General features: G+C 36.2%; 1 pseudogene; it reads right to left on the bottom strand.

Annotated features, from left to right (window-relative positions):
* Positions 1-43,466: 43,466 nt before the first annotated feature.
* LOC113912367 lies at positions 43,467-44,454 on the bottom strand (annotated as a pseudogene).
* Positions 44,455-72,089: the final 27,635 nt, after the last annotated feature.

Here is a 72,089-nt window from a genome sequence, read left to right as displayed (position 1 = left end):
TCTAAATAAGCCTTCTAATGAGAAATCAGGATTAAGTTGAATCTGGAGAAGAAATTTGTATTTGCCTTGAGAATTTCAAGCTGATCTCCCCCAGTGGGAATGATGGAGCATTAAGAGATTTTAATTCGAAATGAGGTTATGGGATTGTAAATTGCTGACAGATATTTAGTAAATGATTTAGTGTTTGTGTTTACGTTCTAGCTTAGGAAAGATTTTGACTTTTTCAGCAAACTGAAGAAATGTCTTCAAAACACATTTAGCTAATCAAAATGAAGTGTCCAAAGAATGGGGAAGAATGAGCAATTAAATCAATATATTTGAATTATGCATTAAAATTCAACAATAAACTTTCATTCTCTGAACAAGCCTCAGTCTTTATTGAGATTTTAGTGCCACACAATTAATTTATTAGTAGCAATGGAAGATCTAGTGGTAATATCCTTGAGCAAGTGTGATAACTTACAATATCAGGCGTATTAAAAATACCTCTCTACGTGTCCACGTTTCTAGAAGAGATCATAATTACACAAAATCCAAGAAGGTTTCTTTTTTGGTGATTTATCACATATTATTTCTGAAAACATTCAGTAGGTAAGATATTGTGTTTATTCTGCACCCACCAGGAGTGAGCAGCATACCTCATGTCCAACTAGCTCTGTAAAAAGGTACCCCATGGGGAAGATGGGTAAAGACCAAGATTGATACCACAACTTACTCCCTTTTTCCTTTTGAAAGTTTTATTTTCAGTGCGACACCTACTATCATACACAGTCCCTTTTTCTTTGTTTGACAAACTCACACAGCTTGCAAAAAGTGATTCAGCCTTCATTAGAGGAATGCCACCCAAAGGGTGTCTTTCAAAAGCTTTGTGTTTTTCAGCTGGAGACAAGACTGAATGCATCATGGTTTCTATGGCCCTACAATTTCTAGTCCAAGATAGACACCACTGTCATTACAGATATTGCAGGAAAATGTGCTATTTCTTACTGAGCTGCCTTGTGGACCAGTGTCACTGGGGAAATATCACAGCCTGGTTTATGGGAGGCTGTCCTATTTTGTATGCAGGTACATCATAAAGAGCTTTATGCTTGGGATGCTAGCTAGGAATACACTGCTTCCCACCTAGCCAAGATTCTCCTTTTTATTTCATCTATTGGAAAACGTGGCTTACCATTTACCTTTTTATGTCCATTTCTAATTTGGAATAATCCTTTTTCTCTCAAATTTTGAAATCTGACACCCTGTTGGGGTTTGTGTCTTTCCCCTTTGCTTCTTCACATACGTTTTCTTCTGCCCTAAAACCCGAGCAATTAACTCCTGTCACTTTAAAAGCCTTTCTTACAGCACATCGCTCCAGCTGTTGAAGCATATGTAATTACATCCTACCCTACCTGTCCTGGGGCATGCTAGTTTCATACAATTTTCATATCACCCTTTTTCATTATTCAAGCAGAGTGAAATTTTAAGGACAGTGTGATTAGGCTGAAATTGGAACTATTCAGGGTTTGGCATTGTGTGAAAAAGCAGGCTCTTTCCTTTCCTACACTGAACTAAAAAGCTATTGTTAAAAAAAAAAAAAACGGTTCAATCAGCTTGGCACACACACTGGTCACACATTTGGGACCGTCACAGTTAAGACTTTTCATGGAGTCATATTAACATTCGTTAGTATTTTCATGACCGAGTTGGAGTTTAATCTGAGGGAAATGGTTTTAATGATTAAGGATTTTATAGATTTATATAGATTCGGTCCTAATTTTGGCAATGAGAACCAAGAAAGACACATTGAAGTAATGTGAACAATACAGGCAAAGTACTTAGGCAAAGTAGGCCAGTGAGATACTTAAAGAATATTGAACATTACTTAAAACGTTCATTGTACAAAAAAAGAAAAAGGAATAAAGAGATCAAATAATTGTTCTCTCTTTACATCTAAACAAAAGCCTCTAAAGCAGACATAAACATGGAAAATGAACTTAATCCATTTAAAATTAATACCAATTTCCCTAACTTCCTGGCATCCTAGCCCCATAGTTTTCTAAGATATACTGTGGTTTGATGTAATCAATCAACTTTTTTTTTAATTTGAAGGAAGAACGTTTAATTGATATAATTTTACAGGATACTTCAGTTACATAGAATTATGGATTTAAAATTTCTAGAAGCTGAAATTTCATTTTAAGTATAAAACTTTGTATAATTGAGTTACTTTCTAGGACTCTGGGAAAATGATTCCAGGTTTTGTCAATATAGTGTACTGATCATATGTCTCAATGTTTTGTTTTGTTTTTTTAATTAAAAAATTTTTTAAATTTAAATTCAAGTTAGTTAACATATAGTGTAGTATTGGTTTCAGGAGTAGAATTTAGTGATTCATCAGTTACATATAACACCCAGTGCTCATCCCAAGTGCCCTCCTTAATGCCCATCACCCATTTAACCCATCCCCTTGCCCACTTCCCCTCCAGCAACCCTCAGTTTGCTCTTTATAGTTAAGAGTCTCTTATGGTTTCCTTCCCTGTTTGTTTTTAACTTATTTTATTTTTTCTTCCCTTCCCCTATGTTCATGTTTTGTTTCTTAAATTCCATATGAATGAAATCATATATTTGTCTTTCTCTGACTGACTTATTTCACTTAGCATAATATACTCTAGCTCCATCCATATCATTGTGAATGGTTACGATTTCATTCCTTTTGATGGCCATTGTATATTTATACCACATCCACTTTATCCATTCATCAGTTGATGGACATTTGGGTTCTTTCTATAATTTGGCTATTGTTGATAGTGCTGCTATATACATTGGGGTGCAGGTGTCCCTTCAAATCAGCATTTTTAATCCTTTGTATAAATACTTAAGAATGCAATTGCTGGGTCACAGGGTAGTACTATTTTCAACTTTTTGAGAAACCTCCATACTGTTCTCCAGAGTGGCTGCACCAGTTTGCATTCCCACCAACAGTGCAAAATGGTTCCCCTTACTCCGCATCCCCGTCAACATCTGTTGTTTCTCATATTGTTAATTTCAGCCATTTTGAGAGGTGTGAGGTGGTGTCTCATTGTGGTTTTAATTTGTATTTTCCTGACGATGAGTGATCCCGAGGATTTTTTCATGTGTCTGTTATCCATCTGGATATCTTCTTTGGGAAATTGTCTATTCATGTTTTCTGCACATTTCTCAACTGGGTTATTTGTTTTTTGGGTGTTGAGTTTGATAAGTTCTTTATAGATTCTGAATACAAGCCCTTTATCCAATATGTCATTTGCAAATATCTCCTCCAATTCCGTCTGTTGCCTTTTAGTTTTCTTGACTGCTTCCTTTGCTGTATAGAAGCTTTTTATCTTGATGCGGTCCTAATAGTTCATTTTTGCTTTTGTTTCCCTTGCCTCTGGAGATGTGTCTGGTAAGAAGTTGCTGTGGCCAAAGTCAGAGGGGTTGTTGCCTGTTTTCTCCTCAAGGATTTTGATGGTTTCCTGTCTTACGTTTAGGTCTTCCAACCATTTTGAATTTATTTTTGTGTATGGTGTAAGAAAGTGGTCCAGTTTCATTCTTCTGCATGTTGCCATCCAGTTTTCCCAACACCATTTGTTGAAGAGACTGTCTTTTTTCCATTGGCTATTCTTTCCTGCTTTGTCGAAGATTAGTTGACCATAGAGTTGAGGTTCTCTATTCTGGGTTCTCTATTCTGTTCCATTGATCTATGTGCCTGTTTTTGTGCCAGTACCATACTGTCTTGATGATTACAGCTTTGTAACAGGGCTTGAAGTCTGGAATTGTGATGCTTCCAGCTTTGGTTTTCTTTTTTGACATTCCTTTGGTTATTAGGGATCTTTTCTGGTTTCATACAAGTTTTAGGATTGTTTGTTCTAGTTCTGTGAAAAATGCTGATTTTATCTTGATTGGGATTTCATTGAATGTATAGATTGCTTTGGGTAGTATAGATGTTTTAACAATATATGTTCTTCCAACCTATGAGCATGGAATGTTTTTCCATTTCTTTGTGCCTTCTTCAATTTCTTTCATAAGTTTTCAGGGTACAGATCTTTTACCTCTTTGGTTAGGTTTATTCCTAGGTATCTTATGGTTTTTGGTGCAATTGTAAATGGGATCTATCCCTTGATTTCTTTTTCTGCTCCTTCATTATTGGCGTATAGAAATGCAACAGATTTCTGTACATTGATTTTATATCCTGTGACTTTATTAATTCATGCATCAGGTCTAGCAATTTTTTGGTAGTCTTTCGGGTTTTCTACATAGAATATCATGTCATCTGTGAAGAGTGAAAGTTTGATTTCTTCCTTGCCAATTCGGATGCCTTTTATTTCCTTTTGTTGTCTGATTGCTGAGGGTAAAACTTCCAGTACTATGTTAAATAGTGTAAGGGGGAGAGTGGACATCCTTGTCTTGTTCCTGACTGTAGAGGAAAAGCTCTCAGTTTTTCTCTATTGTGGATGATATTAGCTCTGGGTCTTTCATATATGGCTTTTATGATGTTGAGTTATGTTCCATGTATACCCACTTTGTTGAAGGTTTTTATCAAGAATGGTTACTGTATTCTGTCATGCTTTTTCTGCATCTATTGAGAGAATGATATGGTTCCTATCCTTTCTTTTATTAATGTGGTGTATCACATTGATTACTTTGTGGATATTGAACCACCCCTGCAGCCCAGGTATAAATCCCACTTGACTGTGATGAATAATTCTTTTAATGTACTGTTGGATCCTATTGGCTAGTATTTTGGTGAGAATTTTTGAATCCGTGTTCATCAAGGATATTGGTCTGTAATTCTCCTTTTTAGTAGGGTCTTTGTCTACTTTTAGAATAAAGGTAATGCTGGCTTCATAGAATGAGTTTGGAAGTTTTCCTTTCATTTCTATTTTTTGGAACAACTTCAGAAAAATAGGTATTAATTCTTTTTTAAATGTTTGGTAGAACTCCCCCAGGAAGCCATCCAGTCCTGGACTCTTGTTTGTTGGGAGCTTTTTGATTACTGATTCAATTTCTTTGTTGGTTATAGGTCTGTTCAAATTTTCTATTTCTTCCTGTTTCAATTATGGTAGTTTATCTGTTTCAAGGAATTTATCCATTACTTCCAGATTGCCTAACTTGTTGGCAAGTTTTCTTGCTTCTTGAGGAAGGCCTGTATTGCTGTATTTCCCTCTTATGACCACTTGTGTTTCATCCCAGAGGTTTTGGACTGTCATGTTTTCACTTTCATTTGCTCCCATGTATTTTTCACTTCTTTAATTTCCTGGTTAACCCATTCATTCTTTAGTAGGATGTTTTTAACCTCCATGTATTTGTGGTCTTTACACATTTTTTCTTTTGGTTGACTTCTAGTTTCATGGTATTGTGGTCTGAAAATGTGCATTATATGATCTTAATCTTTTTGTACTGGATGAGGCCTGATTTGTGACCCAGTATGTGATCTATTCAGGAGAATGTTCCACATGCACTTGAGAAGAATGTGTATTCTGCTGCTTTAGGATGAAATGCTCTGATTATATCTGTTAAGTCCATCTGGTCTAGTGTGTCATTCAAAGCCGTTGTTTCCTTATTGATCTTCTGCTTAGATGATCTGTCCATAGATGTGAGTGGGATGTTAAAGTCCCCTACTATTTTTGTATTTTTATCAATGTGTTTCTTTAATTTTGTCATTAATTGATTTATGTATTTGGCTGGTCCCAAGTTAGGGGCACAAATATTTACAATTGTTAGATCTTCTTGTTGGATAGACCCTTTTATTATGATAGAGTGCCCTTTTTCATCTCTTATTGCAGTCTTTAGTTTAAAATCTAGTTTGTCTGATATAAGTATGAGTACTCCATCTTTCTTTTGATGTCCATTAGCATGATAAATGGTTCTCCACCCCCTCAGTTTCAATCTGGAGGTGTCTTTGGTTCTAAAATGAGTCTCTTGGAAGTAGCATATTTTTTTTAAAGATTTTATTTATTTATTTAATTGACAGAGAGAGAGAGACAGCAAGAGAGGGAACACAAGCAGGGGGAGGGTCAGAGGGAGAAGCAGGCTTCTCGCGGAGCAGGGAGCCCGATGCGGGGCTCGATCCCAGGACCCTGAGATCATGACCTGAGCTGAAGGCAGTCGCTTAACCAACTGAGCCACCCAGGCACCCTGGAAGTAGCATATTTTTTTTAATCCATTCTGATACCCTATGTCTTTTGTTTGGAGCATTTAGTCCATTTATATTCGGAGTAATTATTGATAGATTTGAATTTAGTGGCATTGTATTATCTGTAAAGTCGCTGTTCCTTTAGATTGTCTATGTTCCTTTTTAGTCTTTGTTGCTCTTGGTTTCTCTTTCCCACACAAAATGTCCCCTTTAATATTTCTTGCAGAGCTGGTTTAGTGTTCACAAACTCCTTTAGTTTTTGTTTGTCTTGGAAACTCCTTATCTCTCCTATTCTAAATGACAGGCTTTCTGGATATAGTATTCTTGGCTGCATATTTTTCCCATTCAGCATGTTGAATATATCATGCCACTTTCTACTGGCCTGCCAAGTTTCTGTGGACAGGTCTGTTGCTAACATTATGTGTCTACCCTTCTAGTTTAAGGACCTTTTGTCTCTAGCTGCTTTCAGAAGTCTCTCTTTATTTTTGTATTTTGCAAGTTTCACTATGATATGTCTTAGTGTTGACCTGTTTTTGTTGATTTTAAGGGGAGTTCTCTGTGCCTCTTGGACTAGAATGCCTGTTTCTTCCCCCAGATTAGGGGAGTTCCCAGGTATAATTTGTTCAAATAAACCTTCTGCCCCTTTTCCCCACTCTTCTGGGACTCCTATAATATGGATATTACTGTGGAATCACTGAGTTCTTAAGTCTATATTCATGATCTAATAGTTTTCTTTCCCTCTTCTTTCCAGCTTCATTGTTTTCTATAATTTTATCTTCTGTATCACCTATTTGATCCTCCATTTCCTCCATCCTTGTTGTTATTATATCCAGTCAGTTTGCATCTCAGTTACAGCATTTTTTTTATTTTGGCCTCGCTAGTTTTTATGTCCTTTATTTCTGTAGCCAAGGTTTCTCTGGTGTATTTTATGCTTCTTTCAAGCTCATCTAGTATTCTTATGACTGTTGTTCTAAATTCTTCTTCAGATATATTGCTTATATCTGTTTTGAGCAAATCCCAGGTTTTGATTTCTTCTTGATCTTTCTTTTGAGAATTTCTCAGTCTTGTCATTATGTTTAGGTTTCTGTCTTTTGTGTATTATGAAAGCTTGTTATGTGTTCTGCTCCCGAGAGTAACACTATATTGAAAAGTGGTCATACACTGTCCAGAGCCTGGAACTTCAGGAAGTGTCTCTGGTGTATGCTCTATGCATTCTGCTGTTGTCTTTTGGCTGCTCTTTCACAGGTCAGTCCTCTGCAGAGTTCCTCCTTGCTTGCAGTGGGGAGTATTTGGACCTTTAACTAGATGTGGTTTGATTTGTTTGTTAAGATAAGACTGATTTAAAAAAAAAGCCTGATCTAAGAAAAGAGAAAAGGAACAGAACAAAAAAGGAAACAAACAGGTGAACAAAAATCTATAAGCCTGATTCCAAAGAAAAAGAAAGAAGGAAAAACAAAAGAAAAGGAAAAAAAAGAAGACTGTTACAAAAAACAAGAAAAGGAAACACAAACAAACCAACAAAAAACTATAAGCCTGATTCCAAAGAAAAAAGAAAAAAAGAAATAAAATAAAATAAAATAAAATAATAATAAAAAGGAGAGCCTAGTCTTATTTCTACCAGAACTGAAGCTGACATTTTGGATCATTCTATGATCAGTAGACTTGATGAATGTGGAGGGTCTGTGTTGGTCTTCCGAGGGAGAGGTCCACTGTGCTTGCTCACAATCAGACTTGCCCTAGTAAAGACACCCCTGCCAACACAGGGGTGCGGGGATTGGTGTAAGTGATTGCAGCCTCCACTGGAGATGCTGTGTTTCTCTCTGAAGTCTGACTGTGCTGGTGGGTGGGGGCTGGAAGATGGCGTCACCCTGCCTTCTTGCCCCAGGGAGGGGAAATCATAGCCACCGCTGTTCAGGAGACCCTCACAGAAAAGTGAACAATCTCTCCTGTGTCCCAGGCTTTCGTCAGATCCCTGCCTTCAACCTTGTCTGTGTCTGGGCCATCAGCATGCCCAGATCCACAGTTCTCCTGTGTTTTATCTCTGGCTGGTGGTGGGATTCAAAATTCCAAATCTTCAAAAGACTTGGCAAGGCGTGACCCGCTCCTCTGCCCCAGAGGAAAATTTCACAGCGCTGTGCCTGGCACTGTTCTGTCCCAGAAAAGCAGTTGCATGGATGCTCATGTGCCTGGAATTGATGGTGAAGCATAGTGAAAACTTGCCACCAGGTTATCTGCCCTCTGAGTGCGCCTCTGTCCCCTGCTGTTGAATGGCCTCTCAATGGAAACCAGTAGGCTTTTTGTTCTTGGAGAGGCGGTATACCCTCTTCCAAATGTTCTCTAGGAAGGGGCATATTCTGTCTCAGTGCAATCTAGGGGATCCCCACATGATGGTGTCTTGTGTGAACCCTACATACTGCTCTCTCTCCCACTCTCTCCCTCTCTCCCTGACTGCTCTCCACAAAAAGGACTCCCTCCCCTTCTCCGCACTGCAGCTTTTCTCTCCCCCAATTCATGTCTCCAAACCTCACATCTGCCATGTTCTCTCCCTTTAATTGTGCAGATTGTTTTCTTAATCCTCCGATCAATTTCCTAGTTGTTCAAAATGGTTTGATGTTGATCTAGCTGTGTTCAAGGGATGAATGAGGCAAGCTTAGGGTCCCCCTCCTACTCTGCCATCTTAACTGCTCCATAATCAATCAACTTTTAAATATTTTATCTCCTCAGGATTAAGCTGGGCTCTAGAAACTGTTTACTGTTCACCAATTAAAAATAGAGTTGAAAAGTTAATCAATGTAAAGCTTCTAGTACTGTAAGACATGTCTCTCATATGCAAGTATACAAATGCTCTATTGCTTTGAAATAATTATGTCACAAAACCTTATTGTTTTTATCAAATGATTAAACTTATTATGATATCACATGAAGTTATCAGTGGCATTAGTATGTTTTGAGCTTCCAGGGACAGACGGTAGCTAGGCATTGAGGAAGTGTGTAAATATTTATTTATTAAAATATAGGAAGATTTTGTGTGTGTCTAAGCACATATGGTGGGCTAGGGGTACCAACCCTGGTGCAGTTGAAAATCTATATATAACTTCTGAGTCCCCTCAAACTTAGCTACTAATAGCCTATATTGACCAGAAGCCTTACCAATAACATAAACACTCGACTCTATGTTGTATGTATTATATACTTTATTCTTACAATGAAGCAAGCAAGAGAAAAGAAAATGTTATCAAGAAATTCATAAGGAAGAGAAAATACATTTATAGTACTGTACTGTATTTATTTTGAAAAATGGTATATAAGTGGACCAGTGATGTTCAAACATGTTGTTCAAGGCTTAACGGTAGAACTAATTTTTGAATTTTTCTGTGTTATTTTACTATCATCTGCTATTCTTTCCTTCTTAATTAGCAAAAATAGCAAAGAGCTGACTTCTTATAATCCTAGTTACTAATGAAAAATCAGGGTACATTTAAATGCATGTCATTACAAAGATTCCTTCTAAATATGAGTTACAATCATAAGTAATAAAAAAAGATCTCCTATTCACCTGGACTAAAACTTTATGATCATGTAAAATTTTGCTTTCTTTTTTGTTTGATAAATATGAATCTGTCTTAAAGAATATAATCAAGTGGCAAAAATGAAGAGGTCCAAAAATATCAAATATTGGAAAAGCTATGTATGGACAGGATCTTTTCTTGAATACTTGTTGGTGTGTAAATTGGTAAAAGCAATTGGGGGAAGATTTTGGCGTTATGTAGTAAGATTGCAGGTGCACATATCCTATGAGAAATTATAATGTTACCTAGAAAAACTCTTGCATGAGCGTACCAAGGGATATGCTAGGAATGTTTATAGTAACATTTCTGTAAGAGAAAACCCCTGGGAAATGACCCCAAAATCTTTTTGCTGAAGAATATACAAATAAATAAGTTGAGGGGCGACTGGGTCGTTCAGTCGTTAAGTGTCTGCCTTCGACTAAGGTCATGATCCTGGGGTCCTGGGATCGAGTCCTGCATCTGGCTCCCTGCTCTGTGGGAAGCCTGCTTCTCCCTCTCCCGCTCCCCTTGCTTGTGTTCCCTCTCTCTCTGTCTCTCTCTCTGTCAAATAAATAAATAAAAAATCTTTAAAAAAATAAATAAGTTGAAGTCTATTTATAGAATGGTATGTAATGTAGGTGAAAACAAATTAATAGCAACATGAATAAATATGATTAAATCTCACAACTTAATATTGATCAAAAAAAGCAAGTCTTAGGAAAATGCATAGTATTATTTCATTTATATAAAGGTAAGAAACCTAAACAAATAAAGATTGAATATTTCTTGGGTACACATACATATTTGGTAAAAGCATACAGAAATGCGAGAGAACAATCAGCCTATGATTCAAGGGTAGTGGTCATGTCTGAGGGAGATATGAAGAAAGAAGGAAACATAAACACAGTCAAAGGTAATGGTAATTTTTAATTACTTAAGGTAGGTGGTAGGCTCATGAATGTTATTTCTTATTGCTTAACCTACAGATTATATGTATACATTCTCTTGTATGTTTGATATATTTTATTTTATTTTATTATTTTATTTTATTTATCTTTAAAGATTTTATTTATTTGCAAGACAGTGAGTGAACAAGAGAGCATGAGCAGGGGCAGAGGGAGAGGGAGAAGCAGACTCCACTGCTGAGCAGGGAGCCCGACTCAGGGCTCGATCCCGGGACCCTGAGATCACGACCTGAGCCAAAGGCAGAAGTTTAACCGACTGAGTCACCCAAGTGCCCCTGTTTGATATATTTTTAAATGGAAAATAAAATAAGTTGAAAAGTTATCCTTTAAAGTTCAGCTCAAATATCTCATATCACCTCATCAATTCTGCTTGCACAATCTGTAAGCTGCCTACTACTTCTGTAAACTTTTAACAATCTAGCAACTGTACCTTTAATTGATATTTACCATAACCTGCTTCTTGTTCTTATTTGAAAGACCATGGTAGACCATAGAGTGGTCATGCTGGGATTAGAGACAAGGCAGTCGGAATTTCTTACCCTCTACACATAATGCCTTCAAAATGTTTTCCTTTTTTTTTTTTGAGTAGCTCTTAATACTTGTTTTATATAGAAAAAAGTACATTGTGCCATATATGCAGCAAAGATGATAGAAAACATTGTTGCGAAGTATGCAAAATTCATCGATGTGTAATGGTGTATACCTTTGGCTTTTTTCCTGAAGTTTAATATTCTGAGTTTCTATAAAAATAAACTTGCTCAAACAAATCAGTTGGTTGTTATTTTCACTTCTATTTATTTACATGAATCGTTTCTTCAGTTTAGAGATGTGGGACACATACATTTTGATTCTTTGCTGTCACAAACTATTCAACTTATTTTAACTGACAATTCTAAAAGCATTCCATTTTTTAAATGCCTGTGGAACATAACATTCTAATTATTGACTGAATGAGGTGAACTTTGTCAAACTGTTACATCCCATATCTGAAAAAATAACTCTGTTGATGAAACCCATGGCGGTGTCCAGACGACTAGGGAATGCAGGTAGATGAATGGGGGGAAGTGCGGCGGTGAGACAGAAAGATAGAGACAGAGAGAGAGAGAGAGAGAGAGAGAGGCAAATAGTGAGGCAGGTTATGATTCAGTGATTCAGATCCCATGAGAGTGGCAAACAAACCTGATTGAAGACCTTCCTCCATACTGGTCCTTGGAATCCCTGCAATATATTTTGCAGTTCAACTCATTTGCCTTTAGGACTTCAACAGACACAAAATATATACTAAATAATTTTTGGAAAAATTATTTGAAGCAACTAATATCACTCAAAATACTGTTAGGACCATGTTGCTGTCATGGCTGTCCCCTCTGAGGAGAGACAGACTAATTGGTGGAAATTCAACTCCGAGAGAACAGTTTACTAAGAAAGATCTCAATTCTTTTTTGATGTACAAGAAAAGGAATTTGCAGATTCTTTTAGCAGTTAATTTGAACTTTGGAACACATTTTTCATTTGCTTATCCAGTTTGGAAACCACGATCATTTTTTATAGCTGTTTTTTACTGAGGGCTTGCTACATTCCAGCACCATTCTGAGCACGTAATATGTATTGTTTAATGTGTTTACAAGCAACGCTTTGGAATAGCTATTAGTAACATCCTTACATAAAGAAAGCAGGGTCATTGAGTAACTTGCGTTGTCATTACACAGCCAGAGTTTGGATTTGAGCACAGGTCTGCTGGACTCCAACATTTGTGTTCTTAACTTCTTCCACTGTACCATTCTTATTAGCCTCTCAGAATTTCTCATGCTCTGATTTTCTTTGCTAAAGTTAATCTCTTTGCTAAATCAAGATTTTGGGAAATCTAACCAATTAACTGAAAACAGAATTCCCATAACTATGTTGTTCTCTTTCTCCATGTTGTCTAATCTGTAATTGCTGATGTTCTCTCGTGACATCCCATCAACACTTCCTGTGCTGATCTACTTGGTTACCAATTAGTCCTTGATTCCTTGGTAATCTGATTTTCAACCTCACCATTTTATACTGGGGAAGTACTGTGCAATGTAAAAATGAACTTGCTTTGAGATACAAGATGAGTCCTTTACTTCAGGATAAAAATGATTACCTGCTTTATTTCTTAATAATATTAAGAAAATTCTTTGTCGGGGCCCCTGGGTGGCTCAGTCATTGGGTGTCTGCCTTCAGCTTGGGTCATGGTCTCGGGGTCCTGGGATCCAGCCCTGCATCGGGCTCCCTGCTCGGCCAGAAGCCTGCTTCTCCCTCTCCCACTCCCCCTGCTTGTGTTCCTGCGCTCACTCTCTCTCTCTCTGTCAAATAAATAAAATTAAAAAAAAAGAGAAAATTCCTTGTCATTGAAAACCATATTCACATAAAGTCACCAATTAACTTCCAGAGTGGAATCTATTTCTCATTTTATTCAGTTTACTGAACCTCTTTTCTGGAATTGACCCCACTGACTTTTTTTTTTTTTTACTTTTTTATGTTTTGATTTTTTTTTTAAGATTTATCTATTTGTCAGAGAGAGAGATAGAGAGAGAGAGGGAGAGAGAGCATGAATAGGGGGAACGGCAGGCAGAGGGAGAAGCAGACTCCCCACTGAGCAGGGAGCCGGATGTGGGACTGGATCCCAGGATCTTGGGATCATGACCTGAGCCAAAGGCAGACGCTTAACTGACTGAGCCACCCAGGTGCCTCTGTGTTTTGACTTTCATATTTTATTCTTTGATAACCTTGTTCTCTCCTTCTGGAATGTCATTGCCCCTTCTCCATCTATTCCACTCCAATTTATTTTTCATTAGATTCTAAGTTTTTCCTGATTCATCCCAGGAAAAATTATTCTTTGTGCTTACAATTATTCTTTGTGAATGTTTTTGTTTCTCTAGCTCATGGCCATGAAAATGATACAGGAGATAATCAAATAGTAATTTAGTTTTATTTCCCATCATTAAAAAACCTATACAGGTCTTCAATGAATCAAAGTGTTCAAAATAATATTCTTCTTAGAGCGAAATCCATCACATGCAATGTTTTACACCATTGAAAAAAATGGTCTTTGGAGCCATTTAGAATCAAGATAAAATTATGTAAAATGTAAATGATAAAATTTCAAGGATTTTCTTTCTACCACATGTGTAGCATTTTCTGGCAAGATGTTATTGATTTGCAAAATAAAAACAATAACATTAAATGCAGTACACTCTCAATTCGTGGTTTAGAGGATTTGGAGATCTGGGGATGAGGTTTCTCTATAGGAGACTTGAAGTGAGTGTTGATGTTTCAATTAGTGCCAATTCACGGCCTCCGAGAGCTGTGGAGAGCTACCATCTGGTGGCCTACTACACACAGAGAAGAGAAGAATTTCTCGTGGATATAACTAACTTCCTGACAGATAATTTCTCTGTGACTAAATCCTCAGAGCAATTCAAGTGTATATTTATTTCAGCTTTTTATTGGAATAGATGAGACAGGTGAACAAATATCCATTAAGGAGTTACTGCCTTTCATGGAACTTACAGTGACAGGAGGGCAATATAAAGTTCTCAATCACTCACAGAAGAATTGTGCAGCATGGTTTTAAGACATCCAGTGGCACACTTGGACAGAAGAAATGTCTGTTGTTCTCTTAGGTTAATATTCCAAATGTTGAATTTGAAGCCCAAAATCATGTGGATTTATTTTAAAGTTCAGCTATAAAGCTTCCCAAAGTTATAATCCAGACAACCAGGAAGGCTTTGAGCTAAGAATTTTGTGGTTCATGCTACTTGGGGATGAATATGGAAATATGATATTAGACAGCTTGTTGTCAGTTTCTAAAAATCATTGCACCCACAGAAATTCTATTTGGCCCACCAAATTTGCACTCTTACATCTCATATTTCTTAGCATTATATCTGCCTTGCTGTTTCACATTATGAGGCTGAAGTAAGAACTTGCAAAAAAGTAGAGTCCATCTCCTCAAAAATATCAGATTTCTTCCAAAATTTAGTTATATGGGAAAGCAAATGAGAGAATGACTATATTTAATTAAGTTTTCTTGACTAAATCCTGAATTTTATTAAGCTCACTGAATATTTATGTTATCAGCATTTGGATTGGCATTTACTTTCCATTTCTCATTCATGCTACCCTTCAATCCTTCAATATAGGCTAGTGACATAATGAGAGTTTACTGAGTGCTTATTAAATGGCAGATCTTCTGTGAAATCTTGATTTGCATTTATCATTTAATGTTAAAAATCTACCTCTAGGGCAGTTACCATCTATTTGCTGATAAGGAAACTAGTACAAAGTCACCAGCTGGGAAGCAGTGGAGCCAAGGTTTAGACTCAGTTGCATCTCTTATGCCTGTGTTCACTGACAGAACGACATTTGTCTTAAATGTTTATATTTACAAACCTTTCTTCTATACTGCATTATCTCCAAAGATACTGCATCATATTTTAGATCTGCTCCAAACAGTTAACTTATTACAGTAAATAAAATGATCATAATTCAATCAGTGATATTTGAGATCTTTAGATGTATATATGAAACCATAGAGAAAAAAGGTAGGACTTATTTTAGGAAAAATATACTCTTTCTTTAAAAAGCACTTTACTGAGGTATGACTGATATACAAAAATCATACATAATTAATGTATCAACTTGATGAGTTTAGAGATAATTATACACTTGTGAAACCATCACCATAATCTATACCACGAACATATCTATCATCTCCAAAAGTTTCCCCTACCCTCTTTATTATTATTATTATATAAAACTTAACATAAGATCTACCTCCTTAGTAAATTTTTTAAGTATATAAAACAATGTTATTAACCATTGGTAGTATGCTGTACAGTAGATCTCTAAGACTTATTCATTTTTTGTAACTGATACTTTGTACCATTTTACTAATAGCCCTCTATTTCCTCCTCCTCCCATCCCTTGGCAACCACTATTCTACTCTCTGCTTCTATGAGTTTGGCTATTTTAGATTTCTCATAAAAGTAAAGCCTTATAAATTCCTCATAAATAAAAAGTAAATTCCACATAAATAAAAAGCCTTGATTATAATGAAAGTTCCACAGATGTGTACTTATCTCCAAACTCATTAGATTGTCTAAGTTAAATATGTATAGCTTTCAGTATGTCAATCATACCTCAGTAAAATGACTAAAGAAAAGAGAGATAAAGAAAATTAAAAAAAAGCTTAACAACAAAAGAAACAATCAGTAAAATTAAAATGTTAACCTATGGAATGGGAGAAAAATATTTGCAAACTTTATATCTGATACAGGGTTAATATCCAAAATATATAAGAAACTCAAAGGAACTGAATCAACATGTCTTCAAAGAAGACAGTACAAATGACCAGCAGGTATATGAAAAAGTGTCCACCATCACTAATGATCAAGGAAATTTAAACCAAAGCAGTAGTGAGATATCAATCGCACAGCTGTTAGAATGGCTATCATCAAATAGACGGAAGTAACAAGTGTTGGTAAGAATGTGGAGCCAAGGGAACCCTTGCACACTTTTCATGAGTATGTAGATTGATGAAACCACTATGCACAACAGTATGGCGATTCCTCAAAAAATTAAAACCAGAAAGATCATATAATTCATTAATCCCAAGTCTATATCTATCTATCTATCTATCTCCCTATCTATCTGTCTATCTATCTATCTATCTATCATCTATCTATCTATCTATCTACTTATCTATCTATCTATCATCTATCTATCTATCCATCATCTATCATCTACCTATCTATCTGTCTATAAAAATTGTTATCAGAATCTTCAAGGGCTATCTGCACTCCCATATCCATTTAAAACATTATTCACAGAAGCCAAGACATGAAAGCAACATAAACGTCCATAGGCAAATGAATGGATAAAGAAAAAGTGGTATATATACATAATGGAATATTATTCAGTCTCAGAAAAGAAGGAAATTCTACCATGTGTGACAACGGGGTTGAATCTGGAAACTAAATATATTCTTACATTGAATAATCTGCCTTGTTATATTTATTTATGCCTGTATATCACATTAACCTAATATTATATTTCTATGGAGCTATTTAAGTGCTTAAGTTATGATATAACACAAGCATTGATTGCGTTATTCATTTATTGGTTGTTGCTTTGAGATCTTTAATGATGCAAAACATCCTGGAAGCTACATTTCAAGAAGTGTTGTCTTTCAGCTGAGCTGAACTTATTTATAGCCTTATTCTTATTATGTCAGCAGCTATCTCTTTACCAGATTTATTTCAAATCTTCTTTATATGAAGTAGTACTCTTTTCTGAAAGAATCTATAACTTAAGATTTTCAGGAACATAGTTACTTCTATTAAATCTTATCAAAGATTTTCTAGTACAACAACATGTTAATATGAACATCTGATATCTATATTTTCATGTATGAAAAACTTTTCTATTTAATACAAATATAGAAAATGTAAGAGCCTAATATAGGTCCTTGACGATGTTTATTAAAAATTAATAGTAGTGTTTGTTTTGACAGCACACACAGTGAAACTGGAATGATACAGAGAAGAGTAGCATGAGAATGACATGCAAATTTGCCAGTGTTCCATACTAAAACAAACAAACAAAAAGTAACAGTAAATACAAGGACTACAAAATTTCCTTAAAAAAGACATGATTGTTATAATGAAAAACAAATTGGATATGTGTATGTGTTTAGCTAGTATATATGTTGGTCCAAAACATATCCTTTAAGCTTACCTGAATTTATCTACAGCCTTATTCCAATGTCTGTAGCCATCATGGAATCAGCAAATCCTGGCGAGACTCTGATCCAAATCAATGTCTTACTTCTCTATATTGCTACGGAGGACGAAGGTGATGATAGAAAAAATATTATGTGATATGGATCTAATGGAGACATTAGTCCACAATGCATCGTGGCCTAAAATAATACCACTCAATAATATGCTAAATAAAATCAGAGAACTTTCATGAACATAGTAATACTGAATCATTTATCCCCAGGCAATTTATATTTGATATTGCCCTTAAGCTATTTTCCATGTCTTATGACTCCTATACTTAATGCAGCATTTCAACTTCCCCCTCTTTCTTTTTGAGTTTGTGTGGAACCATTAGAAGCAGATTAGTAACTATTTATTTTGATGATAGGTGTTTTTCTGTGTGTAATAGAAAAAAGATTCAGAGTCCATGATGCTAGGAAATCATTGTGTAGCTGTGCTTTCCGTCTCAACCCTGAGGGAAGAAAAGCTATCGATGTTGATGAGAAGAACTATTTGCACAGTACATCCATAAACTCAGTAGCTATTTTTCTTTTGTAACATTTTAAAGATTATTATTAGCAGTTAAAGAGTATTACTGATTATTTTTATGCCATTATATATTTCTTATGTCCAATTACTTAATGGATGGAGATTATTTTTGCTCAGTATTTTATTTTAACAAAGCCTTTGGTTAACAATGCACTGTTATCTTGGTCTATGCTTGCTTGTCTTTTTGTTATGATACAATGTAAAGCCATGAACCAACACACACACCAAAAATTCAACCGTGCTGGTAACATATATCTGTGGATTGTGCTCTTCCCCTATCCCATTCTCCTACCTCCCCTCATTTTAGGATAGCCACCATTTCAAAAACAGTAGGTTATTGTTGCTCTACTATACTATGTTTTGCTATACCATACTATACTGCATTATATTATAGTAAGTATAGTCTTATCACACATATATGCAGTCCTATATAGAATACTGTGCTTTGGTTGACTAATTTGGAATCATATAACAGTGCATTATAATAACACGACATACCATATTTTAAGCACTAATTTACGTTGACAGTTACTTTCTCTTAATACTCCAAAGATAACATCTCCTGTCTTCTAGCTGTTGCTGTTGTTGAGAATTCCATGGTCCTTTCAACAGTCCATTCCATTATAGGTAACCTTTCCCTTTCTATTTCATGATTATTGTCTTTGATCTTTTTTTGGTTTTATGACGGTGTGTCTTGGCCTAGATTTCTTTCTATTAATTTTGTTTGGGATGCATTGAGTCTGCGGGTCTATATTTTTACATCTGGAAAATTTGTTCTTATCATGACTTTTAAGTATTATCTCTTTAGTTTTCTGCTTAACCTTTGCTCCTGGTACTTTAGGTATAAATGAGAAATTTTTATTCTCTCTTTTAGGTTTTTTAATCTCTCTTGTTTTCTATCTCTGGTCTTTTCTTATTGCTTTCAAAGTACTTTTTTACATATATTTTTCAGGTTCACAAATTTTCTTTTAAGTGCCCCTAATCTCTCATTTAACCTTCCATTGAGTTGGTTTTTATTTCAATGATTATGTCTTTCATTTCTAGAAATTTAATTTTCAAATCTGCCCATCATTATGTCTTCTTGTTCTACATCTACTTTATAACTGCATTTTTCCCTTAAATTTTCCTATCCTCTATATCTGGCAGTTCCCAAATCTGCAGTCCTTGTTTTTAAATCTTTGTGTCTTGTTTCTGTTGTTTATCATCAGAGGGTTGGCTTCTAGTTTGTTTGGTAATCTTATGTGTGATCTTAATCCTGAAGGTATTTGGGCAAATTTGCCTCCAGATATAGTTTGTTTCTAATTCTCAGAGTGGTTAACACAGACCTACAACCACTTCAATACCCTACCAACTTGGAGGAGATATCTCAAGCTCAGCTTCCTCACTCACTTCTCTTTCTATAGTCATATGACTAGGGGCATCAAGGCTCTGTCCAGCCCATTAGCTTGTATGTGCCAACTCCCTGCTTCTCTATATTAGCCTCTCTGCCTCTTAGACTCTCAGCCTCACCTCACCTCACCTCACCTCACCTCACCTCACCTGGAAAGTCCAGCTTTCCAGCGCTCCAACACCAGGCTATGGAAGCTCTGATTCCTGCCCTCTAAACCTGCTTAGGTTTGTTTTTGTTTGTTTTCGGAAAATTGAGCCTGGAGATTCCGCCTACCATTGGTGAAGAGAGCAATGGTATAAAGAGTCAATGTCTCATTGGGGAGACATCACCATTCTGGTGAAGTGTTGGTGAGTTTTTCAGTCTTCTCTTTAAACACATGCACTATAGAGCTGTGGATATAGAGATGATATATGATAGATGATAGATAGATAGATGATAGATAGATAGATAGATAGATAGATAGATAGATAGATAGATAGATAGACAGAAAAAGAGATAGCTGTAGATTTTTTCCTGACATTTTGCTTTTATGTTTTTTTTAAAGATGTGCCAATAGAACTATTCTACACAAGGGAGTTATTTTACCTACCTCAGAAGAGTTTCATAGAGTTTAAAGGCTTTCATACTGTTTTCCTAATATTCAAAATCAATTTTCATTTTGTAATGTTATACTTCTGTTTCCTAAAATTCTTCCTGTAATTGTAGATAATGATCAAAGCCTCCTGAGTTTATGTATTATATCCATTTCTTCCATTTTGATAATGTTCTCTTATGTTATACTAGCTTAAGCTTTATTAAGGATTTTGCAGAATTTTCAAAACATGGTTAACTACTTACATAGCTCTTAAAAGGAGACATGCAGTGGGAAAATCAAGTCTGTGTAAAAAAGTAATTGAAAACACCACACAATATACAGTAAAGATGCGATTACTTTAAAAATAGAATCTGTAAACTAGGTCACTGAAAAACTGTCAGAATATTTTGGTTTTCATTTGGTCTCTAACTTTGTAACAACACAATTTCCAAAGAAAAGGAAGTAAAACTACTATTTATGAGTTAAAGAGTTTAAAGAAACATGCCAGTATAAGAAAAGGTAATGACATTCATCTGCTGAGATTAAAAAATATATGAGATGATAAATTAAATATATGTTTACTCAATTGCAGCACCTAGGTAAAAATGCAAATGTGATATGTAAAACTATAAACAGTACTTAATTAAATAATGACTCAGTGTCTGGAGAGAAAAAGATGTATGCAATAACTATGCTTTTTTGTTCTTGGTAAAAATGCAAATGAAATCATTAATAGTTTATAAATGAACCTAGCTAAGAGACAGCTAATGCATATCCTATTCTAAACTAAATAAAAGCAATAAGTGTTCCATTACATTCATTGAGGTAAACTCCAAAATTCCTTCTATTTGTGAAATATAAGATTTAAATGCTTATCTTATAATTTTTCTCCCATGAAATCATTCTTCATGCTGCTATGAATCTTGTCATTAAAGTTAGTTGGAACATCATTTTCTCTCATTATTCTATTCAATTTCCCTTCTCCTCTCTCTTTCTCTTTCTCTCTTCACACATACATATGCATACACAAACATGCACATGCAAATATTTGTATCAGAAGAGAGAGGATAAAAGACACAATAAAATCACATCAACCTATATGCTTTTGGGTCAGTCCCAGAATTAGGTAACTATATTCTTGTCACTGAGAGTTATTTATCATATTCAGAGTAAGGGTTTGGTATGGTACTTTTCACTTTAATATTTATAGAATTTGATTGCAGCTGACTCCTCTACTCAAGGACTTCATAGTGTGGTAGTGAAATGGAATGAACAAATGTGTTATGTGATCAACTCTCAGTGATTAGTATATTTTAAAATTGTGTGTCTTCTTCATGATGGAGTTTTGTTTATATCCAGATCATCTTTCTGTACTCACAATTCTACTCAGTATCTTCTGCCTCCCTGCCCAAGGAATGCAAATAATTTTAATTCTAGCAAGAAAAAAAAATGTAATTATGAAAGCAAATCCCCTGAAAAAACTACATTCCCAAAACAAATATAAACTCCCCTTAACACTTTTAGATTATCAATGTGCTGCTTCCCTTCATTACAACTAATAGTTGAATTTCTTGTAAATAAATTATTTGAATAAGGCTATATACAGCAAACAAAGAATACAAATTACAGGAATGAATAAATAATTATTCAAATATTCAAATATACTTTGAAATCACATTAATTAGTACAGTGTGATACGTTGGTAGTAAGGAGGATGTCAAATTAGAGGAGATTTTTCAGGAGGAAATAATTTTATTTCTTTATTTAACCTTTTTTACTTTTATTTTGAGTACAAAGGATTGCCATGCCATAAGAAGATGATATGTTGTTATAAAATCATGACTGAGCAAAGAATTCTGTGTGGGAGAAAGACTGATGTTCATAGAGGGAGGTAAGATGAGCCAAAGCAAAGTATGACGATAATAAGAATTTATGTTTGTATGGTAATTTTCAGCTGGTGAAGAACTCTAACATCCGTTAGTCCATCTGATGTGTAAACTTTTTTGGTTAAGCAGGTAGATGTTATCACTCCAATTTTCAGTATGAGGAAATTCAGAAAATATTTGGCCATTATAACCAAGATACCCAATTTGAAACTTACAGAATTGGATTAAATGGAACAAAACCATATAGTAGAGAATTTTATGCTTTTTGAGGGATAGTTTAAAATTAGTGAAGTGTTAGATTTTATTCCTCTCTTAGTGAGTGTGTAGAGAATCTTGACAGTGGTAAGGAAAGCTAGCCTAGCAGGCAGTTAGACACTCAGCCTACTAAAACAACATTGATGACCTTATGAAATTGTTTTCAAAGATGGTTGTAGCAATTCCTGCCATGCTTCTCCAACCAAGAAGTAGAGTAAGCTTCCCCACCCCTTAAATATAGGCTAACCTTGGGACTTCTGCACCTAGTTTCATTTATTTTATTTTTTTTAATTTTATTTATTTATTTGACAGAGAGAGACACAGTGAGAGAGGGGACACAAGTGAGGGAGAGGGAGAAGCAGGCTCCCCGCTGAGCAGGGAGCCTGATGCGGGGCTCGATCCCAGGACCCTGAGATCATGACCTGAGCCGAAGGCAGACGCTTAATGACTGAGCCACCCAGGCGCCCCCCCTAGTTTCTTTTAAAGATTTTATTTATTTATTTATTTATTATTTATTTATTTATTTGACAGAGACAGAGAGAAAGAAAGAGAGAAAGAGCAAGCACAAGCAGGCAGAAAGGCAGGCAAAGGGGGAGGGAGAAGCAGGCTCCCTGTTGAACAGAGAGCCCCACATGGGGCTCCATCTCAGGACCCCAAGATCATGACCTGAGCCAAAGGCAGCCGCTTAATAGACTGAGCCACCCAGGTGCCCCTCTGCACCTAGTTTTTATTAGGCCTTTGAAATAGATTTGCTGATGGAAAAAAAGATTCATAAATATTATTTTATCATCTCCTTTTTCAAGATATTGAGAACAGCACCGTCTTAACTTGGGTTGTTATGATAAAATGCCATAGACTGGGTGGTTTAAACAACAAGCATTTATTTCTCACAGCCCAGAGACTGGGCACTCCAAGATCAAGGCTCTAGCAGATCCAGTATTTGGTGAGGGCCTACTTCCTCTTCATTCATAGACAATCTTCTGTCCTCACATGGTGGAAAGGGTGAGGGATCTCCTAGGGTGTCTCTTTTATATGGCCACTCATCCAGTTAAGTTTCAACATATGAATTTTGGGGGACACAATCATTCAGGCTACAGCAAGCATTTTATTCATTGCTGGACACTCCTTTCTCTTCATCTCAACCACTGTAAAATACTTAGCCCTAAATACATATGCAATAAATGTTTATTGTACAAACAAACAGATTGCACTTGTGACTAAAGCAGCTAGTTTATTACTTGATATTTATTCATCCCTCCTCCTTACTAACAAAGTTTTGATTTTGTTGGATATGCAAGTGCCCAGTTACAAAACTACATTTCCTAGCATTATTTTTATTAAATATATGATATAGTTCTGGCAAGTGTCTAACTCCTTAAAAGGAAGCCAACTCAGCCAGAATGACCCTTTGACCTTTTGTTCTTCCTGGAATATGGTTGGAATATGGTTGTGATACTGAAGCTCTAACAGCCATCTGTCACCATAAAATGAGATGCACATGCTAAGGACAGCTGAGCAGGGAGACAAAGAGAAAATGGGTCCCCCCTTCATTTTCTGAAATTAAGAATTCCTCGTATCAGTGAGATCATATGATACATGTCTTTCTCTGGTTGACTTATTTCACTCAGCATAATACCCTCTAGTTCTATCCATGTCGTTGCAAATGGCAAGATTTCTTTCCTTTTGATGGCCGCATAATATTCCTGTGTGTGTGTGTGTGTGTGTGTGTGTGTGTGTGTGTGTGTGTGTGTGTGTGTGTATCACATCTTCTTTATCCATTCATCTGTTGATGGACATGTAGGCTCTTTCCATAGTTTGGCTATTGTGTACACTGCTGCTATAAACATTGGGGTGCACATACCCCTTCGGATCACTACATTTGTATCCTTGGGGTAAATATCCAGTAGTGTAATTGCTGGGTCGTAGGTAGCTCTATTTTCAACTTTTTGAGGAACCTCCATACTGGTTTATAGAGTGGCTGCACCAGCTTGAATTCCCACCAACAGTGTAGGAGGGTTCTCCTTTGTCCGCATCCCCGCCAACATCTGTCGTTTCCTGACTGGTTAATTTTAGCTAGCCATTCTGACTGGTGTGAGGTGGTATCTCACTGAGGTTTTGATTTGGATTTTGCTGATGTCTAGTGATGTTGCGCAATTTTTCACGTGTCTGTTGGCCATTTGGATGTCTTTGGAAAAATGTCTGTTCATGTCTTCTGCCCATTCCCTGATTGGATTAGAACCATGAAATACTATAGACTCTGAGAAACAAACTGAGGGTTCTAGAGGGGGGGGCGTGGGGGGGTGGGTTAGCCTGGTGATGGGTATTAAGGAGGGCACATAATGAATGGAACAATGGGTGTTACATGCAAACAATGAATCATGGAACACAACATCAAAAAAATAATTAACTAATTTTAAAAAAGAGTATTAAAAAAAAAAGAAAATGGGTCTTTGATAGTACCATGGAGTTGTTAAGCCTGACTGAAGTTGCTCATTATGGAATTTTCATTGCTTGAAGAAAAATATATACTCATCTTGTTTATTAAGCCTCTATTACTTACTTGGATTTCCTGTTATATATGGCTGAACTCAATGTGTTATCCTTTTCTAGGGCATATTATTCCATTTCTAGATGACCAAACTGAGGGACCTAGAGGTTAAATGATGTCAAAGATCATGTAGTGAGTAGATTTCAAAGCGGAAGGAGGAACTCCAGTTTTTCTGCGTCCCTGCCTCTGAGCTTTATTCACTATAACACAGCAGGTGGGTTTAGGGACTGGTCAGATCTTTGAGGGCAGTAAGTTACCTTCATTTTATTTTTTTTAATGTATCTTTGTATCTTCTGAATATAAGCATATGTGACAGACACTGTTGTTGGTACTGGATCCCCAAAGAAAAACAAGTCTCTTGTCTGCATGGAGTTTATATTTTAATGGGTGAATGAATATGCAAATGAGTGTATGAGTAGCCCATTCTTCTCTGCCTTTTATTTTCTGAATGACTGATCTACCAGAGATGATAATGATTGATTTCATTTTTCACATTTAGAAAAGCACATGAATATGTTTATCCCTCCCCTCCTCCATTTTACTGAGTAATTTGAGACCCACTGACATGAAATGTTATGCTCAAGGACACGCAGTTCTGGAATAAACTTTAACATTACATGACAAGTTGATTACCAAGGTCATGGAGCAAAGTCAATCCATGAGGATTCATGTAACAAATTACAGGATGCATCTACTAGGCCAGCTGTAGCTAGAAGCTGAAGGGAAGCTGGGTTTCTACTCCTGTACTGGGCATGTGGTAGTGGAAGAAATTTTGTATATTCTATGCAGGCTAATAGGAAACCAAAGCCAAGAAAGAAATGGTTTCAGAATGTCTGCAAATTGAAGGGTCTACAAGAAATTGTGCAGAAACAAAATGCTTTCTTTTACATCAGAGCAATAGATAACCACCTGCGACCAAAGGACCAAGCAAGGTCTAAAACAGCAGGAGGATCCACAAAAAAGCAGCAGCTTTTGCAAGAGAGAACACCAAACATTTCTTTGAGACAGCGACTCAGTACACATAGGATCAGCCCTGGGCAAAGTTTCTCTTTTAAAAGTGTCTCTGAAAAGTAACTGCTTTTTGCAGGATAGCTTTGGTTGATGCTGAGTGCAAAGAAACTAGCCAGAACTGGGATTTTAAAAAGTAGTTAGTCCTTACTGCATTATGTTAACAATTTGGATCAAATCTGTCACTTCTTTGTCATGGGCCAAACAAGATTTACATCAAATACTTCTCAGCTGTTTGAAGAAAATTAGTACTATTTACAGTTACAGCAAAACTTAGTGTGGATTGAGACCATGTACATTACCATGCATTTGAATGTAATAATAGCTTTTGTTCTCATATTTATTTATTTATTTATTTTTAACTCGTGGAACCAAGTCAGGCTTAATGTATTTTATTGATTTTTCTGTCACACCGTTTTGAATACATGTGACTGGTCGGAACAATGGCATAAAGATATCTCAACCACTTGTTTTCTTCTCAAATGTATTCTATCAGTCCAGATTTCTAGGCTTTTGTTTTACACATTCTCCAAATTATGATGAAAATGTAAAGCACAGCTGCATGTGGAAGGCTTCATGGGGAAACTTGTCCACATGAGGAGAAACTTCCAGAAGATTTACTGCTTGTGAGATATGTTGACTGAATGTTCTGTTTATGTAAAGAAACACTTTACACAGATAGATGATATTAAACTAAATTTTAAGCAAGCTCCTCATTTTGACTCATGGCATTTATTTATGTGTGTCTTTTACATGATGACAAACAGAGTGAAAGAGAACAGTCTGAAGTACAGGAAGTTAATCCTGATATATCATTATTCTTTATGAAAAAATGAGATTTTCAGAATTATGAGAACTTGAAAGTTTTTCTGTGCATAGGGTATCTTCTGTATTTTTTGTATGAATTTCCAGAATGTATAATTAAAATTTTATTACATTCATTTTATATAAACATGGGAAATGATTATCTTTATATGGAGTCTGATATTAGGTATAAAATTTAAGCTTATATATTTAAATACTGCATACAATGTCAGATTACATTTTGAAAGCCAAACTATTCTGCGTAAAATGTGGAATTTAGTCTTTCAAGAAAGATGTTTATATCGCTGGCTTGTAGGTTTGCATCTTTTAGAAATTATTGACCTTATGATAAATGTTAGCTTTTCAGATCTAATACATTCTTTGTCACAGATGTCAACTCCTTGAGAAATATATATATGAGGTGTACATGCTATAACATATATACATAACACATATATGATGTATGTATAAATATATATACATACTAATTTTAGTAACCATCTTAATCTATATATTATTTCCTTATGGTGGCAAACCCAGAGAAGGTAGGTAGATGTGGTCTACCCTTGAGAGAGGCATTGTCTTTAGATAATTAAAAATAATAAAACCAACTCAAAACTGATATTTTTATCACCATAGGCTGACAATTCTAAATAATGCCAATAATAAAATTATCCTCCCTGAAAGTATCTTTGGCCTAAGTAATAAAAGTGCTAGAGTTACTGCTGAATTTTAATTAATTAAAATTTTGTGTGTGTGTTTCAAATTAGCACAATTTATTACTTAGCCTCTAAGTACCCACAGCCTCATTTCCTGTGTTCTTTCTGCTTTCTACCTACCAGCTATGGAACATTGACCCATTTTTAATGTACAAAAAAATAAACAAAATTTTCATGCAAAACATTTGTGTGTGGCCTTTTCTATCACAGAATAAGTTTTTTTTGCAAACTCAATTCCATTTGCTGTAACATGAAAAGCTTAGTTCTTTACTCCTTCTGATTCTAGCTTGCCATAAAAAAAGACTCATCAATGTGCTCTGCTGGAAAACAGATAAATTATCTACTTTAGATTCCATTGTTTAGCACACAGAAGAAATAGAAGCAGTTTTGGCGTTTGCAGAATGGAAATGAATTTCCAACTCACATGAGCTGTACTTCTGTCCTGCCATTTTGGTTATAAATAATATTTCTGCTCCACTATATAGCAATTTAAAGAGATTCTGTGCTTTCGAGAGTAAAGTTGGCTTTGAGAAAAATCATTTAGCTCACTAATATTTAATCTCATTACCTGTAAAAAGAGGAGCTTATTTCAGATTTCTTTTTACGTATAGATACTGATGTTGAAGAACCTTGAATGGGACTTCTTATAGCAGCTGTAGCCCAAATGTACAGACCATGTTTTATTTACAGAGTTTTATGGCCTGCCAAAACAGCTGAAGCAACAGTGATAACAACGAAAATGACATGAATTCAACATTTCCACCCTTTATGTTAAATGTTGTATATGTATTTTTTCCATTGATCTTGGCCTTTCCAAGTTTGAGGAAACGGAACGGCCCTCCTTTGACTTGTTCAAGCTCTCAAATATTTGATTCTTCCCTACCGGTCACCCCTAGATACAATCCTTCGACGCCTTCTATCAAGCTTTCATCGGGACTATAACAGTAACCTTGTAATGGTTTTCTGCTTTCATTCCCCCCAACCCCTCACAACCCATTTTCTGTAGAGCAGTCAGAGTGAACTTTTAAAAATGCCAATTAGATCATGTTATTGACCTGTTTTAACCTTCCAGTGGCTTCAGAGTTGCACTAAAATCCATTTTCCTTAGCTGCATTGACCAGAGTCACCCAACCAGAGCTTGCTTGTCCGAACATCTCTGTCACTTCTCTGTGCCCCCACTGGAGCCAGCAACCAGTCCTTATTCTACTTTTCATGAATGCCCTGTTCGTTCTCACCTCAGGGGCTTGGCATTTACTATTTCTTCTTGCTGAGAAAGTTCTGGCTTCAGGGTTTCACACTGCTCGCTCTTTCTTGTTAAATGACACCTCCTCAAAGCCACCTGCTCATGAACGCTTGGAGTTTTTTCACTAGTATTCATTTGTTGCTTTTACTACACTATATCTTTTTAGTTTCACCTCTCAGGTGACAACAGCCCTCCTTAGGTATACGCCCTGGAGCAATTTGTCATTTGTGTACAGTACCATGTTGTGTGATTGTGTAAAAGTGCGAGTTTGAAGCAAACAACTGAATATATAATCTGTTCTGGTGGAGGATTTCTACCAGGGTCTGCTTTACTGTGTAAAGAGAAAATCTGTCATATGCATATTTTATATAGGATATTTTGTTAGGCAAAAATCTGGAAATTCAGGAAAACTCTCCTTCAGGAGCTCACAGGATATATATTTGAATATTCATACTTAATAAAAATACAAAATCATGAGAGTCTAGCTTGGTCGATTTTTATTTCATCTACATCCCCATGGACCAGCACCTGTATTAAGAAATAACATTCCTGGCACCTGACAAGCCACCCACTCTTCCACTTCTAGGTCCTAATACCTCTCTCCCCACTGCCAGGGTTAATTTTTCCTGGTTTTCAACTTTTTATAAATAGAATTGTACTGTGTATACTCATTTGTTTATGGCTTTTTTTTTTCCCTCGGTGGTATGTTTTCCAAGATTTGTCTATGTTGTTGTGTGTAGCTGCAGATTTGGGGGGATTGTTCTATAGTAGTCCACCAATTGAATAGAACAAATGTATTTAATTTGGATCATTTCCAGGTTTTGGGGGTATTAAGAATAGGCTGCTATGGACGTTCTTTTTTTTTTTAAAGATTTTATTTATTTATTTGACAGAGAGATAGAGAGAGAGCACAAGTAGGCCGAGTGGCAGACAGAGGGAGAGGGAGAAGCAGGCTCCCTGCTGAGCAGGGAGCCGGATGTGGGGCTCGATCCCAGGACCCCAGGATCATGACCTGAGCCGAAGGCAGCCGCTTAACTGACTGAGCCACCCAGGCGCCCCTGCTATGGACGTTCTTGTACATGTCATTTGGTGACCATGTTAAGAGTAGAACTGCTTCGCCACAGAGTGTGCATTTATTCACCTCAAGTCAATACTGACAGTTTTTCAAAGTGCCCATACCAATTTTATTGCCAACAGAAGTGTAGCCTCCTTGCAATATTATTTTTTCATTTTTTATGGAAATATGTAGGCACAGAATGCAACAGTCATTTAATTAAAGCCATTTTCTTCAAATTATATTCATTCTACTATATCAACTAAATATGAACTTCAAAGAAAGTAGAATGTTTCCTCTCTGTAGTCATTTCGAAGGGGATGTTGGCTTCCAAACGAGATAGAACTCCAAATATGATAAGTAAGCAGAATCTTGAGAGAGTCAGGCAAAGTGGCATAGGGAAAGACCATAGAGCCTAGAGCTAAAAGGCTTATATTCCAATCTTGGCTTCTTCTTCTACTGACTCCAGATTGTTCAAATCACTCAGTCTCTCTATTTTCTCAGATACTCACCCATAAAATGGGGATTAAAGAAGAAAAATTTTATATAACTAAATATTTGTGAGACTTCAGTAAAGCCACATGTGGGATTCTCTCTTTACCAAGAAGTAGAATAAGCCCTACTTCAGTCGAGAAACATGAATAAAAAGAAAAAAAAATGACTGCCCTATTTGGTAACACTTGCATATGCCTTTATAGCATTCTTTACCCCCACTGTCTCCTTTCAAAAACTCCTGAATTGCACTTGGACATCCATGTGGTTCTTTAGAAATGGATTCTACCCATGCCTTTAGGAATAGAGTTGCAATAAGTAGGCTTTGCCAACCCATGCTGTCATTTTCTCGGCCACAGGAATTATTTTAACAGTGAGCACTCCAATTACCTCTCAGGTCTCTTCCAAGACTGTGGGCAGCCTTTTCTTCATTTTCACTTTTTATAACAGCTTTATTGAAATATAATTCCCATATCATATAATTTACCCATTTAGAAAGTACAATTTGACTTTTTTTAATGTATTCACAGAGTTGTGCAACCATCATCTCTACCTAATTTCACAGGACTATTTCAGCACCCCCAAAAGAACCCAATTAGCAGTCATTCCCCATTTTTCCTACCTCCAGTCCCTCACAGACTAGATTCACCCATTTTTGATCTTTTGTATAAATGAAAAGATATAATATGTGGTCTTTCACTCAGCATAATGTTTTCAAAATTTATCCTCCTTGTAGTTTGATTTTTGGCCTGAACAGTCGATGGATACTTTGTCAGTTACTGCCAAGGGATCTGCGAACGCCTCCTGACATTAGTAGGGTTGAAGATCTCCTAGACATCTCCTCTCTTACTGAATTATTTTAAACTGTTATAAGTCACCCCCTTGTCCCCATCTCTGTGGATAAAGTTTCCCCCTATGTCCTAAAAATGTATTTCCCGAACTGCTAGGGGCCTAAAACTATGCTGGGCTTACTTCTCCACTCTTACACTCATTAGATATTTATGTAAATCTGAATTTTTGTAGCTTTTTCTTCATGCTGTCCTTTTAACTTTCATCACTGAGATTGGTCACGAAGATCAGAGACATTCAGCACTTTCCCCTACCCTAGCATCTGGCTTTTGGGAATGATACTAATGTTGAGCAACATTGTTACTTGCAAACCACCTCATCTTCATTAGAAGAGCCTCTTTCAACCAGAAAGTCAACCTTTTTATTTCTTCCTGTTTCAAAGTCTGTTACTCCTTGTGGTAGGTCTCAAGGCAGACCACAACTGAAGACAACTACTAGTCTTACTAAGGCTGAAATATTCTTTCTAAGATCTTTTATTCCACTTAGGTTTTCTGGTTTTAATGATTCATTAACGAGATCTTCTCCCCTTCCTTCTCTTCTCCAACATCCATGTCAAGGGAAATCCTGCATTACAAATTCACAAAGACATATACATAGAAATGGCTGAAAAAGGGTGGGAGGGTTATTTCTTCTTTATGTACATCAACCTGGAAGCATTGCCATGAATTACAAGTTTATCATAGTGTTTGATGATTGCTGTAGACTCTGAATTATACAATGTTAACTTTATGGTCTCCCAAACTCTTCCATTTCAACATTTCAAAGACTACAATGACATATATTTGTTTCATTTTTTTGCAATTTCCAAAAGCTAGAAACAAAACCTGGCGGTGTCAGTATGCTCATTGCTTAAGCTTGTGCAATAATTTGAGTGCCTTTCTGGACAGCAGCATCCAAATGTTCCTGTCCATACATCATAGGTTTCTTGTTGCTGCTATTGTTACTCAAAGCTGATTGTTATTTAATTCACAATGATTTTATTAGCTTTCTACTACTCATACTTACTACGTATGCAATGGTCTGAAAAGTTTCAATTTTGTAATATGAGCTCCCCCCCATACTCCACCCCTCAAAAAAACCATAACAACAAGGGAGGAGAAGGTGAAAATAAGTTACTAGACAGAATGAAAAGAAATAAAACACAGTTATCTTTTTAATTAGATCAGTGTAGAAAATCACTTTAGACAATGCGATATAAATCAATGTACCTTCCTTTCCATGATTTATACGGTTTTGGTATGGATTTGGGCAAGCCTCGTTCAACAAAACACATATATTTACTATGGTCACGGCATGAATGGCCAATAACAAACCAAGCAAAACATAGCGCTTGTTTCTAAAAATGTTACATTTAAAAGTTTGGACAGTTGCCTGTTGTTCTAATTCACTTTGCCAAGACTAAGAACAGCTGAATTTAACAACACAAAATTCACTGAAAAGTTTCAGCCCCTCAAAATTAGAGTCAAATTAAAAATCTCACTGTAATTAAAATTTTCTTTGGCTGTTGTTTTGTTATTAATTTAATGACAGTAATAATTCCATTTCAGGCCATATAGATTTTATATAAAAGATAATATTTGACTAAAAGGACAGGCCACATCTTTATTAAAAGTAAATACCAACCAAAACAAAACAAAAGGCTAGGGATTTCTCACAGTTTGGGGATAGCTATTTAAAGGTAACACATCATTCAACTGGGATCATTACTTGAAAGTCCCCAGCCAAAAACACAGTGGAGCACACACTTGTAAATCAACGGTTTTAAAAAATTGTGTCTGGGGAGCTTGGAAGGATCATGGTATTGGACAGGAAATAAGATGAAGCTAAACAGTTAAACCTAAAGGAAAGCAAAGATTCAGGAGAATCCTGGTTTCTGAAAGTTGAAGCCTTGGTTAAAGACTGTTAAAGCCACCTCTGATTTACCTTCAATACCTCTGCCCCTTTGTGTATCTGAGCAATTTTCAGGTCCAATTCACAGCCCACCACCTAAGACACTTCATGAGACTTCCTAAACAAGATTAGAATTGAAGGTGACCTTCTGTCACCTTTCTGGGAAAAGATTATTAAATGGAAACCCTAGATTGGATGCTTTTTCTTCTGGCGGGAAAAATGGGAAGAAAATAAGAGTGATGGAAAGTTAAAGAATAAAATATTTTTTTAATGGCAAAAGATATATAACGTTGATGTACAACCATGGCTGTATCATAATCCCCAGATGAAGATAAATTTTTCTTGGTCACTGCACAGTTCCCCACAGGGACTGAAATTACCAATGCTACCACCCTCACAGGTGAGGATTCTGACAGATGGAAAAGCTTGCTCTTTCCCATTCTCTCATCATCGTCTTGCTTTTTGTGTCCTTAAGGATGCAGCTATGTGTCTGGCTGGTCCCTATAGCAAGGATATGTTACAAAACTACCTTTGCTCATTCCTGACTATTTACTATAAGACTAGTAACCTGAAGGTTATTTTTTCAAGTATCCTTAAGGTTTCTAGCAAGGCTAAACTCTAGGTATGCTTGAGATCCATTCCTGCTGTTGAGCATTTGCTGTAGATTTAACGTATTGTTTAATCTAACCCTCAAAACAACCTCAGGAGTTGGTTTTTATTTTATCTCCATTGCATAGATTAGAAAACTGAGGTCTAAAGGGATGGGTAATTTATCTGATTGAGGTCATATAGTTAGGAAGTTATGGCCTCATAATCCAAACTCAGGTTTATTTCCATCATCTGCTAACCACCCTGTTGCACCATGTATTATGTCCGGGCAAGAAATGTTTCCAATACATATTTCCTTTTTTCTTTTTCTACTTCTTTCAATGTTTTCTTTGATGTGGGTTTCTTTCCTATACTAGCTTTCCATAGAAATAACCATGGTGTCAACTCAGATGAAGGTAAGTTTACTATCAAAACATCTTACCTTCATCATATCAAATAGTGTTATTTCTTTAAAGAAAAAAGGATTGTTAGATAATATTGCATAAGTATGTAAAATTAGGAAATAAATAGTACAATAATTAATTGTTTAAAATTATTTTTATCATAGAACAATAGAACAGGGGAATAAGGTGGAAGTGTACAAACAGTTTTGCTTTTTCCTATTTGTTTCTATTTGGGAAAAGCTGAGATCCAAAGATTTAAAACTTATTTGAAGTCAAGATGCAAGTAACCCATAACAGAACCAGATCTCAATTCTTTTGATTACAATTTTAATGATTTTTTACAATTAACTTAATTTAATTAGACATTTAAAAATATTTTCTTCTTCTGAGCTCATCCTACGTAAGGACAAAATGTGAAAATATCTTCATAATGAGGTAAATAATTGTAACCTAAAAGTTCTATTCAACCTCGTCATTTAGATCATTTTTATTACATCATCCAGCAAAATTGTTTCATAAAGTGAAGGGATGAAATAATACTTTCATGTAAATGTAGACACTTTAATGGAGACTTTGTGAATGACTATTTGAATGTCTCAGCATAATTGACATATTAGAATTTAACAATAAATCTTTACTCCTTTTCTAAATTAGAATGATTGTTTTCTGCTATTTTAGAAAAATGCTTTAGTGTTGTTTTGGGTAAGCACTTTAGCCCTAAAATAACAATTTACATTTCTAACTCTCACATTTAAAAAATGATGTGTAAAATGGCAGATATTAAGAAAAAAATCAGTTTTGACAGCCTTTCTTTAATTAAAGTCCATTAAATAAATTTACTTATAAGAATGTTTAATCAACTGATTTCTCCAGACTTAAAAGCCATGTCTTTAGGAGATATCCAGTTAGAACAAAAGAGAAAATCCTGCATGCCCTTTTGGTTGGACCTATGTCAATATTTTAAAAGCTTTTTGCTGCTTTGAAACACAGGATCGGTTTCCTGACAATGATTTATGTACTAATATCCCCAGTATATTGCCTCTTTTTCATAATCATAAAACTGTTCAAGTTTGGATATTAGAGGTAAACATGACAATATAAAACATGCTGACCCTAAAAGAGGTGTTTCTATCACATTCAAGCACACCATAGATAATAGCAAATGGTAGAAGTAAGAAAAGGAAGGAAAGAGAAAATCTTTCAGCTCATTACGGCTTTTTGGGAGAGGAGGCCATGAGAACATTTTACATGCATTTTTTTGGACTAAGGGATATTAATAATTGGATGCCTCATGCAAGCCAAGTAATGTGGCATCCTTCTAAACACAATTTTGACAGTTTTTGTCTGAGAGGTTGAGACCAAGGCAGAGTGGGAGGACCCATGGAGATAGAGTCAGTGGTTTCTTACATTATAACTAAGAAATTAGTTCTGTCTGAGAAATTGCAAGCTTTCCCCCCCCCAGAAAGACCTGGAATATAATGGAACCCACCTTTCTTGAAAGACCATTTAATGGCTATCTGTTGTTATTCAAGAATGGTCCATGGGATTTTCATTAACCTCCACCCTGACCCTACATGATTTATCAATATGTTCCATCCAATTACATCCAGTATTCTGCTCAAGGTGAGATTTGGTAAGCACACTGTTATCCATCCTACTACACTCCAGGGGCTGTGTCCACTTCCTTCTGGCCCTGGTATAATTTGACTGATGAGGTGACACTTTTATTATCACTGAATTTTCTCACTTCTACTTTCCCTTGACTCCAACGGAAAGTATGAAAATGTGCATCTGATGAGCCAAATCCAAAAACATTTGAGAGCCATAGCCTTAGAGAATGATTCTACAAAGGACAACTTGGCATTAATAAATAGTCATTTTCAAGGCATAGGGAATCACTACTTCATAGTTTCTTTAAAGTATATAGTTCTAATACAGCTTCTGGCTCAATTACCCTAATATCAGTGATTTAAAAGTTATTAACATTAGATATCAACTTTATTTGATAATCTATAGTGATTTCATGAAAATCCCCAATCATATAAAACAGAAAGAAAAATAGATTTAAAAATATTTTTTATTCCACAATGGGAAAATCCATAAAGATTTTTATAGGAACTTCCGATTCAGTGTAACCTAAAGAGAAATTTCTTTCCTTCAAACTTTCACTAAAAACGAAACAAACCAAACTTATTTCCATTTTGTATTACTTATCTTTTTTTTTCAAAATTGTATTTAAATTCTAGTTAGTTAACATCTAGTGTAATATTAGTTTCAGGAGTAGAATTTAGTGATTTGTCACTTACATATAAGACCCAGTGCTCATCATAATGAGTGCCCTCCTTAATACCCATCACCCATTTAGCCCATACCCCACCCTCCTCCCTCCATCAACCCTCAGTTTGTTCTCTATCATTAAGAGTCTCTTATGGTTTGTTTCCCTCTCTCGCTTTTTCCCCCTTCCCATATGTTCATCTCTTTTGTTTTTTAAATTCCACATGAATGAAATTATATGGTATTCATCTTTCTCTGACTGACTTATTTTCCTTACCCTAATACACTCTAGCTGTATCCATGTCATTGCAAATGACAAGATTTCATTCTTTTTGATGGCTGAATAGTATTCCATTATATATATATATATATATATATATATATATATATATATATATATACACACACACACACACATACACACACACACACACACCACATCTTTGCATTCATCAGTTGAAGGACATTCAGGCTCTTTCCATAGGTTGGCTATTGTTGATAACGCTGCTATAAACATCAAGGTCCATGTACCCCTTTGAATCTATATTTTTATATCCTTTTGGTAAATACCTAACAGTGCAATTGCTAGGTCACAGGGTAGTTCTATTTTTAACTTTCTGAGGAACCTCCATACTGTTCTCCAGAGTGGCTGCACCATTTGTATTCCCCACAAGAGCACAAGAGAGTTCCCCTTTCACCACATCCTCGCCAACGTCTGTTGTTTCCTGTGTTGTTAGTTTTAGTCATTCTGACAGATATGAGGTGGTATTTCATCATGGTTTTGATTTGTATTTCCCTGATGATAAGTGACATTGAGCATCTTTTCATGTATTTGTTAGCCATCTGGATGTCTTCTTTGGAAAAACTGTCTATTCATGTCTTCTGCCTATTTCTTACCTGGATTATTTGTTTTTGGGGTGTTGAGTTTGATAAGTTCTTTATAGATTTTGGATATTAACCCTTTATCAGATATGTCATTTGAAAATATCTTTTCACATTCTGTAGGCTGCCTTTTAGTTTTGTTGACTGTTTCCGTTGCTGTGCAAAAGGTTTTTATCTTGATGAAGTCCTAATAGTTCATTTTTGCTTTTGTTTCCAGTGCTTCTGATGATGGGTCTAGTAAGAAGTTGCTATGGCTAAGGTCAGAGAGGTTGCTGCCTGAGTTCTCCTCTAGGAGTTTGATGGTCTCCTGTCTCACATTTAAGTCTTTCATCCATTTCAAATTTATTTTTGTGTGTGGTGTAAGAAAGTAGTTCAGTTTCATTCTTCTGCATGTTGCCATCTAGTCTTCCTAACATCATTTGTTGGAGACTGATTTTTTTCCATTGGATGGATACTCTTTCCTGCTTTGTCAAAGAGTAATTTACCATATAGTTGTGGGTCCAATTATAGGTTTTCTATTCTGTTCCATTGATCTATGTGTCTGTTTTTGTGCCAGTACCATACTATCTTGATGACTACAGCTTTGTAATATAGGGATTTTCATATATGGCTTTTTGTATGTTGAGGTATGTTCCATGTATACCTACTTTGTTTTTATCAAGAATGGATGCTGTATTTTGTCAAATGCTTTTTCTGCATCTATTGAGAAAGTGATATGGTTCTTATCCTTTCTTTTATTAATGTGGTGTATCACATTGATTAATTTGTTAGTATTGGACCTCCCCTGCATCCCAGGAATAAACAGTATCCTCTCATTAGCTCGATCCAGAAACAGAAGAACTTGATCCTAGATTTCTCTACTTGGTGACCTTCCAGAGTCAGTAACTTGGCACATTCTCAGTCTTAAACATCTCTCTTCTTGGTCCCCTCCTCTCTATACTCACTGTTCCTGCCCTAATTCTCTTCCCTCATTCTTCTCACTTGGATAATTGTATTACTCTCCTTAATTATCTTTCTTTCTCTATGCTTATCTTCCTCTAGTCCATCCTCAGTATCACCTCCAGGATGATCTCTCCAACACAGACTGGTCAATGACAAATTGACGTGTAATTATTAAAAACTTAATTAGAGAATAATCTAATCTCCTGCATAATATACCAGATTTTTCTTAGTGTGAACCATACATAAATGTTGTATCTCACCTGATTCAACATTCCATTTTCCCTTTCTGAATTACTTAGTGTTCCCAGACCTTGTCAGACTCATGCTTTCACACCTGATATTCCTTTCATCTGTCACGTCCGCTGCTGATTTTCACCCAGGTGCCTCTTCATCCTGTCAGTCTTAGCCCAAGGCTCCTCTGCTCTTTAAATATATCTTGGATTCTCTGAGATAACTATCAGCAGTCTGCCTTAAGTTCTTCCTGTATTTGTCATATAACTTTAATATAGCAACAGTACATTGCATTATAATTTTTGGTTGGTGTGCCTATCCATTCTATCTCCATTCTTCCATTCTATAAGGTCTTAGAAGGTAGAGTCCCTTTCCAACCCCCACATTTATGTGATTATATTTTGTAGAATAACCAGATTTGCCAACTAATCTCTTCGATGACTACAAGAATAGAAAAAGATATAATAGGTTTTCCAAAATGTGATTATTATTAAATAACCCCTTATTCACAGCCACATTATGATCCCTAGCTCTTAAAATGATTTGGTCTTTTTGAGAGACAAACTGCAATAGGATGCTGACATCACCACAGTTTTGCCAATGATGATAAACAGTAATAAGGAAATCCTTTTCCACTGGTTGCCAGATGAATATCAACTGGAAAATCTTATCTATTAAAATGTAGGAATTGTAAATTCAGATATTTATACCTGTTCTGTGATACCCAAATTGTGATAGAAACATACATTTTAGTTTCGTAAGGTGTTAAATGAATCATAAGATACTCCTCTCTTTTTTTCCTGCAAGGATTAGAACAAGATACGTATCAATTTCAAAAATACAGACTTTGATTTTAGCAGATAGATAATGAATTTACTGATGAGATAACATAGAATTAGGTGGTTGCCAAAGATGCCGCTGTGAGAATTATCTTATGCATCCCTAAATTAACTTTGTCAATAAATATGAAACTTGAATTTCTTTTATTTGAGATAGCAAATTTCACAAACATTTTAATATAAAGTGACAATGTCAACTTACTTTGACTTGAAAATTCCTCACTTGACAAGTTACTTCTTTTTTTAATTGTTATGTTCAAGTCATCCTCCTGATAGGCTAAATCTATGCAGATATAGGGAAAATATCATTAAAATAATTTATTCTTGGGTCTTTTCTGATCCAGAGAATATTTTTAAAAATTTCTTATGTGTCATTCAATGCAAAAAAATAAAGCTAAAGTTAGCTTTAAAAAAGCCTGAAGACATCACATATCTTTAGTATACCCATATGCATAAATCGTACCATTAAGTATATAGACATAAATGTAATTGCAGCCAAGATTAAAATAGGAGGATGGGTGCTTGAGAAGTAGTATGAATAAGACTAAATTGGATACTAAATTTTTACAAAAACTTTCAGAGGTCAAGGACAAGTGTGGCTTAGGTGTAGTCAGGTGTGGAAATGATTCTCCCAAACCAGTTGCATTTGGTTTATGTGTTTAGAAATCCCTGTTCCTTGTCCCGGTACGGCTGTCTTCAGCCATGTTCACTCTCATGCTTCTCCCCAGTGTTTTGAGTTGACAAATTAAAAGAAAATATGTATCTCCTATCCAATAGTCATTTGGAGTGACGTGAAGTACGTTGGAGCGACAAGAATGCCCAGAAGAGAGGCATGTTTCCTAGGAAGTGGGATGGAATCCATGGACTGCTTACCATATTCTCAGAGTAGACAGAAGTAAGACTCTCTTGATTCCTTGCTTCTTCTCCTAGCTTGGAGGAAGAAGAGGGAGAAGGAGGAGAAGAAAAAAGAGTGGTGCCAGACAACCCCCCACCCCTTTTGCCTTCCATAGGCCCAAGAAGAGGAAGGAGAGTAATTTTGAATTTTAATGAAGTTTGGAGTTTGATTATTACTTTGCCTGAACATAACAGCTCCTGGAATGGATCTCTTGGATCCATTGGAGCGATTAATGTGACAGGAGGCTTTTATAAAGCAGACAATGACTGGAAAAGTTACGGGCTTTGCTTGAGGTTTCATCCAGGAAAGGAGAAAATTACACCTCACTGAAAGGATTAGCAGGAACAGTGAAAAAAAATGATAAATTTGCTTCATTATTGCATCCTTGAGTTCGACTTATGTGGTGTTCCAGGTGACAACTGTGGCTTGCAACAGCTTTGGCTATGGCTGCAACAAGGAAGAAGGGAATTTTGTTTTTACTCTAGTTTACACAAATTCACTGCATGTGGCGCAAACTGGTATATATAAAAATAATTCCAAGCATTGGTTTTAAATATGGATAAACAATTTGCTATTGTGCATAGGCTATGCTAATGTGGTCCTTTTATGGTTCTAAACCTTTAGTGAGGTAAATTTTAAGATAGATACATTTTTGAAATCTGTGTTTCAGTTTATATTTACAATGCATTTTAAAATGCAACATTCTGTCTCTAAGATGTTTATGTTTGTGGGAGATTTGGGGGTAATTTTTATTACAATTTTATATTCATCTATAATTTACAGGGCTGTTATGAGGCCCAAATAAGATAATAATGCACATTACAAACCTTTGACAACTTTAAAAATGTTAGATATCATAAATATTATTATATTAGTACTAACAATTACTTTACAGTTATGACACAAAATACTCTTATCTTTAATTTTAGTGTCTTTTTAACATTAGGAATATTAAGATATAAAGTTATAAAAGCATCAACTTCTTAGACTGTGTTATTTCTGTTTCGAATTTTAAAAGCATATTTGAGTAAGTATAGAAATAGAAATCTAACCATAACACAAAAGGCCAATATTTTTACCACACGGTTTGGCATTTTTTATTTAAATTTTTACAATAATTTAAAATGGCTTATTGAAAAAAATGGTCATACATGCTTCAGTATATGACAAAATAATAGCACACACGGAAAGATACAGAGGGACATTATATGAATAATAGTTCAAAAAAGTCAGTCTTTATGATCACCTCTTCCCTTGCCCATGACTAGTCAGTCTTGTATGATATAATATGTACTCATAAATAACTTAATTTATACGATAGAATCATTCTTAACCCACCATTCTGTGATTTGCCCTTCATTTGACATTTACTGGTCATTTATTACAATCATCTTTTATGCCATTTCATGTCAATTTACCACATTTTTCTTAATCCTTGCATAATACTCCATTGTACAGCTTTATAGTAATTTATTCAATCTGTCTCCTATTTCTTGATATTAACATTGTCAGTTGAATTTTTGGATATTTTTGTCTTTGAGAAAGCTGTTGGATATTTCCTAAAAGTGGGCTTGTTGATGTGTTGATTTGCAATATGAATTTTTGTATCTACACTTCCATATTGCTTTCCTAAAATAGACATATTGTATCACAAAAGACGACAATACCAATTCTGTCATAGATTCACTAACATAAGATCTTATAAAATATTTTGTCTTGTATCATTTTGGCAGTTTGGAAATGGGGCTTTGTTACTGTTTTATAGTATATTTCTTTTTGTGTGTGTGTGAATGATCTGAACATTTCTAAGTTTATTTTCGCCTTGTTTTCACTTTTTGTGAAATTCTTATTCATATAATTTGCTTTTTCTTTAAATGAGATTTTTTTATATTATTGATTAGTAAGAGCAGTTTAATATTAGATTAGTCCTGTGACTATTTAGCTTTCCTTTTGTATAAGCAAGAGTTCTCAATATTGTAAAGCTACACATAATTCTCATATTAGGATAATTTTGTACTGAAATAGGTTCATATTCAAAATACCTCCTTTTTATTACATGAAATGATTATGAAAAATTAATCTGGAGAAATGAACATGTGGAGTCGAGGAGAACAAAGAGAATACTACTAGCAAATGAAAACAGAATGCTAAAAAATAAAATCAACATATCAAGAGATTAGGATACCAAGTCCAGGAGTGACTATGTTTATCTCATAATTTGTGATAAATGTGGCATTTGAAGTCAATAGGGATATTATGGACAATTTAATAACAGATTAAAAACTTACATCCAAAATATGTTACTACTTGCATCAGAATTAACTCTGTATCAATTTACATGTATAAATAAATAATAGAAATGCTAGAAGAAAAATGTGATTTCCTATTTTTTGAGTGTTCATTATCACTTTAAGGACAATGTAAAACCAAAAATTCCTAAAGGAAAAATATATGACAATAAAATAGACATTCAGTTAACAAAACACACCAGAAAATGAGAGACAGACAACAAACTCCAAAAATATTTGTAACACGTGAATTTGCTAAAGTAGCAAATGAAGCCATCATTTTAACAGAGTCATTTTTCTTTAGTCATTTGTCTGATATGTTTTGATGCTGTCTTTTTTTTTTTAACATGATATTTCAATTAGTCTGGGAAGAAACCAGGTTCTTTAAGCAGAACATCACCAGAAAATAGAGAACACTGAGTCAGATGCACTTTGCCTTTTGGAAATTGGCCTGAAGGGTTCTGTGAGCATGAGCTGCAGAGAAATAGCCCTTTCTGCATCATCTCATGGAGTTTCTGCCCAAACTCCAAGCAGATAAAGGAGGCTTTTCTCTCTGACCTTTTCAATGGCTTACTGTCAACGAACCCATGTCCCATGTTAGAAGAAAAATGACACGGCTGAAATTGTAGGCCACTAGGGCAGACTACCACCTTAGAACTAAAAAGGACAATGGGACTCTGTTGATAAAAAGAGATGTGCCCATGAGAGAATGTTTTATGAGAAAACAAAGCTCTGGAACCACCTGTACCGGAGAGAGAATTTGGAAGCATGTAAGGAGGTGAACAACCAGCAGTCTTTTCCTTCTGGAGATTGGTGGTGGTGGTGGTTGGAGGGTGGGGGGCTACAATTACTTAAGCCTTTCCAAAAGTTTTTGCTCTAAATTTTTTTGTCTATTTGGAATGCGCATTTGAAGTTTCACCATGTGTTTATAACTTCTGCTTTTCTTCTAGGATAGTTGTAATATGTGTGTGACTCCTTGAACAGTCTGTGGCTTCTCCTCTAGTATCAGTTTGCATGGAAGTAAATTTGGTTTTCCATTATCAATTAGCAAATGAGTTGTTTCTTCCCTACAGCTTCCTCGATTATGTACAAGGACACCGGAATGGTAAGTAACTCAGGGGACAGGAAGGGTGGGAGAGAATAAAAGGGAGAGGGAGGGAGGGAGGGAGGGAAGAGAGAACACAAACAGTAGAATATGAAGCTGCCTGCTTTAAGAGATTCAAATCCAATCCTGCTAAGGGAGAAATGTCCGCTGTTTTCTCCACCCTTGTGGTCACAGAAGAGCTGAGTGTGCTCTCATCTAACTGTCAGGACGAGACCGAAGCTCAGAAGAAACTCACTTGAAGGAGGTTAGTTTGCTGGTCCACAGTGGAAAGTTAGCAGCCAGGGAATGCATTGAGAGAGACCAGTCCCTAGGTTGCCTCACTCAACCTTCCACAGGTGGTGAAAGCTCTGCATGGTCCTTTCTTTGGCATCATCCATGGTGACTAGTGGTCGCTGGCCCATGACTTTTTAGCTTTCTCACTGCTGTAATAGTGGAACGTGCCGGCCAGTGCGACCTGCATTGGTATGCAAGTGGGCTGGAGCTGGATGACAGGACTGATTGCCACCACCAGGAGGAATAGCAGGAGGGCCAGGTAGTAGGGCACCCAGTAGGGGTGCTTGGGGCCTCATAGTTGAGGCCTGTCAGGATTTGGGACCAGAATGTCCAGAAAGGGATGGGTTTGTCATTGGTGACGTGAAAAGTCCTCCTCACTCACTGCCGCATCTCAGGAGGGGGGCTCTGCTGCCTGGATGTGTCAGCCCACCATGTTCTCCACAAAGGTGAAGTCCACCAAGTTCTTCCCATTTCCAATCACAAACTTCATCTTGCCTTATTCCTGGCTGCCTTGACGAGGATGGGGACCAACTGGGGTCCCTCGGGCAAAAAATGCCATGAGGGCAGATGGCCATGGTTAAGCAATGTATCGTTGGCACCCAGGACTGCTCTTTACTCTAAGATATTTGTCTTTGTTTAGTCTATGGGTTCCATGCCATACAGAAGGCCTTCAGTTCCATTCTTGATGTTGATACCCTCCTCCAAGATGACACTGGCAGTGCTGATAAAAATAAGTTTCTGAACCCCATCCTCTTTGCAAGTTTCATTGACATTCTTGGTGCCAATGTAATTCACTCCATAAAAGAGTTTTTTGTTGTTACTGGATGGTGGGGGTGACACACAGTGAACAGCTGTGTTTACACCTTTCAGAGTTGTATAGGGATCCTGTTGGCTGCAGAGGTCTCCCCAGGAATGCTGAACACTTGCCGCATATCAAATGCGTTGACGGTGTAGCCTCTTGGCCAGAAACTGCTCCACCACGTGCTGCCCCAGGAACCCAGAGCCTCTGATCACTGAGCATTTATTGGCCATTCATACAGTGCTCACTCAATCCTCAGCAAACCAGCCTCCAGTCCGCAGGGCCTCCTCACCGCCCCCCCACCCAACCCAGCCTCAGAAGGCCCACAGCTTGCACCCAAAGACCTCCAGCTGCCGCTTCCACCCTTTTCTCTTACGCAGTCATTTTAATGTCAAGGATGTTTGGTAAGGCTATTTTTAACCTTATTTTTTCATAAATAATTAAGTTTTTTTTTCCAGAATAGAAATGTCTTTATTGGCTTGTTCTTCTGACATTAAACCTAACACACCTTCATTGTAAGCTATTAAACAAAAATTGTAATGAAGGAAGTTATAATTATCCATAATCCAAGAATAATCATTTTCCATGTATATGCTGAATATCTTTCTAGGGTCTGTTGTTCTCGCTCTCCTTTCCCTGCCCCATTCCTTCTTCTTCACCTCCTCTTTACCTTCTAAAACAAAAATACCATCCTAGATTGAATGTTTTTTGGACTTTCTTTTTTTCACTTAATAAGGTTTGGGCACATCCAAAAGCCAACTTCATAATCATTTTTGATTTCTACAAAGTCTTTTTTTTATGGTATGGATCTAGACTCTATATCTAAATACTACTGATGACCGTTTAGGCTAATGTTATTTTGCACTGCTCTAAACCACTCATGTGTACAAATCTTTGTACACTTACCTTACAATATGTCTCATTATTTAGGTTAAGTTTTCAGAAGTGACATTTATAGATCAAAGAATCCAAACATTACATATTGTGATGTCCATTGCCAAATTGCCCTCCAAAATGTTGCACCTGGCACTGGGGTGCTATCATTTTTACTATCACTTGTTAATATGTCTTTTTATTTTTTATTGTCATTTATTTATTGATTTTATTTTTTATTTTTTTAAAAGATTTTATTTATTTATTTGAGAGAGAGAGACACAGCGAGAGAGGGAACACAAGCAGGGGGAGTGGGAGAGGGAGAAAGCAGGCTTCCTGCAGAGCGGGGAGCCCGATGCGGGGCCCGATCCCAGGACCCTGGGGTCATGACCTGAGCCAAAGGCAGACGCTTAACGACTGAGCCACTCAGGCACCCCTACTGTCAATTTTTTATTTGTCAATCTAACTTTTGAAAATAAACTCATTTAATTTGCACTTACTTGATTGTTAGGTTGAATATTTCTCATACTTTAATGACTATATTTTTTAAATGATTTCATAATTATTTCCTACACATTTTCATTGTCTATTCTCTCCCCTTTCTCTCTCTTTAATTTTATCTTTTCCTATTTGACTTAAAAGATTTACTGCAATAGTCTTTTGTCCTTTGTATACAATAGTTTCCTCTATTTGAAGTATATCTTTCATTGTTTATTTGCGGTGTTATGTAATCTAAAATATTTTCCTTGATGAGATCTGTATTGGCTTCATGTTTTAGAAAATTCATCCTTCATCATGATTTTAAAAATAGTAATCTGGACGTTCTTTTAGTGCCTTGAAAAACGTGTAGTTTCAGTCAGATGCCTGGACAGAATTCCCTCGCATGGGAACATTTGTCCTTATTGGTGTCTTATTCCTTCCCAAAAGTGCTTTACCATTTCTTCTTAAAATGGAACAAGTAGATCATATGACACATATTATGGCAAAATAAGTAGTGGATTTCCAATGCATTTAGAGATAGTGAGTACGATATTGGGAGGCCTTAGTTTTATAGCTTTCTTCCCTCCTTCCCCTTCTCATTTCTTTCCTTCCTTCCTTCCTTCCTTCCTTCCTTCCTTCCTTCCTTCCTTCCTTCCTTCCTTCCTTCCTTCCTTCCTTCTTTCCTTCATATATGTTTGTTCAGTGCCAACTTACTGCCATAGGCACAATTCAAGATTTCAGAATTATAACAAGGACAGGTAAATTGAATAAGAGACTAGACTAAAAATTCCCAAAAGACAACATCTAAGGCAATAATTGAAAGCTCACAGAAAGAAAGACATATGTAGTATGAACACAGTTTCAGGCTATGACTTAGATGTGCTAAATAGTGGCTTTTTTTTTAATAGAAGTGCTCCCATTCAGTTTAATATGGGAGAAAACATAATCATTCTTAGTCAATTCATATAAACTTAGTCAATCTGAGATTTGAAAAAATGAATTTAGGATTCTTTCTCAATCCTGCATCTTCTCAGGGACATTTTTCCTGCATATACCAAAAATATCAGCATATCTGGAGGATTGAGAAGCTCCCAGACCCTGCTATTGACATCCTTCTTATTGGCTTGTGCTGAGACCTCTCGTTTGATTCATTCTCCACTCGCCCCAAGGCATGTCTTTATAACCACTGCAAATCTTTTTCAGCCCACCAGCTCAAGGTGCCCCATCCTTGACACTCTCAGCCAAGGAGCATGGAAGGTGCTGGGGGATTGTTTGCTCATTGTGTCCTATCAGAGCATATGAGGAATCTCATGACACTGCCTTAGGTTGCTTCCTGACATGCAAGAAGCATGTCTCCTCCTAAAGCATCCGTGAGATCAATCCATCCCTCAGGTGCGCATATACTCTGGAGCTAATGTAGGTAGGGCAGGATTCAATGTCCTTTCAATGACTCTCACTCTCTGACTCTTCTCACTCCTTCCCGACTTGCAAAGATCTTTACCAGTTTCAGGTGCCCGGGGATAGCACTTACCGATCAATTATTTATTCACTCAGTACCTATATTGATACCAAGAACTTGGCTCTTGATGCTGTAAAGATCTAGCCTCTTGTGACTTAAAAAGCTAAAGAATCTGCCAAAGAATTGATTTTTAATTTTTATACAAAATCTAAACACTGATTCTACCTTACTTTCTGCAGTTAAAATAGTTGCCTAAGAGAAACCAGTGTGCCCAAGCCTGATCTTTCTCTGGTTCTTTTTTCTCTTTCCCTCTGTTCCTCTCTCTCCTCTTTTTACTTCACACACACACACACACACACACACACACACACACACACACACACTTATACGTTCTAAATGGACAAAACTAAGTCGTATGTAGAATCCTCACGCAAATATCTTAGACTTGATCACGGGAAGAACTTAGGCAACACTTAAGTGTTGTGTAAAATCTTTCACTATAAAGAGGTGCTAAGAGTCAAGAATTTATAAACTTTAATAGGCTTTATACTCATTTTCAAGATTGACAAATCTTGGGGAATATTTATAGTGAATTCCTTATAGGTTTTGTTTGTTATTTCTCACATTTAAAAAATTTTAATTCTGTAAAACATGCCCTGCAGATTTTGCTTGCTTAGTCACTAAGTGGGAAAGAAAGGTCAACCAAAGAGTGAGACATAGTGTTCCAGCCTCTAGACATGAAAAAACAGTGGAAAGAAGGACCAAAGTTTTTTTTTAGGAAGAACTCTTCCTTTACCTCCTTATATTTTTTCCTATTCCTTTCCATCATCCCGCTTTCACATTTCCTAGAATTGAGCACCAGCAAATTAAAAATGCTCACTGAGTTTGTAACCCTGCCCTCTGAAGATGCTCTTAGTAATACCTTTTTTTTCTGTGTATGCAAATATACTAAAACTGATAGATGTAGAGTGTATAAAAAAAGTGTACAGTGAATTGAATTGTCAACTTGTCCAGTTTCTACAGGAATGTATCTTTCTTTGTTGCATTTAATGACTGATCTTCTAGGTTAATTTAACTATAAGTGATAAAATGATAAAAAGGTCATATTTGGATTTAATTGTTAGAGTTAGATTTGAGGGATGCCTGGGTGGCTCAGTCAGTTAAGTGTCTGCCTTTGGTTCAGGTCATGATCTTGGGGTCCCGAGATCGAGTTCTGTGTAGGGATCTCTGCCCAGTGGGGAGTCTTCTCCCTTTCTCTCTTCCTCTGTGCACTCTCTCTCTCTCTCAAATAAATAAATAAAATCTTTAAAAAATAAATTATATTTGAGTCCACTGCCTTCTGTTATTGTTTTACTCCAAATCCTGTTGTGCTGTTTCAGCCCTAAATGCTCCATTTACTTCAGTGTCCTAGAGCTCAGGCTAAGTATTCTAATATCAGTACTTCCTTAAAAGTCTTGGCCAATCAGTAAAAATCTCATTGTAGAACAAACACACAAGGGGTTAAGCCTTGGGTTGCTCTTTCCTGTAGTTTATGGTAGTGTAATGGTGGTGGAGTAGTCAACTCACTACAATTTGTTATTTCAAAGCTATTAATGTTACCCACACCAATCATAAAAAGGCCATGAATTTTTACTTATTTGAGGAATACTTAAGTGTCTTGGAAAGAGTAATTTATATTAGTGTGTCCATCTAAAACAGAATATCTACAATTTTCTTAAATATTCTCCTTTTAAATCATTGAAATGTTGCCAGAAAACATAGGAACAGCTGTTGAATAGAGTATTAAATTTAGAGCAACTTCATACAGGAGTGGTGATTTAGACATGACTTTTGGCATAATTATCACTGAAATATTATATAAATAGGATGGTACAGAGTAACTTCAAATGTGTAATTTCTGAAAATGCAATTGCCCATTGGAAAAGTTGCAAAGTCGAACTTCTGTATATGTTACTGCTTCTTCTGGGATATGGTAGCAATTCCACAGACCTATGAGACATGGCTTCTTGCTTGTTTAGTTTGTCTTACCTTAGCATTCTATTTCTTACTCCTTTAACCTTAGAAATTTAGAGGCAAAGCCTTGTAACATATATTTACAGTAGATGCATGCAAAAATGCTTTTCAAAGAGTATGTTTTTGAGATTTTTGATGGAAAAGAAGCTGCAGGTGACTTTCTATTAATTTATCCATTAAGTATTCATTTCACATGTTTACCGAGCTCCTAATTCGTTCTATGGATTCAGGGTAAGATGAAAGGGTGTCATTTTGACATAGGCAGAACATCTTAGTAATGGAGTAGTAAGTGAAAAATTACTAGGTAAGTTGAAAGTTAACTTTTGTTATTTTCCTAGCTTTTTAAAAACTTCCCTTCCTTTATCTGGAGATACGAAAAGAGACAAAACGTTTTAGCAGAGCTGTATAAATCAATATCATTTTATCTTTAGAAAATAATGAACCCAGTCTTTATGTAACCTGTATGTTTTATCTTGAAACCTCTTACTGCCATTTCTATACATTCCAGAAAGTTGTTCAAGCTGACAACTAAGGTATTCAGGAAAATGGTTAACTTATGCATACCATCTTTCCAATCAATTCTGTGAAACTCTGTACTTTATACTTTGCCAATTGCGGCACATATTTTGAATTAAAAGTAGAGATAATGATATTTGAACCAGAAAGATTTCCATAATTGGCAGCGAAAATCTAAATAAATAGAGTGAGAAGGCTAACCAGGAGAAGCTCCCTTAAAGAGGTGAATATTGAGTATGTCGTTAGCAGAGAGAAGGAAAAAAGAAGCTACAGTAGTGCTTGGGAATCAGCACAGCAATAGCAATTTCTAGCTCCTTATGTGTGTTCATATGGTCTTCACACTTGCCTCTAGAAGAGCTACTATCTTGCTTTAGTCACATTTATTTTAAATGCTTTTGTTCCTCTCCTGGTCTATAGGAAAGAAGTCTACAGGGAAGGAAGGATGCTCTACTCATTTTCAAAAAATAAATGAATAAATGAACAAATGATTGCTTGTGTGTGATTAGTTTGTTAAAGAGAGAAGAAAGGCTGACCTTGACAAGCATTTATGGTTGTCTTTGAAACAAAGCTGTCTTAGGTGGATGTTTCAGATTCATCTCCTGGGACGCCACGGATCTAAAATCACCTTTCAGCATTATAGGCCACGTGGATCAGGACTCTTTATGCCTGCACTGATGAGTCACTGGGTGTTGGGCACCCTGGGAAGGAGCATGATCTTGCAAAAAGCGACTTTTCTTGCAACATCTCTGGTGTTTCTGGCAATTGAAAGCTGGTTATTGTCAGCACTCTGCAACTGGAGCAACTTCACTGATGTGCTCCTTCATCAATAGGGATCTGGGTGGTGTATTACAGTGTCCATTGCAGTGGGGTGGAACTAGATTATCAAGACTATGGCAAGTCAGAAAGAAAGATTTAGAGATGGTGAACATGTGTCTTTTTCTTTTTTAAAGATTATTTATTCATTTGAGAAAAACAGAGAGCATGTGAGTCAGGGGAGGGGCAGAGGAAGAGGAAGCAGGAGAGAGAGAATCTCCCGCAGACTCCCCACTGAGTGCAGAGCCCAATGCTGGCCTCGATCTCACGACACTGAGATCATGACCTGAGCCAAATTAAGAGTCGGATGCTTAACTGGCCACCCACACACCCCAGTTTTTTTTTTAAGTCAGAATAATACCATAAATTTCATTCCCTTACTAGTATGCAAGTTGCATAGGACTGGGTAGAGAGGTCAAAGCCAAGGGAGTTCATTTAGAAAGCTGTTGGAGTGATTCTGTCATGAAACAATGAGACCGTGGCAAACTAAAAGCTGTGGGGATGCACTGAATAGAACCTGGTACCTGAATGAATTGAGAGGTTGGAGAGGTGTGCCCCAGCAATTTTTGAGCTTCTATGTGCCAGATGGTCTGTCTATATTTTGCACTTAATATGAGGTAGACATTATTATAAGTTTATGCTGCAGCACAGCAAATAGGCTCTTTGAGAGGTTCGATGAATTGTCTAGATGAAGACTAGATTTGCCTGTGACTGTAGTAACTATACATTTTTACACCTAATCACATATCTCTTCTGTCAATTGATAAGCGAGAGTATACATTTCATCTTTGAAATGCAGTTTGGCTAGAGAATGATGTGGAAATATGATGATAAAAGAAAGTGAAAAGGGAATATTCTGATTTTCAGTGGTGAGGAATGAGGATTTCTAAAACAATACAAAAAGTTTATGAGGTAATAGAATAACACCCTCATTATTCCCTGGAGCTATGTGTTAAAGAAAATATACTTAAGTCTTCATGAAAACTCTATAGGGACAGATATTATTATAATCTTCATTTTACAGATGAGGAAACTAGGTCTTAGAGAATTCAAATAAACTGCTTGAGGTCGAGTAGCTGGTTAACAGTGGAACTTGATCTTTTGACATCAAGAGTACCTGAATTTAAAGCCACCAAACATTACACCTTGTTAAAATTTGCCTCCTTATCAATTGGGAGTATTTTATTGTTAAGTCATTTAAACCAATTGCTAATCTACATCCTCGCCTCTTGAATAGTCATCAATAACTTTGATGATCTTGCCATTTTAAAAATTTTATTAATTTGGCTAGTTAGCATTTTACGAAGTGGGCACCTTTAAAGTCACCACCAATTCTTCCTACAGGATATAAATGTATGTTTAAATTGCTTATATTCAGTCAGATTGAGACTTGCTCTACTAGTTTGCCAGGGCCACCATAACAAAGTACCTCAGACTGGGTGACTCAAAACAACAGAAATTTATTTTCTAATGGTTCTAGAGGCTAGAAGTCTGAAGTCAAGATGTTGGTAGAATCATGGCGGTTCTGAAATGTGTAGGGGAGTCATCCCTTGCCTCTTTCTAGCTTCTGGTGGTTTGCTGGCAATCCTAGATGTTCCTTGGCTTATCCACATGTTACTCCAATCCTCTGCCTTTTCATGATCTTCTCCCTGTGTCTCCATCTTCACAGGACCATATTATACATACAACAGTGATGGTGTACTGAAGGCCCTCTCTCCTCCAGCATGACTTCATCTTAACTAGTTACATCTGCAATAACTTTATTTCCAAATAAGGGTACATTCTTAGGTACTGGGGAGTAGGACTTCAACATATTTTTTTGCGGGGGGAGGGGCACACAATTCGACTCATAATGCTTGCATACATAAACTCAACCTGTGTGATCAAAATAATTTTATGTTTCTTAACATGTCTGTAAAAAGAGTAGATGAAGCTTTGTTAGGCATATTCCATTATAGCATTCTCTTTAACTATTTAATCTATCTGAACAAATTAGATTCAGATAGATAGCAAATTATTCCTAAAGGACCAGAATCTAACACTCTTTTTTTTGTATGGAATTCCAACTGATGTTATTGAGTGTACTCCTGTGGGGAGCAAACAACTTTACTGATATTACTTATGTTTTTGTTATTCCCAGTGGGTTGCATTTTCTTTTTGCTCATTTAGATAAGTTCCCCTGGAACACAGAGTCAAAACTTGTAGAGTAGGCTTGGGGAATTTGTTCTTCCTAAAGTGCTTTATTCTAATTATATTTTTTATTACTCATATTGTCAATGAGACAGGCTGAAGAGGCATTGCCAGACTAATTTTTTTCAGCTTTTGTAATTTGGATTACTCTCCTTCCACACACATCTAATTATAAGAATTTCTTAGATGTAGATATCAAAGAATCTTAATATTTAATTTGCCCCTAGGAATTTGATGAGCAAGACCTTACGTCTATTAAATTGGTCTTAAGGCAGGCAGCCCTAAAGTCAGATGTTGTGATGCATGGTTTGTATTTAAATATCATTAAACCATGTGTAAATTATGTGATTATTTTATACACGTGTAACATGGACATTGAAGCTCTTAATTGTCAAATGTAATTACCCGTTTCTAGGTTTCAACCTTGTTTACCTTTCTGCACATCTTATGACTTCTTTCTCCCTCAAATTCTATTTTATTTCTGTATCCACCACACATTCACTTGTACTTTATAGCTGAGCAGTCCTTTTTAGCATTCTCTTCTGCCTTCTTATCGGCTGTCTACACCCATGCATTTATATTTATTCCAAAACATATTCCTTTTATCCTTATGATAGTGTGTGCACTGCAAAACTGTTACATATCTATATACCAGTGTTGCCCAAATCTACTTTTCTAGCTTTTATATCACCAAGTCTTTGACTTCAGTTGCCTCCTGGATATACTCTGGATGTTGATATGTGTTTCTGAGTATAAAATGTGTCAAATTCATGATCTTTTCTGCAAAAGTGCTTTTGTAGTAAAGACGATACCATTCCTTCCTCGATTTAGATCATTTTCTGTGTGATTTTGCAATTCCTAGCCAAAAACACAAAATATATTTCCCCCCTTAGCTTCTGGGCTAGATGATGAGGTGACTTGGTTTGGCCAATGGGATGCTAAAAGCAAGAGCTTTTTCAACATGTGCATAGACATGTTCTTCTGCACCTTACTATTGCCATGAGAATACCATGCCCTAGGTAGCTTGCTGGTCCAAGGAGGTTGTGCGAATCATGTAGTAGAGCCAATCCACAGACCTATGTTTGAAGTGGAAGTACCCAGGTCAACTGGATAGTTCTTAGTAGGTCCATTGCTGTTGTGTTAGTGAATCCAACCGACAAATTAGAGGCAACCTGGTAAGATGTGTGAGAAGTAAATTATTGTTTTGATGTGTCACTGAATTTTGTGGTTGTTATACAGCAAAAGTTATCTGATGCAAAAATTGCTACTTGGAGTGCTAATAAACAAAAAACTAAAATATGTGGCATTGATTTCAAGCCTGGATGGCAAGTTAGAAAGAAGCTGACATAGGAGGCTTAGAAAATGGTAGCCTATATGATATAGTCATGAAATATTTGTAAAAGCTGTCTTTTGTGATCTTCTGGGAGACTGATAGCAGAGGTAATTATTTCTAGATTTGGGAAAGATGGACTCCAGGCAGAGTGCAGAATGAGAGATCTAACTTCATTTAGATGGATTTAATAAGGTAATAAGAGTGAGACATGAGCTCAAAAAAGAATTATCCAGTTAGTAAATAGAATGAGGAGGCAATAGAGAGCTTCCATAACATACTCTTTAAAATTCTTCAGCCTCTCTAACCTTGCAAAACAGTAAAATATTCTCAAATTAAGATAGATACAGCTTTGGGCAAAGATAAAATCAAGGGCCTTTAAGATGTAGCTTAGGGGTGTAAACCAAATCAAGAAGTAGCCCTCCTGTGCTTTCTTAAGATATTTGGAAGAATTAAGGTGGCACCTATTATGTTTTGCAGGGAATAAAAGGGCCTCTAGAAAGCATAGTCCCACAGATTCTTAAGGGGCCAATGCTACTCAAAGCATGCAGAGGTCTGTGGCCTTTATAACTGTGATTCATGGAAATAGAATACATAATAAAACACACAGATTTTTTTCACTTTTGCAAATGTTGTTGACTGTACTCAAATATATAAAATACTCAGATTTGGGGACAGTTGGCTAAAGTACCACCAGCCAGGCTTAAAGAGACTGAAATTGTTTAGTATCTAAAATCACTTCTGGGTCCCCAATTTTGCAGGCAGAAATTAGGCTAAGAAAACAGAGGATATATCCTCTAGTAATCTCTTTAGAACTGGACAAAGATGATGACAAAAGTGGCTGAAAGCCACTCTTAGGAAGCAGAACTGGGACCTAATCAAATGACATTTTTCACTTCCAGTGGAGGGGGATATGGAAACATTTGCATAGCAAGAATTCTGAGTTGCCAAGGAGTAGTGACTCCTATGTACTTTTCTTTTTTTCTTTTTTCAAATAGGAGTGATTTTTAGAGTTCGCTCATTTCTATTCCAAAAATTATGTGATGTATGCATGAGGTCAAAAATTTACTTGTATGTTTGTTTATCTCTCCCCTTCTCTCTCTCTATTCATAGGTCTCTAAATCAAGAGAATGTGTGTCTCGACTTGATATACTTCACCAGATCCCAGGCTTTGAGCCTGATATTGATTAGATAAGACATTTGAGGATTTTTGGATGGCATGGGAATGAGTATATTTTGCGTGTGGGATGTGTGTGTTTTTATGGCCAAAGGGCATCTTTGAGGTTTACTTTAAGGATATTGGTTAGGCATCTTCAAGTTCTGAAGGTAGCATATTCTGTCCTCGAGAATATTACTCCAACTAATTTACCCAGTATCATGGAAGTAAGTGAATAGTAATTTTTAGAGAAAACCTACAAATAAGTAAGAAAATAGTAGGAAAAAAATCTCTGAAAAAGCATGCATAGTTTTATTCCTAAGATTCAGTGAAGAAACGTTTTATTTTCCTTAATGTGGTAGGCCTAATCTAAAATGGCTCCCAGTGATCATGGTCTATTGGTATTTATGCCCTTGTGTATGGGCTAGGCTTAGTTACCTACTTCTTATAAATAACTATGGCAAAAATTATAGGTTGGTGCTTCCTAGATCAAATGAAAGAAGATAGTGACTTCTGTCTTGTTCTTATTTATTCTCCCTTGCCCTTTTGCAGTCTATATTAAGTTGATGGTTGTTTAAGTTTTTGTTTTCTTTTTAAGATTTTATTTGTTTGAGAGAGAGAGAGAAAGAAAGAGAGAGAGAGAGAGAGAGAGAATGAGCAGAGGAGGGGTAGAGGGACAAGAAGGCTCCCCACTGAATGTGGAGCCTAACATGGGGCTCAGTCCCAGGACCCTGAGATCATGATGTGAGCCAAAATCAAGAGTCAGCTGTTTAACAGACTGAGCCACCCAGGTGCCCTGATGGCTGCTTAAGTTTGATTCCATTCTTTAGTCCTCTCCTCCCCATGTTTTAGGTATATGGTGTCATAATTTACATCCTTTTATTTTGTGAGTCTTTTGACTGATTTTTACAGATATACTTATTTTTATTACTTTTGTGCTTCCTACTTTTCTTGTACCTACTTATTTTCTTTCCTTTTCACTCAAAGTCCCTTTTAATATTTCTTGTAGGGCTGGTTTAGTGATCATGAATTTCTTTAACTTTTGTTTGTCAGGGAAACTTTATCTCTCCCTCCATTCTGAATAATAGCCTTGCTGGAAAGAATATTTGTGGTTATGGGTTTTTTTTTTTCTTTCAGCATTTTGACTATATTGTGCCACTCCCTTCTGGCTTGCAAGGTTTCTATTGAAAAATCAGCCAATAGCCTTATGGGGTTTCCCCTGTATGTAACTGTTTTCTCTTTCTACCTTTAAAATTCTCTCTTTATCACTACTTTTGGCCATTTTATTTACTATGTGTCTTGATGTGGACTTCCTTGGGTTGATTTTGTAGGGGGCTTTCTGTGCTTCCTGGATTTGGATTTCTGTTTCTTTCCCCAGGTTCAAGGAGTTTTCAGCTTTTATTTCTTCATTCTATTTCTTAATTCTAAATTCTATTTCTAAATTCTCTGCCTCCTTTTCTTTCCCTTCTCCTGGAATCCCTGTAATACAAATGTTGTTATGCTTCATAGTGTTGTTGAGTTTCCTTAGTCTATTCTCATTCTTTGTTAATATTTTTTTCTTTCTCCTGTTCGGCTTGATTGCTTTCCTCTATTTTCCAGGTCATGGATTCATTCTTCTGCTTCCTCTAGTCTACTATTTATTCCACCTAGTATATTTTTAATTTCAGGTGTCAAGTTCTTCATCTCTGATTGATTTTTTTTCATGTTTTCTATCTCTTTGTTGAAGGTCTTCCTGAGGTCCTCCACCTTTTTCTCAAGTCCAGTGAGTATCTTTATGACAATTACTTTAAGTTTTCTATCAGGCATATTACTTTGTTTCATTTAGTCATCTTGTTCTGATTTTGTCCTGTTGTTGCATTGGGACATATTCCTCTGTCTCCTCATTTTGTTTAAAGTTCTGTGGATCTTTTTCTGTTTGTGTTAGAAAAGTCAGCTATGTCTCTTGCACTGGAAAGTAATGGTTTTATGAAGAAGAGACCCTATAGTGACCTTCACTGCAATTGTTCCCTGTTCACCAACACCTTGCACTTCAGAGGTATCACCTATGTGTTTATTTTGCACCCTACTCTTGTGGCTAAGCAGAGTTCACCTCAGTCCAGTCATCTGTAATGGCTTTTTTGGCCTATTTTGGGTAGGGTTTGGAAACTGTGTTGTTCATGGCTCCATCTGAGTCAGACCAGGCATTTGCTAGAGCTTCATTTACACCGAACTGCATAGCAGTATTGGTGTTTTCCCCTGGGATGCTTTTGTTGGTGGACAGGGCCTGCAGTCAGACCAGATGTCTGCCCCTAGCCCTCTATTGGGGCTGCAGTTGAACTAGTGTGTGTGGTTACCTTCCCCTCTCCCTGGGTCAGGAGTCACTTCAGAATGGTGCTGGCCCCTCTCAGGGTTTCTTGCACAATGCCATGCTTGTGATGCAGCTTTGGATGTAGTCCTGCCAAGGCCAAGTGGGAGGAGGTGAGTCTGCAGAAGAGCATGGGGACAGGGCACATAGTATTAGCAAGGTTTACACAGATCTGCTGTGGGAAGAGTCCTGGTACTGATTTGGATAGTTGCTGAGATTGGTTGGAAGGGGTGAGTCCACAGAAAAGCATGGGGGTAAGACATGCTGTTAGCAAGGTAGATGGAAAGTGTTAGTACTGCACTGGTTCTCACAGGTGTCCATGTACCTAGGCTAGGGAGCAGGGGCAGTAAATGGTGCCCACCAGCTCTTTTGTTGTTGGAGAAGTCTCCCAAAGATCCCTGTTCCTGCAGCACACACTTGGAGATTAGTAAACAGATCTCCTTCCTGTATATCTGAGTCATCTTTCAAACTATTGCTTTTATGCTGTAACTCAGAGTGGCTGTTTGCTGTGCTGTCTCTTTAAGGATGGGGACTCAATTTCCTCTCAGCCTCTGGCTCTCCTAGAGCCAAGTCACTGATTTTTAAAGTTCCATGTGTTAAGTCCCATTGGTTATAAAAACTCAAGAAGTTAAGACCTTCTGGTTTTCAAAACCAAATGTTATGGGGATTGCCTTCCCAGTGAGGGTCCCCTATGTCTGGGGCGCCTGGTGTGGAGTCTGTTCATCTCCATTCTCCATGCTTTTGGGTGCCCTCCTCCTGTGGACAGTCTTTCAGGTCAGCTTGGTTCTCAACTGTCTCCACCCTTCCTACCATTTCCGATGCAGCCTCTTCTCTATATTTAGCTGTGGAGAGTTTGTTCTGCCAGTCTTTATGTCATTTTCTGAGTTATTTACACTAATGTGGGTATTCTAGTTGTATCCATGGGAAAAGTTGAGTGTAGGATCCTCTCTACACTGACATCTTCCCCCAGAAGTCCTATATCTTCTTAATTCAGGATGTTTCTACCATTTTGGAAAATTTCTAGTAATTTTGTTCCATCCACACCATCACCAACTATATAATCAGTTGCATTCATCACATTTTAACTATATTTAAAATATATTCAGAAGGTTTTAAAAGTTATTAAAACAAACATCATTTTAAACTTAGTTTTGCTTATAGACAGAACCAAGGTAAACAATAAATTGCTTTTCATTAACTAGAAATTCTTGACTTGTCATACTTGAGGATTTTATTTTTGAATAGTTATTCAATTTTGATAGGACCAAAGTGATATACATTCAAGAGTGTTTAACACAAAGTAATGATCTAAGTTTGAAGTATTTCTTTCCTGGTCTTAAAATATGAAACAAAAACTGTGCTCCTTCATTTCTCCTGTGTGCTGGGTGACAGATGGGCGAGGAACTTCCTTCATGCCTTTCCTGCTGTCTCAATGCTCAAGGGTAGCATTGCAGTTCCCAAATCTCTAGCTTCATAACTTTCAGATATGCTATGTCTTTGAATACCTCAGAGACATGCAACAAAGTAACTGAAGGGATGCTCAATTCCATATCTCAGTCTACATGATTGCTTCAGAGGTCCTGTACTGACCTCTGAGGTCGTCCATGTGTCTTGAAAGGTGAACTTCTGTGTTACCTCTTAGTGGCAAAAATTCCTTCTCTCTCTAGCCCTATGAAAAATTTGCCTCTATAGATGTATTACTCCCTGCTTTCCAAACTGGTCCTGGACACAAGTCATATTCATAAAATTCTGTTTCAACCTAAATGGAAATTTCTGGCAAGTAATCAGGACTATAATAGCAAATATTAAAAATGGAACAAAGTAGAAACCCTACAAGATGAGATACATATGAGGTTTATATGGAAGACTATTTCTATGCTAATCAAGCTCAATAACTGTTTGATCATTTAATGATTATTTTTTCCTTTCCTTATTTCCTTTCCGAAGCTTGGAAAGTTTGGCCTGTACAATTTATTATCCAAAACTTTGAATTTTTTACAGATATTAACTTGAAGGTTTTGAAATTAAAACCAGTTGGTTCAATCCAGGGTCTTACATTTGGGATATTGGATTCCCCTACAGCAGCAGTCTGTCAAGAAAACCTTTATGCAACACAAAGATGAGTCTAGATTCTTGTGCCAAGACTTGAGGGGAATGAGGTTTTCGGCATTAGCTAATCTAAAGTTCTGACTGTGTTGATGAGCAGAAAATGGTGAAATTGTAAATGCATAGTATGGAGATGGAGACGTTGCCTTTTAGAGATTTCTTCTGGTTTCATTCCACTCTGGGGTTAGGAGATCAGGATATTTTTCACCGGGTTTAAGATATCAACGTAGTGTAGAAATACTGCTCTCGCAAGGAAGGTTTTCTTATCAGGGAAATTTTCTAAATTAACAAGATTTGTTTATCTTTTTTTTCACCAACATTATGCTGAACAGAATTTGTCTCTACTATCTGCTTTCGCACACGTGCTGTCAAACCTCTCCAAATCTTTCACATCCTGTTCATGTTTGGGGACATTTTTTTTTTCTTCTTTAATCTCTCTAGATTTTTTGCTCATATTGCCTCTTTTTCCAATTTTTTTTTTTTTTTTACCAAACCATATATTCTAAAATACTTGTTTTCCGAAAGCTAGAGTGGACAGTGACTGTGTTGTGGATTTAGGACTTTGCATTGTAGCTCAGAGCTCTTGTGGCTCTGAGTTCCTAAACAGAGCTGATGTGCACATCCTTAAGATCCCATGTTCTTAGTCTGTGGCTCAAGCCCAAAATAGAGTCTGTTCATCATAATGAGTCTGATTTCCAAAAGCCAGAATTTGACCCTGCCTACTTAGCTGGTTCCATCATGAAATGGCAATCCTAGCACTGGGCAAAGAGCACTCAGTGACTATATGCTCTTAGAATATCTAGGGATAGAAAAAATAAGTAAGTTTTGGTCATACATCATAATTTAGAAGTATTACTTTAATAACCCATAAGAAGTGTTTATCTTCTAAATTCATTCCATATCTAAAAAATAAAAAAATCAAGTTTTCCATTCCTGTGTTTACATTAAGTTTCTTAGCATTTTATGTAAAATTCTAACCTAGCCTTTAAAACAACCACCGCTTTTCTACAGAAACCCTGTGCTCTGAGCATATTTACTTATGCTTTCACGTTTTGTCAACATTGTTATGCCCTCTGATATTTATAATGCTTTCACCTGCTGCTTCTTTTTTTAAGAACATTTTATTTTATTTTAAAAAATGTATTGAAGTATAATTAATATATAATGTTATATTAGTTTGAGTTTATATTAACCTGCAATGTACATACAATATGTACAATGTATTAATTCATCAATTCTATACATTCCTCAGTGCTCACCACTACAGTGGTCATCATCATATGTTATTACAATATTATTGACTATATTCCCTATGCTGCACTTTTCATCTCCATGACTTCTTTATTTTATAACTAGAAGTTTGTACCTATTAAACCCCTTTATCTATTTCCCCTACCTGCCCCCGATCTCCTGCTTCTCCTTCACCCATATGTGGTCTTACTTCCTCCAGGAAGGCTTCCTAAATGACTGAGGCTCTCCTGATCACACCTATTTAGATTTAACATACAGTGTGTTATGCTGTGAATCTCAAAAGACTGAGTACAATCTTTACTTTTGTTAAACAAAAAAATACCTTAATTTCCATGTATGCATAACTAATTGTCTTAGTGATTGGGGATTTTTTTTTTTTTTTTAAGGAGAGTTACCTAAATCAAGCTCTCAATTCATTGCATTGGCAATTTCTGAGAGAAATAATACTTCTTTGCTCAACATTCTCATAATTCTCCTGAGTGAAATTAATAGTGTAGCTCATTATCTAGTCTCTCAGTTTGTGTCCCCCCTTAGTTACCACGTATGTTGGAATTATTACAAAAATCCAAATTAATGTCGTGAGCAAACTGAGGAGAAGAATCCAAACCAAAACCTTAAGGTAAGCTGAAGTCAGTGAGCAGGAGAAATAACCTAAACCTAAAGTTTAAGTTTTCCTAAAATCGGTTTCTTGGCAAAGAAATCCTGATGGTATAAATAATGGCAATTAAGAAAATAACCCGTCAGTTGTGTTTACTTCTATCATAGATAGCTCTTCAAAGAAAATTACTTTTCCTCAGTTGAAGTGATGGTAGTAGTGTGGTACTACAATATATCCATCAATCCTCTGAAATGCTTTCAAACGGATTTTTTTTTCACTAATCAATGCTACCAGATCAAAATTTAGATGTGCAAAGTTTTGTCCCACCTATTTTTCTACATTTAAATTTGGTGCAGTTGTTTTAGCTTCTATTTTTCAAGAACAAGAGAGAATAAAGATAAGCTTATAAAAAAATTAGTGTTTCTAAATTTGTATTCATTCTGAAGAGAAGAAATTTAAAATCAAAATTAGAAAGCTATATCAGAGTGACACAGGACTAAAAGATCATTGTTTTGAGTCCTTTAGAAGAAAGAAATTGTGCTTTTTTGAGAAACCTACAGATGAAGTATTTCTGCTCTTTAAATAAGAACTGATTAAAAGATGATTTGGACAGAAGCTCTAAAACAAAGGTGGTTGCACCATTGACAAGAAGGAGCAGATGTAGCTGGTGTTTCCCGAGTTAACACAACTGAGATCTTAATACTGAAAACCCACATTCTTAAGCATTTAGGCTAAGTGAAATTATATACTGAAAAGGAAATGTTGGCCAATGTTACATATCAGTTAACTGTTATACTTTACAAATATGCATATTAAAAATAGCCTATGCCCACGTACTGGAATCTTTCAGTTTGAGCTTATTGATCAAAAATGCATTATTTGTATAAAAATATTTATCAAAAAATTTACTAACAGGATAACCATTCCAATGAGCAGAGAAGAATAGAATGAATATAAGTATAAAATCTATAAATAATTCAAAATCTAGCAGTATTTTATAACAAAGTAGACATTCAGTTATTTATTTCATGTCTTCCATACTAGATGCGGGCAGGGTTCTATGTGTTTCTCATTCATCATTATATTCCCAGCACTAGATCAGTGTCTGCCTTATAATTGCCACTCAAGAATATCTGTTAATTGAAAGAGAAACAGACTTCATAAACACAGAGAATGATTTGGTGGTTGTCAAAGGGGGGGAGGTGGGAGGGATGGACAAAATAGGGGAAGGGGATTAAAATTTCAGGATAGAAGCAGATTTCTTTAACAGGACACAAAAAGCATCAACCATAAAAAAAAAGATTGATAAGGTGGACAACATTGAAGTTAAAAGCTTCTGTTCATCAAAAAACACATTAAGACAATGAAAAGGCCAGATCCAGAGTGGGAGAGGGTGGTTACAATATATACAACCGGCAAAGGGCTCCCATACAGATATATAAAGAATGATACAAATTAGTGAAAAAAAAAAAGATTGGCAACCCAACTTAAAAAAATGGACAAGAGGCTAGAAAGTACTTTACAAATGAGGGCAGCAGAAAGGCCAACCGACAGATGGACGGATGCTCCACCTCCTTTTCAGGAAAACATACTGGAAGCATGACGAGATGGCCCTGAGCTCCACCAGAGCAGCAAAAACTGCAAAGCTGGGGGGAATGTGAAACAGCTTCCCAAAGCCTTGGTGGGCATGTGAACATAAGACCATTTCCCAGCACTGTCTGCATTTGCTGTAAGGCTAAACACTGGCATACCCAGTGATACCACAACTAGGTGTGCACCCCAAAAAGTGCATTCACATGTGCACCAGAAGACACATACAAGAATGTCTGCAACAACATTATTCATAATTGTCTTAAACTGGACACACCCCAAATTCCAAAAACAGAACTGACAGAGAAATTGTGGTATATTCAAACAATGGACTACCGCAAAGCAAGCATGACACAAAATACTACATATTGTATAATTTCATTTCTATAAAACCTAAAAATCAAGAAATACTAATCAGGACAGTGATGACTTTGGGGAGGAGTGGTAGTGTGCTTCAAAGGCACTTGGTCTGGATGGTAGTTACCAAGGTGTATTTATTTAATGATAATTCAGTGAACTGTAGAACTTGTGACTTACATTTATATATGTGTGTTATATTTCAATAAAAAGGTAAGAAAGATTTAAAAAATATTTATTGATCAATGAATGGATGAATTAACAAATGAATATTAAACAATTGTGAAAATAACCAGGCCTACTATATTGTGCTCAATAAAAGACCTGTGTGCAGTCCTGAACACACAAACTTTTTATGAATTATAGTGAGTTTTTAAGGTAGAATCAAAATAGCTCTCATTTATGATAACATTTAAATAAGTTTTGTGTTTAGTAATTAAATATTAGGAAACAGGCCTAACCTAAATTTAAAAATCATAGGTTTAAACGATTTCAAGATTATTTCAGTTCTCCTTTTTCTTCTGTTTTTTTTTTTTCTAAATATATTAATTAGGGCTTTGAGGAGCATACAAGTCTGATTTAAATTTATTGGCCATATTTTACCAAATTACAAAATTTTGGTCTTATTGAAAGATAGCAATATTTTTCTTTAAATTAACCTTAAGCCGGCTTATTATCTCAGTTTAGCCTCAAGCTAGGGAACTCTTGAATTAAGGAGAAATGCCCATAAAATCATAGTTTTGAAGTAGTAATTATAGTAGCTCTAATGGAAAATAAAATGGAAACTAAAACAAATACTTTCCTACAGAAATTGGAAGATGAGAGAGCTATTTTTCTTGATGTTTACTTTTTAATGGGATATTTCTTAGGTCTTTGAGAAAGACATTCCTGGGTCCTTAAGGTGGTAAAAGGCTAATTTAGCTTTTAAGGATTTACAAATTTTTCAGAGACAAAGTAAGAACATACTACAAGTAAGAACATACTACAAATCAGAGACAGAGTAAGAACATATTACAATAAATGGTATGAGAAGGGAGATGGGGGGATCTCTTCCCTTATTTTTAACAGGGAGAATTAGGCCTTTTATTTTTAATTTGTATGTGCCCTTACATAAGTATAGTCCAAATAAATAGTAGCAGAATAAGAAAGAAGGGTTAATATCAGAAATTTCTGATTTTGATTCCAAGCTTCCAATCCCAAACTTGATTAGACTCCTTTCCCCTTTGACCATGTTTTATTTATTCTTCAATGAGTTCAGGTGTTATTTCAACAGTCAAGCTTCCCCAAAGCCCCTTGGGCTGGGTTACCTTTCCTCCATGCTTAAATCTGTACATATTTATTATAACAGATGGTGCATAATAATACTTCATAATTACAGTTTGGTCACTGGAGCTGAATGAAGACAGAATAAATTGTCACCTGTATTATATAACAGAAAGAATGCAGAAGATGAAACTGGAGGTTGCATAAGTTATGTTCCAGCCTTGCCATGTACCAACTTGCTAAGTAATTATAATATCTACTTCCATGGGTTACTGTGAAGATTAAATGAAATTATGTGATTAGCACAGTATAAACCATAAAGCAAAAGTGGGTCTGAATGGAGCTCAAGGAATGTTGCTGGGTTAAATACATTTTCAAAATCCTTCCAAGACCTAGGATTTCACACTTTGCTGATTTAGGATTTAGGATAATATTGCAGGATTTACTTCTTTAATTTCCACAGTTCTTTTCATTCATGTCATTTTAAGTATTTACACTTCAGTTTTATTTGTTGAGTTTCTCAAATTTTTATGACATGGACGCTAACCTTTGTGCGTGGAATCAGATTAATTAGTATCCATTGATTAGTATCCATTAATTAGTATCCATTGTCTCTGAGATTTATTTAAAATTGGAAATGGGCCTAAATGGACATCTGGTATGAAAAACAAGTTGAAAGCATGTTATTTCCTTGGTGACAAAATATATTTGATTTAGAATTATTAAAAGATATTATTCTTTAGAGGTTTGCCTTTTATTTATTGTATATTTAATTTCAATCCAAAAACTTGATTTTACCTGGCACTGAAGCAAAGTCATAAGTTGCATTTGGAGATGCAGTGTTAATTGGTTCTTAAAACACGTCTTTTCCAAAAAACTTGAAAATATCATGAAAATACCAATTCCATTTCTAAACACATATTGGAGGATGCTAATATTACTTTTCTGATACAGTAAAGGGTGACTTTCCACCTTCTACAGAGTATATTTTTTTGAGCATTGGAACACAATGCTTAGATACACCAAGCAAATTAGTACACCTGCCTTGCCAATGCCGGGTAAACGCTGCCTGAGAGAGAAGTCAGGAAAGCATATTTCCCAGATATATTTATGCAATAAAGGTATTTTTGGAAAACTATAAATTCTTTATGCTCCATTTTTTCCCCTAAATATCTGGCACAAATGTAAAATCTGGGCGTGCAGTCATTTATGCATTTTTACACAAAGAATAATCTGGTCAATTGTCAGTGTGATTAAATACAAAAAAAGTGGTCTGTTAACAGCAGATACACTTATGTTCCTATATAGTACCTCATGAAAAACAAACCAAAAAATATCTTAAAAGAGGGGCTGGTAATATTTTTTTATTTTTAGAGAGTTCATCTTTATTTTACTAGCACAATATTATTAGCACATATACGAGTTCGAGTATTGGCATTTTGGTGTCTGGGCTGAATTCAAAAGTATAAATGTATTTTTAAAGTTGAAATGAAAACAATCAAGTTGAATTGTAGTTGAGTAGGGAAGGTAAGGAAATGATTAATAAGAAAAACTGGTTAAATGGTGAAATCTATTAGGTTTAGACAATGTAAATTAAAACAAAGTAATGTAATGAAAGAAACTTTGAAAATAAGGTGACCATTGCTTTACATTTAGATGTAGTTGGTAAAAATTCCATCATTCTAGTTTTGATGTTTTCAGGTACCCCTCTGGAGACCAAGTGAAAATCAGATGGGCCTGGGTATGTTTAGCAAAATGAAGGAGACCAGAATCTTGGGTTGTTGCCAGTGTTCTAGTTACTTGAGAAATGAGGAGTCTCTGAGGAAAATTCATTCAACTAGAGGGAAGAATAAACCATAAATACTAAACATGATTTTCTGAAAAGAATACATATTTCATTTTTTGGTATTATTGAATTATGGGCCCATGACCAGTACTATGGGAGCAGAAGAAATGCAACCACGAGGACCTACTAACAAACTATAGTGAAAAAGTAGAAACCAAGTGTTACTTCCCCTCCACTTTATCACATGCTGCTGTCAGAGGACTGCAAGTGGCTAAAACCACAGAAGTCACCAGAGGGACACTGTCTTCATGTAGCATACTAAGAGACTCTGTAGTGCTCAGAAGGAGCCCCTGCATCACCCCCAACCCCTAAACAGCATGGTGCTAGATGTGATAAATGCACAGCTAAGCATCTATGAGGAATCACAGAATCAAATAAATACTCAGAGGGAAATTATCATGGAACCAGTAACCCTTCATCAGAAATACTAAGGCAATGGTCAGGAAAAATGAAGTTATTCCTTTTAATAAGACTCCACCTCTATGCACAGGCAAGGCCTAGGGAAACTGGAAGAACTCTAGAGTAATTGATTGAATATCCCTATGCTTTAAGTGGAAACAGTTTGGAGAAGTTCTGATGATAGGCTCTTTGGTGGTTTGCATGATTTTCCAAGAGCCTTGGTATTTGAGGAAGTGTGATGGAGGAGGGCTTGAAGAAAGTTTTTGGGTGGATAGAATTTGGTCTACCTGGGTAGGCCCCTAAAGGAGCTGTTGAGCAAACACATACTGCACATTAAGGACTTTCCAAGGCCCAGAATATGTTTTCTTCATCACAGTGAACCTCACTCTTTGTGATTTCCTTTGAGTAAGATGTGGATGAAGGAGATTGTTGGTTGAACTCTACTAGAACCTCAGGCTCATAAAAGGACTTTTGAAAGAATCAATGGACTCTGGTGGGTAGGGTTAGAAAGCAAATCCAGTAGCAGAGTTGCTTCATACAAGAAGTTGTTTAGAATACCAACCTCTAAGTCTACATGGGTGTGGTGAACTTGGTTTCATTTTGATCCTAGGGTCCTATTAATAATAAAAACTTAACAAAAAACTTAGTAAGCTGTGGTATGTGCCTAACAATCTGCTAAGTACTTACTTTATACACACTATCTCCTTCATTCCTCACAATTACCTTAGGATAGATATTATTACTAGCCCCTTTTATGAGATGGAAAAAACTGAGGTTCATAGAAGATAGATGCCTTGCCTAAATTCTCACCATCTTTTAGGTGCCAAGCACTGTGCTAAAATTGTCACCTGCATTATTTAATTAAAGCTCAGCGCCACTATTGGTATCTTTTTTTTTTTTTTTTTGAGAGAGGGAAAGAGCGAGTGGGATGGGGGAGGGAGAGAGAGAATCCCAAGCAGGCTCCACCCTGCATGGAGCCCCAGGCAGAATTAGATCTCTAAATGGAATTGAACAGTTTTTAAATGATAACCTCTAAAAATGTTATATAATATGACATTGCAAGTATTAAAAAACAAGAAGGCTTGGTTATAAATATTTAGTTATTTTTTCACTTATTTTTCCTCAAGCACATTTCTCCTAAGTATGTGTTTGGTATCCTTCCAGAGCTAATTACCCATTGTTAAAGTAAAAAAAATTGCACCAGACAAGTATACAGAAGTTGATGTTATTCCAATATTATTGCCAGCTACAGGGGAGAGAACACAGACCAAGTCTGGATAATCATTTCTGCTATAACAAAGGATGGAGGGGTTTAAAGTGCTGGAGTGAGTTAGTGGAAAAGTCTTGGACTACATTGTGGGGAAGTCGATCAATGGTATAGGTAGAATGCACGGATTTTTTTCCCGAGTTTATAAATGTTTTCCTGATGAGATCATCTGTGTTTGCTAATTGACTCCCATCCAAGTTAGGCTTCTGACCTCCCACAGAGACTGGGAGATTAGGGCATTACTTTAATTTTTACATTTTATTTTTATTTATTTATTTAATTTTTAAAAGATTTTATTTATTTATTTGACACAGAGAGAGAGAGCAAGTGAGCATGAGCCAGGGGGAGAGGCAGAGGGAGAGGGAGAAGCAGACTCCTTGCTGAGCAGGGAGCCCGGACGTGGAGCTTGATCCAGGAACCTTGTGATCATGACCTGAGTCGAAGGCAGATGCTTAACCTACTGAGCTACCAGGGGTCCCAATGTTTACGTTTTAAAGAGATGGTTTCCAGGTCCTTGAGAAAGACATTTCCTGAGTTGTAGAATTTGCAAGAGATGGAGATAAGATTTACATACTTTCTAAAAAGGCAGAACAAGAATTTACAACTACAAGTTTTCTAAAGTAAATACTCTAAGAAAAGGGAGGTCAGGGGGTTATAGTCAGAAAGAAATTTGTCTAAAGTTTAGTCAAGCTGAGAGGAACTCGAAGACCATCTCGATCACCATCATCCTGATGTTTCTTGATATATCTGCAACCTTCTCAGGAGTGCTTTTTGCAGTTTTGGTCACCACAAATATTGTGTCTGCTCCAGTTTTTAAGAGAAGCTCTTAATGACCTTACTGTCCAAGCTGAGAGAGCCTTCCAGCTCTCAGCTTTCCCACAAATCCAGGCGAACAGAGTTTGAGACTCAAGATTTATCTTTGCTGCTTTTTAACAGTCTCTTTATTTCATGCTACACTTAATCCAGCTATGGTTGGCTGTCCTGGAGGCAGCCTCTTTTTTCTCTGTGCCAACACTGAAACAACATTTTGGTCACATTTTAAAAAGCTGATTTTGCAAAGTACTAGTGAATAATTTAGATTTTACTAAAGAGTTATCAGGGAGGCAAAGGATAAGAATTTAGTTTACACAAAAAAATACAATCCTGATTTCCCTCAAAGGCCCCCTTTCCTCCATCCCTTTTGAACTTTCTGTGGATATCTGCCCTGCTGGAACAAAGATAAGGCTTTCTACCAGCTTTCTCAGAGATTACCCTGGGGCCAGGAGGTGGAGACACAGTCTCTATGTCTGTCTCTCTAAATACCCACCCCACCCCCCCTTACCCCCAAACACAGTGGGTTCTTACTGCTAAGATAAAGAAGATGGGTTCCATATCAGTAGTTATATTAAGATCTTTCTTCCCTAAGTGGAATAGTACTTTAACAGTGGAAGAAATGTTTTCAGATTGATAAAAACTTGAAAGAAAAGTCCTGAGGAAAGAACATGCCTACATAAAGTTATTTCCAAGACTCTGAAACTTCCAGCCAGAGCTAAATAACTGATGCGTGATTTTACTGTGAATTTTGGCTCTTCCTTACTCATGCATAATTAAGTTCCATTTCTTAGCTCCTCATGATTCTGTCAGAGCTCTCTGGTAAATCAACTTAACTTTTCCTGAGTCCTTCTTGTTATGTGGCTAAAGTTCAGTTTTGGTTCCCCTTAATGAAGAATTAAATCATAGATTCCATAAACTAAGCCAGATCATAGAAAACTTTAAACAGGTTATTATGGACCCGTGACTTCACAAATACTTTGTGCTTTTATTCCTTTTTTTGTAAAGAAGGTGATAAAGTAAGCTTTTACTGTTCAGGGATAAGTAATTTCAGGTATTATTTTCAGATCATAACATAGTGGTTCAGCAGCTACAGTGCTATAGGGTCAGATTCTAAGAAACTTCTTAATAATAAGTGGTACGCAGACAGAAAGCCATGGCTTTGAATGAAAGAATGAAACCCATCATCCCCATGTTATGAGCTTCTTAGTGTCAACAGACTCAGAGAATGAAGGTAAGATACTCTTTTATGCCTAAAAAGCTCAGATCTTTTGTTTTCTTTGAAATAGAAAGTTGATAAGACTATTAATTAATGGTTGGTGAAAAATGTCCTACTGAAGAGGACAACTCCCAATTTGTCAGTTTTATTCTAAGGACAACCAAGCATTGTATCACTAATGGGCTTAAATTCTTAGACAAACCTGGAAATGCTTTTTATTTTTTTAAAATTTTTTATTGTTATGTTAATCACCATACATTATATCATTAGTTTTTGATGTAGTTCCATGCTTTGGAAATGCTTTTTAATCTGTGATAGAGTTGGTAAAGTGTATAGATACCATAAAGTGTAATGGAACCAAACCTATTATTTTTTTCCTTAAAGTATCACTATCCAGTCAAGGCATTAAAGGCATGAAATATATGAATAACGTATATATCATTGTCTTGATGGACTAGTTCCACATAAAAATTGTAAGAAAGTTTCAGAAGGATAACTGAGATTAAAAGGTAGTCTAATCCCTTGAATCTCCTATTGGATATCAGAAAATAGGAGGGAAGATATAGAAATAGGAAAATAATGATGGCAAAGGAGAAATGATGCTGTAGAAAGTGAAACAGTCCTGTGGATAGTTTATTCATTTCTTATAAGAATAGTTAAAGTAGCATTCATCCCAGTTAGTAGCTGGACAAGTAGAAGTTTGGTATTGTGGGAGAGCAGATTAGAGAGCCCTGGGTCACCCCCCTCCTTCTCCCTTCCTCTCCATTCAGTTAGCCATTTTTTTGGAGGGACAAGCATGAAAGTTGGAACCACAACAAAGAATTTCTGCCAAGGAAGGGAGACGGATAAGACATGGTCAGTGAGAGAAGTTTTAACACAGAGATTAAGATGGAGAAAGTTTCATCCAACAGTCCCAGATTGAAAGGAAGGTAGACAGAGGGAGAATTAAATCACATAAAAAGTACAATTCTTCAAGGGCAGCACATCTTAGCTCAAATACCTTCTTTGCAGTTTTGGCAATGTGGAAAATGTAAAGGAAAGACACACAGAGGAAATATCTCTGTGGAAACAGTCCAGGGGAAATGATAATAGCAGAGGGCAGATGTGATGGCTCCAAGACCGAAGGACAGGACATGGCGTCCAAGATGGTGTGGAGTATTTGCAAATGAATCCCATTTGCATGTTAAGAGCTGCCTGTGTAAAGTTCATTCTAGTATTTTGGACTTTACAAGCCATTTTTTGATAAACGGTTCTCATATATTGACAGGGCCTGTAGAGAATGTTACAAAAGTTCCCCAGTACATTTGTTAGGATTCCCACCATGTCTGAACTGTGTTCTACAGCACAGTGTAAAATGTAATGTAGAGCAAGAAGTTGGGAATCTAAAGATAGCATAAAATTAATAAAAGGTTGCATAAACAAGAGACATTTTCACTATGCTTCACCATGTTTTGAAATAAGTTTTGGGTCTTATTTTTTTCTTGTATTTTTTTTAAGGAAGATTAACTGTAGTGTGTTCAAGGGTCTGTAATATACTGGTTGCTTAGATGGAAAGGTACCTAAATTTTCATACCTTGAATATCATTATATAAATCAAAACATATTTTTGATGGGTTTAAAATTTTGCCTTTATAATCTTTTTTTAATATTGTATATTGAAATAATTATTTTGGCAATTTGAAACAGTTCCTCAATTTAGCCTCAAGTAGGAGAAATATTGGAAGCTGCAACAGATTTCAAAATCTAAGTAGGATTCATTCCCTCTAAAGCAAAAGAAAATAACATGATAAAATCAGTAAAGAACTTAAAATATTAATGTATGCCCTACAAAATCTTTTATATGAATTTAATGAAAATTTAAAAAAACCATGGAAGAGAATAATTTCTTTTAAAATTGTTAATAAAAATTCATTTTGTAGGTATAATCAGTTATGCAGATTTTGGCTACAAAAAGACACATGTCCACTTTCGAAATATTGTAGGGGTTT

Source organism: Zalophus californianus, chromosome 14 (assembly GCF_009762305.2).
Source record: "Zalophus californianus isolate mZalCal1 chromosome 14, mZalCal1.pri.v2, whole genome shotgun sequence".
NCBI lineage: Eukaryota > Metazoa > Chordata > Mammalia > Carnivora > Otariidae > Zalophus > Zalophus californianus.
The sequence above is the reverse complement of the archived record's forward strand: the minus strand, read 5'-3'. Positions and strand labels throughout refer to the sequence as shown.